General features: G+C 49.0%; 5 protein-coding genes and 1 pseudogene across 9 annotated transcripts in view; 1 reads left to right on the forward strand and 5 right to left on the reverse strand.

Moving 5' to 3' along the window:
* Window positions 1-781: 781 nt before the first annotated feature.
* Window positions 782-8288, reverse strand: LOC114699237 (myeloperoxidase-like). The gene is made up of 11 exons (XM_037201183.1): window positions 8213-8288; window positions 7968-8061; window positions 7538-7803; window positions 7029-7152; window positions 6797-6926; window positions 6510-6713; window positions 5499-5820; window positions 3521-3681; window positions 2247-2502; window positions 1792-1965; window positions 782-1023 (listed from the first exon to the last, which is right to left on the reverse strand). The coding sequence occupies exons 1-11, from the start codon at window positions 8286-8288 to the stop codon at window positions 782-784; spliced, it is 2049 nt and encodes a 682-aa protein (XP_037057078.1).
* Window positions 8289-24065: 15777 nt separating this feature from the next.
* LOC114699236 lies at window positions 24066-25114 on the reverse strand (annotated as a pseudogene).
* Window positions 25115-26552: 1438 nt separating this feature from the next.
* Window positions 26553-37903, forward strand: Mks1 (MKS transition zone complex subunit 1). Of its 5 annotated transcripts, XM_028878231.2 has the most exons (18): window positions 26555-26691; window positions 27117-27226; window positions 28469-28539; window positions 28959-29114; window positions 30257-30354; window positions 30532-30660; window positions 30912-31016; window positions 31567-31684; window positions 32357-32413; window positions 33796-33838; window positions 34065-34130; window positions 34732-34802; window positions 35144-35213; window positions 35310-35417; window positions 36028-36161; window positions 36637-36719; window positions 36815-36912; window positions 37007-37903. In XM_028878231.2, the coding sequence occupies exons 1-18, from the start codon at window positions 26612-26614 to the stop codon at window positions 37093-37095; spliced, it is 1686 nt and encodes a 561-aa protein (XP_028734064.1). In that variant the 5' UTR covers window positions 26555-26611; the 3' UTR covers window positions 37096-37903. The 5 variants fall into 5 exon arrangements, with proteins under 5 accessions (XP_037056749.1, XP_037056751.1, XP_028734065.1 ...); XM_037200854.1 differs by lacking the exon at window positions 37007-37903 and having other exon boundaries at window positions 26553-26691; window positions 36561-36719; window positions 36815-36905; XM_037200856.1 differs by lacking the exon at window positions 36637-36719 and having other exon boundaries at window positions 26554-26691.
* Window positions 37904-38078: 175 nt separating this feature from the next.
* On the reverse strand, window positions 38079-47813 carry Epx (eosinophil peroxidase). The gene is made up of 13 exons (XM_028878190.2): window positions 47612-47813; window positions 47405-47498; window positions 47058-47233; window positions 46763-46880; window positions 46550-46679; window positions 44698-44904; window positions 43500-43818; window positions 41963-42123; window positions 41376-41631; window positions 40678-40848; window positions 39630-39867; window positions 38729-38941; window positions 38079-38456 (listed from the first exon to the last, which is right to left on the reverse strand). Exons 1-12 carry the CDS (start codon window positions 47688-47690, stop codon window positions 38740-38742), a joined length of 2151 nt encoding a protein of 716 aa, XP_028734023.1. The 5' UTR covers window positions 47691-47813; the 3' UTR covers window positions 38079-38456; window positions 38729-38739.
* A 17055-nt stretch (window positions 47814-64868) lies between these two features.
* On the reverse strand, window positions 64869-65804 carry LOC114699234 (olfactory receptor 4D2-like). The gene has a single exon (XM_028878189.1). It carries the CDS (start codon window positions 65802-65804, stop codon window positions 64869-64871), a length of 936 nt encoding a protein of 311 aa, XP_028734022.1.
* Window positions 65805-69071: 3267 nt separating this feature from the next.
* Window positions 69072-69173, reverse strand: part of LOC114699233 (olfactory receptor 4D2) — a 936-nt gene continuing 834 nt past the window's right edge. Inside the window, exon 1 of the mRNA XM_028878188.1 lies at window positions 69072-69173. This exon is cut by the window's right edge and continues 834 nt beyond it. Coding sequence (XP_028734021.1) covers window positions 69072-69173 — 102 coding nt within the window.

Genomic DNA, 69173 nt, shown 5'->3' on the forward strand with positions numbered 1-69173 from the left:
GACATGAAGATGTTCTTGGACACAGTGGTGATGCCAGTGTTGTCACAGATGATGCGGGGGAAGGAGATGCTGGCCAGGGCTTGTCTCTGCTGTGCATTGAACACACCTGGGTTCTCCCACCAAAACCTGCATGGGAGCATCATGGACATCATGGTTGAGATGTCCCCATGAGAACATCCTGGGCTGGGAGGACATCCCAAGTGTGAGAGGGCCACGGAAGATTCTGCCCTACAGCACAGAGAGCTCCAGGCCCTGGGCAGTGCCCACTCAGCACAGAAGATGGGGTATGGCTACTTGGATATGTCCCTTGCTCCCGCCCAGCAGTCTCGGGGACCCTGTGCCATGCCTGCAGGCAAAGGGCAGAAGGCAGCCTGGCTGGCATTTGTGATTTGCTCTCCTTGACTGGGACACCTCTTTATAATATTCCCAGACGTGTCATGCAGGCTAGATAAGAACTAGACATGGAGATGGTCAGGACCATGACGGAATGACATGAAAGGGAGATGCTGGGACTAAATTGTGATTCTCCATGGTTACTGACAGCTCCACAGAGACACTGAGAAACGCAGAGGAAATAGTAAGAATGGCGTTTTTGGACCAGCAGGATGGTTCAGTGGGTAAAGGCATTTGCCCCAAGGCTGACACCCTGAGAACCATCGCTGGACCCCACATGGTGGAACCAACTCCTGTAAGTTGTCCTCTGAGCTGGACACAAGCGCTGTAGCCTGTACACCCCTCCTAGACCCACACGTGTGTGCTGCCCTGCCATCCCACGGCTTCCTTACCGATCGCCATCGCGTAGCTTCCTAAACTGAGTGCCAATGAGGCAGGCAAAGAGCTGACCGACTCGGCCATTGGACTCCAGGGGCTCGGATACACCACCCCTCCAGATGTCAATGTTGTTGGGGGTGCCGTACTGTGCCATCAGCTTCTGTGCCAAGTCCAGGTTCTTTAGCACTGTGCCAAGCTCGCCCACTGTGCTGGGCTGTGGGAGCCCACAGAAGCGCCTCCAGGCGTTGTATCCTGCATTGGGTCAAAGGACAGGTGGCTGTAAATGGGCCCCTGTCCTGCAGGTAGAGAGAGGACCGGGAACAGCAGGGAGATCTATAGAGACGTTCAAAAGCCCACTTCGGGGGCGATAAGCAGAACGGAGCCCTGAATGAATGACTGGCTCAGGCCAAAGTGGACAGCTGGGCCTCTCCAGACCTCTCACTGTCTTTCCTTTCTCTCTCACTCTGAGGCAAGCCCTATCGTGCCACAAATCCTGCCAGACTCAAGCATGGGAACAGCATCTTGTCCCTTCGAGCATCCCAAAGCGTCTCTCTCTGACCCAGAGAGTGAAAGTGTGTCTCGGAGGTGTGGCCACTGTGCTTCCTCAACACAGGCATGGGCTTCTGAGTTAGGATGGTCCGCTTGGGTCCAAGCTCCAGATCTCTCATTGACCTGGCTACAGCACCTAGCCAAGCTCTAAACCCCTCTAAACCCCAGTTTCCTGATCAGTAAGAAGGCAGTGGTACCCTCCTGCCCTCGAGTCCATGAATGGGTCAGAAGGAACTGATAATGGAGACAGATGTCCAGATCACAGAATGGTACTGTTTTCAGGTGCTAATGCAGGATACAAGAGTCCGGTTTGTGAAGAAGCCAAGAGAGGCTGAAATTTGGCTGAGGGGGCCTGGAAAGGACAGGGCCTGCCCTGGGGTGCTTCCTCAGAGCTGGAGAAAGGGCTCTGTGTAGGAAGGAAAGCTATGAACTCCCTGGGAGATGGTCCAGGGCTGGGGGCTGGCTCCTCACCTGGGAGACCATGATCCCTGCTGCGCTGTGTTTTCAAAGCAGCCAGGTCCATGCTTTGCTCATGCATCACCTGCTCAAAGAGTTGTTCCCAGGTCTCATCCACCACGATCTTGTTCTGGTGATTCACTTTGGCAGGGGTGGCCATGAGGTCTTGGAAGATGGGGTCAATGCCACCTGGGCACAAGAGAGCAAGGTGAAAGGAAGGATTAGCTTGCTACCAGATCCCAGTGCACTCTAAGGATCAGAGAAGAGGTCTAGGCACATGTAGCACTTGGGGCCAAGGTGACCTTCTGACCCTAGGGTTCACAAGGTTGTGATGATCCCAGGCCTCGCCTCCTGGGTCAGTGAAACTGCAAAGCTAGGCTGTTCCCCGAAGAAGGGACGGAAAAAGATCTCTCCTCAGCCTGGCTCCCCAGAGCAGAACTCACACCATCCCTCTCTCAGACTCCACACACCTTCCAGCACAACTCTCCAAGTGGCAAAATAGTTCTTGCTGAGTGGGACCCTGGGGTTGGGTCCTGTGGGCCGGGACTGATTGTCCAGGCGAAACATGAAGGGCTGGATGAGGGTGTGGCCATAGCGGAAAGCGTTGGTGAAGACGTTGGCGATGCGAGGGTCCACTGAGTCATTGTAGCCTCGGTACCTGGGTAGGTACTTCCTCATGGCTGCTGGCCCTAACACCAAGGGCAGGTAGTCCCGGTATGTGATGATCTAAAACAAAGTGACTTCAAGAGATGTCTATTCCCTCCTCCCTGCGTCTCTGGCTTCGGGGATCACCCCCACCTGGCTAGGAGCAGGGCCTTTGATCTGAACCTAACAGAGTCGTGCTGAAGGACATAAACAGAGCTCTACAGTCCCTGGCTGTGCAACCTTAGGCCATCTATTGACCTTTGAACCACAAATGTAAACAAGGAATAAATTATATCCCTGTCTCTCTCACAAGACTAAACCAAGTTCCTTGATAGTCAGGGTAATATCGCTCATGTCTTTAGTTAGTAGTGTCTCATTTCTGAAATTCCTGAGACTATTCACAGTGCCCAGCATTAGCCTGCACACAGTAGGGCTTGCTACAGGGTTGTAGCAGGGCTGAGGTCGGCTCTGCTTTCCCTGGAGATGCCCCCCAGGGAAAGGGAATTTGTGGGACCGTCTCACACTGGATCCAAGGCTAGAATTGCCTCTGAGGCTGAAATGAATCCCACTTGTGAGTGTAAATTAAACCCTACGTTCAACACCTTCACCTCGCTGTCTAAAATCTAGTGAAGGTGTGCGTGCGTGCGTGCGTGCGTGCGTGCATGCATGAGTACATGCTTCTGTGCACCAATGCTCACAATGTAGATGATTGTTGACATTCTTGGGAGAATGGGAGTCACTGGAACATCAAATGTTAGAAACAGACGAACAGTGTCCCTCCCCGGAGGGTGGGGGACTCAAGATGATGACCAGTGGGTAAAAGAGCCAATAGTAACAGTGCTGCATTGGTTCAAGACCCTCCCTAGCAACAAATACAGAAATGCTGCCTGAAAGAGCAGCCAGCAGCATCCCTGGGCCCTCAGGAAGAAAGTCCTGGGAAGACAGGGAAGGGAAGCACACTGGTCAGGCAGGTCTCATCTGCCAGTGTTTCCATTTGGCTCCTTTGAGCCTTACAGCATTATGGGTAAAAAAGCCCGTGTTGAGGAGGGATAGTGATTGGCCCAAGAACACATGGCCAGGATGCTGTAGGACAGCCTACCTGGACCATGGCCCCGACAATCTTTCGGGCCTCCTGGAAGAGCCTTTCCCCACTCCAGTGAGGATTCAGGCGCCTGAGCTCTGTGGCCAGGCGGTTATGCTCTCGAACGAAGAGGGTGTGCACAGAGGTCAGCTCAGGCATCTCACTGGAGCGCATGTCCCCTTAAAGAAGCAAAGTCTTTGTCACATCTGTGTCCTTCCATCCCCTGCCCAGTAAAGGCCTTCGGGGACTCTCATGTGCTTGCTCTCCACCCACCTGCACACAGCAGACTCAAAGGTCAGCGCCAGGCTGACAGAAGAGCTTGGGAACATTGCGGTCCTTCCTGCAGCCCTGTCCCATGGCCATCAGCCTTACTTAAGGATCCCCTTAAGCACGAGGTCCAAGGCTTCCGCCTTTCAGCATTTTACCCTTTGCTACACCCCCTACACACACACACCCATACACACACCACAGTACATGAACACTCCTGAGAAGGAATACTCAGCTTATTCTCTTTGGTGTAAGACAAAAGGAAGCATCCATGTTTTCTGCAAAACTTGAGTGCAACCTCAGAATCCTTCTCAAAACAGGACCCCAGGAAGCCCCCACTATTTGAACAGAATTGTCAGTAGCAGGCTTACTGGAAGCCAGTTGTCTGGCCTGTTGTGGTGGGGGAAGGGAACAGACCGTGTGGAGTCCACACCTGAGACTGTTCATGGAAACCAAGTCCCTGACTTCTCTAGCCCTCCCGAAACCTTCAACAGGGAGGGCCAGAGGGTGAGGTTCAGGGCATTTGCTGCAAGACACTGACTGGCTCCAGCCCTTGCCAGCTCTAGAAAGGAAATTCTAAGAGGAAAAGGCATTCCCGAGAACAGCTTCTCCATCCCATAAACAACCAGAGGTCATGGCTAGCCCAGAAGAGAGGGGGCCCTCCCTCCCCTAGGAAATCCACCTTTGCACCAGCCTTGGCCATGCTGCCAGAGACCATCAGGAGCCCTTAGAAGGGAAGATGAGAGACAAGAAGAGACCTCTGCTTCCATTGTGTTACATCAACACCTACTGATCTGGGCTTGGTGGTGACCCATGTGTGACATCCCACCACTTGGAGGAAAGACAGGAAGATTGAGGAACTTCTGAAGCCAGCCTGGGCTACAAAGCAAGTACCAGACCAGCTAAGGCTAGCTATACAACCCAGTCTAAAAATCACAGAGAAGCGGGGTGGATTTCTGGGTGTAACCACAATCCTATCCCCAAACTTCCTGGTGTCTCCACTTGAAACTCCATCTTCTGTCTTTGTAAGAAACCAAAATGACCAAGAGGTGATATTCTGTGACTCTATCCACTAGAACTTTCTGGGGTGATGAACCAGTCACTTCTCCACTGCCCAGTAGGGGGGCCACTGGCCCATGGGACTACCGAGCCCTTAGCATGTGGCTACCTCAGAAACTTTTGATTATGTTTAAAATCACTTATTTATTTATTTCAAGACAGGGTCTCACTATATGTAGCTTTGACTGTCCTGGAACTCACTCTGTAGACCAGACTGGCCTTGAACTCGGAAATATCCTCCTGCCTCTGCCTCCTGAGTGAGTGCTGGGATTAAAGGTGTGTGCCACCGCCCCCTGTTCTACAGGGCAAGGACACCACATTCCTCTTTGTCTTTTTAGTTCTCTGTCCACAAGGGACCACAGCTCTTTTCTTTTCCATAGTCCAGAGGAGGGAAGAAGCAGAGAAAGAGATGACAGAGGCTCCTTGCAGCCTGTGTCTTCATCTTAGGCTGATGGGGTGGAGGCGTGTGTGTGTGTGTGTGTGTGTGTGTGTGTAGTGTTTCTGTGGTTGTTACTTTCCTTTCTGTCTGTATCCAACTTGTTACCAAGGCAACTAGACTGATAAGGAGTTGGTGAGACCTGCGCCTCTCATCACAAACCCACAGGCTGCTCACATACAGGCTCCCACAAGGAACACCTCCATGCCACTCCAGTCCAGGCCCCAGGCTGACCTGCCAGGAAACAAGGAATTTGAGCAGAGCGGTTGGTGAGGAGGCAGGGGTCATCGTCGTGCAGGTTGTCAAAGGGCATCAGGGCCCGACCATTGTCTTGGAAGCGGGTATTGACAGCCAGCAGCCCCATCTGGTTGGTGAGGTTGCGCAGCCTCCTGGCCAGGGGGTCCTCGCTGCCATATACTGTGCTGGCATCCACGAAGGAAGTAACAGCATTGATCTGGTTGCGAATGGTGATGTTGCTCCCGGTGCATGCTGGGCAGGAGCGGAAGAAGGGAATGCAATCCTCTTGGTTCTTGATTCGAGGGTCATTAGGTGGGATCTGGGGCACACAGAGAGGCTAGCCTGGCTTTTGCGGGTAGGGCGTGAGTTGCTACTTCCTGTCAAGAGAACTCTGACCCATCCAACCTGCAGGGAGGCCTCTCAAGGACCTATAGCATTAATGGGGCTCCTCCAGCAGAGGTAGTGAGGTGTAGGGGTGACATGAATACATGAACTGGAACGCAGAGACCCCCTGGGGGTTAGGCAAGGCCAGTCCTCTGACCCCTCTTCACTGTGCCTCTTAATCCTCTTCTTTCTGGTTTCTGCCTTTTCCTCTCTGTCCCCTGGCTGTCACCATGTCCCTGTCAGTCTCCTGTCCCTTTATTTCCCTCTCAATCTCTGCCTCCATTCTCCCCACTTCCCTCACGCATGCACGTGAGCACACAATGTGAAGCAGGGTTAGGGAAAAGCCCCTCAGAGAGGCAGGGAACACTGGGAGTGTGAAGGAGACAGATCAGATCCTCATCCCAGAATTCTCCCAGCCCCACAAAGAGCCAGTCACCCCACCACCCAGGGCTCATACTAGGCCGGGAGATTGACACTGATTGACAGCTGGCTCTGCGGAGGGAGACGAGTATTGACTCTGGACCCCAGCGTCAGGACCAGCAAACGGGCTAGGAAGGGACTAGGGCACAGAAGGGGCGTGGCCACTAATGTGAAGCATCCATGTTGGGTGCAGGAAGGAAGCACCTTGAGCGGGAAGCAGGGTGGCTGCTGCAGGCAGCTGGTCTCGCAGTTGAGGCCAGTGAAGGAGGACGGGGTAAAAGACTCCGGAGTCAAAGTTACGTCGTGTTCCACAAACTGTCCAAACTGTATGAATATGAGCGGTTCCTCCTGGTCCCAGGTCAGCTGATCGTTGGGGAAGCTCACGATGTCGTTGGACACCTTTCGAGCCTGCAGCGACAGCAGGCGTCAGTGGGTGCCTGGGCCCTGCCCACCTGGCTAGGCTCTTCTCCCTCCACTGGACGCTTGCTCACCAAGGGCACCGGGAAGCCATCGCGCTTGACCCTGGGCGTCCAGCTGAGGGGCAAGGAGACGCCATCTTCGTACTCTGAGGGCAGCCAGCGTGCAAAGGCGCGGTTGGAGGCCCCCAGCGTGGGGCTGCGCCTGCAGGGAAGCACAGAGCGCTGGCCCAAGGGGTCGCCACAGGCGGGAGGGACCTAGACCCACTACGTCACACATCCCTGAACTCCTGCCCTGGGCCAGCACCTGTTGTTGCAGAGTCCCGTGATGGTGCGATACTTGTCCTGCTCAGGGCACCTCACCCCCACGTCCTGATAGGCGTAGCCGCTCAACTTGGACAACAGATTCAACTGAGCAGGTGTCAGCACATCTGCAAGAGTGACCCCGGACCTTAGACCTGAGCCCTCTCCCACCTCATTTCCTGTGCTAGACAACCTGGGGCTGAGGAGCCCAAAGAGGGTGAGGGTGGCGTGGGTTCGCCAGCTGGGAAGTAGAGGATTCTCAGGGTTCCTAATGCGGCTGCGACCCTTTAATACAGTTCCTCACGTTCTGATGGCCCTCCAACCACAAAACTATTTTCGTTGCTACTGCCTAACCGTAAATTTGCTACTTGACCCCTGTGAAAGGGGTCATTAGATCCTCAAAGGGGTCGTGACCCACAGGTTGAGAAACTGATGCTGTAGAGAAAGGCTCACGGTAGGTAGAGGCTTCCAGAGGGTGAAGGGGTGGTGCGTAAAGGGGAGCCGTTGCAGTACCAGTGATATTGAAAGGCCCTGGCCACTGGGGCTGCAACTTCCTCTTCAGCAGGTCTAGGGACACGTGAAGATAGTCTGCAGCCCTCACAGCTGTTCTGGTTGCTGCCACCGGCTGCTTGAAGTAGGAGATGAGTTCCATGGGGCTAGCAGTGCCCCGTCGAAGGTTCTCTTTGATGCTGCTTAGACAAGGGAGGGTCAGGGAAGGGCCAGAGACACTCAGCAGAGCCCAGCCTGTGGTGGGCCAGGACTGCGTATTGAAGGGGTGGCTTTGGAGATGTCCCCACAGCAGGAAACTCAAGTACAGATCGACAGGTGCAGTTCCCCCTGTGCGTCCGTCCCCATCCTTTCCACAAAGTCCCCGCTGTGTGTCCCTTCTCCAAAAGCTTTGCAGCAGGTTTGCCCCGGGCTGCCCAGTGCCTGGAATTCTTACCTTTCTCTCCGTTCTTTGTAGGCCTTGTCCACCAGCTGCTTGGCCTCCTCCATACAGGTCAGGATCAGGGAATCCTCCACACCCCCCAGCACAGCTGCCCAGAGCACAAACCACAAGGTCAGGAGTGGTCCCGAAGCCCTTCATCGGGCTCCAGAACACAGGAGGCCTGCTCAGGGGAGAAGGAGCTGCTGGGCTGAGACCACCCCCCCCAGTCACCCACTCCCCCCTCCTTTTGGCTCTAGTACCTGGAGTGGCACCACTGGAGGTCTGAGGTATGGCCAGAGGGGCCAGGAGGCCTGCCAAGACCAAGAATAGCTTCATCTCTGCAAAAGACCCCAGCCCAGGAAGTGCCCAGAGCATGTGAGTACAGAGAGGTGAGCATTGAGAAAGGCTTACCATCCTTTGCCTCCCAAGTCCCCTCCTCTCTCTCCATACCCAGTCCTGCCCCAGTGGGTCCGGTCAATGAGGAAGGCCTCTGTGAGGGAGGGGTCTACACCCCAACTCCACAGCTCACCTGACACACTGTCACTACCTCTCACTAAAACTGGACTTTTATGTCCTCAAAGCTGGGGGCGGGGCAAAGTAAAAAGATGTGTCCCAAAATTAGACTCTCCTCCCCCACTGGGGTTAGGGATGTGTGGTGGGAATTTAGGAGGGTCATCGTTATCTGGTATAAACCTCAGATGGAAGCAATTGTTTTTAGATGTGCTCAGGCATTGAAGAAATCATTGTGGTAAATAGTGATTTTTTTCTGTGAGCTGTTTTTCTGAAGGAGCTTTACAGCCTTTGCATGATCTTACTCACAGTCCCTCTGGGCAGACCAGGAAGTCTCGCAGTATTGAGCACAGGAAACCGTGCACAATTAGAGCTGACGTGCTCTTTAAGAAACACATAGATTGCCGGCTCTGGTGGCACAGGCCGGTAGGATATGCTGAAGAGGCAGAGGCAGGTGGATCTGAGTTCGAGGCCAGCCTGGACTACACATTTAAAAAAAAGAAAAAAGAAACGCATAGATTGCTAGGACCGATGGCACTGACCTTTAATCTCAGCACTCAGGAGGCAGAGGCAGGTGGATCTCTGTGAGTTCAACACCAGCCTGGTCTACAGAGTGAGTTCAGAGCCATATGATGTAGTGAGATCCTGTCTTGAAATAAATGAATCAATAAATGATTTTAAATTAAATCAAATGTTTCTGTAGTAACCACATGTTAAGAGCTCAGTAGTCTCATGGGCCAGTGGTTTCCTTACCAGGCAGTGTAGAAGTGACTGTTTTCATCTCTCCAGAAAGTAAATTTTGTACTTAAGGGCCCAGGCAGCTGCAAAGGTCATGAAGCAGGAGAATGTTTGTCACCCAGGCAACACAGGGCGGTCACACAGAGATTTCAGACCTCGAAACTGAGAGCACTGTGGGTTCCCACCAGCTAGGAGGCTGGTCCTGCCTTTCTGTAGGCTGCAAGAAACAAAGAATACCCCTGAGAAAGAAAGCAGATTCCAGCAGCTCTCTACCCAGGCAAAGGGCGAATTCTCAAGCAGAGTCCTCCCTAAGCCCTCAACCTGTGCCTCAGGGCATGCGCTGTGGGCCCAGTGTGCACAGGGCTGGAGATGCTCATGACTTCCCAGTGATTCCGACCTTTTAACTGGGCAGTTTGGGGCCACTGCAAGGCCAGCAGCCTCCCTTATCTCTGCGCTGTTTCTCCCTCACCCAGCCAGGCTCTGTGTGTGTTAGATGCTCATAGGCCTCGGAGAGCCTGGAAGACCAGAAGAAGATGACTCCCTGGAAGGAGGATCCAAACAAGCATTGTCCCAGCAGTCATACCTCAGCTCCCTGTCCCAGGGAAGGTCTTTGGAGGGCACCCCTGGAACTGCCACATCTCCAGACTACAGTCATGATGGGAGAGAGCACCCCATCCAATGCACACATCTCTCTGCTCTCCCTTCTCCCTGATGGACTTTCCCAAACATCCCAGCCCTTCGGGTTTAGCCCCCTCCCCCCTCAAAACCAGAAGTACTTTCCCTTCTACTCTACCTCAAGAGAACAATAGAAGCTTTGTGTCTACACAATTGGATTTATCCTGAGAGAGTCATGCGCTCTTTATGTTGTGATTACTGTTTAAAGAAGCAAATAAAAACTAATCAACCATCAATAGCAAATACTAGGGAACTCCACAGAAGGTCTGGAACCAGATTGGGGATGGGGGTGGGTGTTGAGGAGCTGATGAGTACAGGACTTGCAGGTTCCTGGAATCTGGGGAGACAGAGCCATCATTGCTGGTTAACTTAGAGATGCAGGACCAAGAGACAGGGTATTTCGGTTCCCATGACGCATTCTTGAAATGGAGTGGTACCTGTGCCAGGCTGGCACTGGTTACCTGGAACTAGGGTCTAAGGGCTTCGTTCTCTGGGGTCCCCAAGAGAAGGACATAGAGAGCAGCACACTCAGTCTTGAGCTTTGGTCGTGACCATCTTAGTACTGACCACCATAGAGGAGGTCTCCTATCCAGAGCATGAGGTTTTTGTCTTGAGCCTAGGAAGTGAAAAGGACCATTGCAATGACTGGATCTCATCAGCTTCACGGAGGGGACCCCTTAAGCCAGATTTAGTTGAACAATATGGACAGTAAGAATTCACAGACAGTTAGAAAGCAATTGAGAAGTAAGATAATGTGCACCCATGCCTGACCCCCCTACCTTGCTCTGATTGTTTCCACTGCCTGCTGCTTATCTACGTGGCTTTCTCCCTCACTGATCTTCAGTTGGCTTATTACATCATCTCCATGAACATTTCCCAGTTTCCATTTGCAAACTTCTTAGACTCTTTCTCCTACTGTTCTTTTTTTGTTTTGTTTTTTGAGACAGGGTTTCTCTGCGTAGCTCTGGAGCCTTTCCTAGAACTCACTCTGTAGCCTAGGCTGGCCTCGAACTCAGAGATCCACCTGCCTCTGCCTCCTGAGTGCTGGGATCAAAGGTGTGTGCCACCACCACCCGGCAACCTCCTACAGTTCTTTATCCACCCTTGCTTCCTTGAACCTTATGGAACTGCCCACCATGTGTTGTAGAAGGCTTTACCTCCTCGTTGGTGAGATCAAATGAAGGTAATCCCAGGTAAATGGAGACTGTTTAGACTACTACCTAGCCCAAGTCCATCAATCAACCAATATGTGCTGAGGCAAACTTGGCACTACCACATTTTATGATGGCAGACAGGATTTGAAGGGACCCTCACAGAGCTAGGTGCCTCCTCTGAACCCTGGATTAGGCACAAACCACATCCAAACACCTATTTTCGCAGAGAGATCCTTTATTAAGTGAGGAAGAAAAGTTAAGGGGCTGATTTCTGACTCAGACAGAAAAACAGCAGCAAATGACCTTGCAGGTGTGATTTTGTTAAGAGGAGGAAAAGGGGAATCTGTGTTAGAATGGGCTAGGATGCCGTGGTATGTTTTGATTGGGCATGTTATTAATTAGATGAGCCAAAGGGGGCTTATTCCTCCCCCATTCCCCCCTTCTTTTTATTCATTTTTTTGTGTCTTTTATATCATGCATCTCCATCCCACTCACTTCCCTGTTCCTTCATATCCACCCTCTGCTCTTGCAACCTCCCCCTACAAATAAAATTTAAGAGAAAAAAGGAAAAAACTCAATCTGGTCATGGAAGCTGTAATGTAATGTGACACAGTGAGTCACGCACTAAACCCTTTTATCCATGTATCTTTACTTGCAAGTGTCCATTGCAAAGAATCATGGTCTGGTTCGAGGCCTCTGGTTTCTGCTGCACTATGGATGCCGGGCCCTCACTGGGACTCCTCTTGGGTGTCCTGTTGGTCCCCTGTGTTGCGGAAATCTGCAGCTTTGGGTCTGCAGGATCTGTCAAAGGGGGGCTTTTGATTGCTGGGCTTCAATACTTTGATAACTGGACCTTGGTAGTCGGCCTCAGGAATGAGTCTGGCAGAAGAATGTGTCCAAATAAGGGAATAGGCCTTGATGGCTTGCTTTAGGGATGTAGTCTATGGTTACAAGGGAGAAGGCAGGAGAAAGAGGAGGGCCTACCAGCATCATGTTTGCCATGCTCAGCCTGGGAGAGCCCTTCAGGATTACCAAGAATTGTCACACAAGACAATATATTTCACCACTCAGTTTCAACTCCAGAAGCTGGCAACAAATGATTCTTTTGAGACAATAGTAAACACAGACACACACACAAAAAAAAATGTTGCTTGTATATGAATGTAGACTTTCAAGAGATCACTGGTGGTTTGATCAAGTCCATAGAAATGTACTGAGCATGCACGTGAAGGATTCTAGAGTTGAAAGAAACAAGTGAAGGAGAAAGTTAACTTATTAGATTTTGAAGAAGAGACTGACGTTTTGTAATTTCCATAGAAGTGTGGAGAAAAATAGGATCATGGAAGTCTGGGTCTTTCTTTAAAAAAAAAAAAAAGACAGCTCTTGGAAAGAACTGTCATCATCAAAGACCTATTATTTAGAACACTCTGTGGCCCCAGGTTTTGACATGTTTGTGGAAACCTGGGCTAACCTGTTGGGACACACTGCAGGATAGATGGGACTGGACTGTTCAAGATAAAATCAATCCATTTCCAGAAGCTTAGCATGCTTCTCGGGAAACAGTGTTTGAGATCTGCCTGGGCTATAGGAGCAAACTGCTGCTCAGGCTGAGCTTCCAGGTCCTGCCAACCTAGCGTCTGTGATCTCACTTTGTGCTGTTGCTACACTGTTTAGAAAAGGTGCTCACTCCCTTGGGTTCTAGGTAAGTTGACTTGATTAATTAGTTACTCTTGGGTAGTTGTGACCAAAATACCTGGAGAAATGTTTTCCTCATTGTTTCAGAGTTTTCACCCAGTTGTGTGTGTATGTGTGTGTGTGTGTGTCTGTCTGTCTGTCTGTCTGTCTATGTGTGGCAGAACACCTCACATAATGGTGTCAAATGAACAGACTAGAGCAGTAACAGGAATGGGTCAGGGCACCACACTGTGGTTCCCAAGGACACATCCTCAGTGACCTACTTCCTCCAACCAAGCCCTGTCTCCCAATATCCCAATATCCTGTTTATAATTTGAATCCATTGATGAATTAAACCATTCATTAGGTCAGAGTCCTCATGATCTAATCATTTTTTGACACGTACTGACAGACATGATGAACGGGGGCTTTGCTAATCAAGGCATTGCCCAACCCAATCGAGTTGAAAATCAAGATTAATCTTTAGACAGGGGTTTAACACCTCTCCCATCTACTTTTTCCTGGAGTCATTCCCCCAAAATATACTTGTAATAGGGCTGTTGCTGTCTCTGCAGATCTGCTTTTCCAATGCCGAGCTTGCTGATTGCTAACCACACAGACCTGCATCCACGTCAGGCACGTGCTTGTCTGACAGCAGTTACCTGGCCAAGGTGTCCAAGAGGTTCCATTCTGTTTATTCTGTGAAATCAATTCTCCAAGGAGCCCTGATTCCTAGATAGTGGAGAATGGATCTGGAACTCAAGGTCTGGGCACTGGAGTGTACTCATGTCTACTGGCAAATGACTGCTTCTGAGCTTTCTCTGGACAGGGCTAGGAAGTACCCACATGTATGCCAACTTGCCCGTTTATATACACATAGCTATACTTAACCATATTGTGCTCTGGACCTGTCTTTAGACAAACTTTAGAAAATGCCACGAGTTTTGTTTCTAATCCCATTTAAGCCAGCATCTCTGAGTCCATTCTTGCCTCCCCTCCTTACCTTGTTTGGAACATCTCTTTTGAGGACTGAGAAATGAGTGTCATTAGCTACTACATATGTACTTGTTTTTCAACCCTGCTATGCATATAAAGTAATTCCAAAATTGCTAACCTAACTCTGCTGAGAAAAATATATTAACTAGAGTTCAATGTTGGCAGGCAATTTGTTTTGTGTTTAGTCTGCAGCTTTCTGTCAAAACACTGTTCCAAAGTTACTCACTCGGTTCCTATTTTCCTTACTCCTTTCGGTGGGTTTATGATTCGTTTGTAGCATGCACCGTCTGTCATAGTTGGCATTCTATTGTAAGTACCTCTCAATGCCTGCTAATAGCCAAAAATTTACATGCAATAGAATTCATTCCCTGTGGTGGGACCCTGGGGAGGTGATTAGGGTCTAAAAATTCACTCAGTTGTAACAGAACTCCTTTTCGGAGTTGTTTTTGTAACTCCTTTAGGTTGTAAGAAACACAATGATTTGTATCCCATCACCACAGATCCATATAAAACAGTCCTATTATTTCCAAATCTCCTCACACTGTCCCTTTATAGCCAATCCCTACGACTCAACTCAATCCCAGGAGCCACTGACCCACGTTGCCCATCTCTGTATTCTTTTGCAAGAATGTTATATTAAAAACCATTGTGCGCATGTAATCTTTCGTGCCTTTTAGAAATTCGCAATCATTTAGATCCACCCATGGGGTTTGGTGCATTGGCCCTTTGTTTATTATGGATTAGTGTTCCTAGTAGATGTAATACGATTTCTTTAAGCATTTACATATTGATGGGCATCAGAGCTGGTTCTCCATTTTACTTTCATGAATCAAGTTTCTATGTACATTCACAGACATTGCCATTTCTCTTGAGCAGGTAGAGTGGGGAACTAGTTCATATGGCATGTAAGTGTCTTACTTTCTATAAAATCTCCAGAGCCTAGAGAGGTGGCTCAGTGGGTAAGGACATGAACTGCTCTTCTAGAGGACTGGGGATCAGATCCCAGCACCCATGCTGTGTGGCTCACACGCACCTGTAACTCCTAGTTTCATAGCAGAGGACCTGATGCCCACTTCTGGCCCCCTCACACACATACATATATTAAAAATAAAATAAGTCTTTTTTAAAAAACAACTTAATTTCCAGTTTTCCAAAGAGGCTGTCTTCTTTAGCATTGACCAGTGCTTGTGAGAGTTCCGCTATCATCAGCATTTACTCTTGTCTATCTTCCAAATTTTGGTCATTAATATGCATGTAGTGGCATTCTAGTATTTTCTAAAGCATCTACATAACTCATTTAATGAAATGAATTCACTTTAAACAATGCAAAAAAAAAGAAGAAAGAAACATTGGTTCATATAGGCACACACTTACAAATTGCAAAATGGACACAAATCTTAGCATAGTCTTGACTGCTGGTTATGGCCTGATTCTAAAATAGTCACACAATGCCTCCTATTAATGATCATGACTCATAGGTTTTCTGAGATATTAATCAGAATTTACAGAATAATTTCTTTATTTCTCTCTCTCTCTCTCTCTCTCTCTCTCTTTCTCTCTCTCTCTCTCTGTTTTGTTTTTTGAGACAGGGTTTCTCTGTGTAGCTTTGCACCTTTCCTGGAACTTGCTTTGAGACCAGGCTGGCCTCGAACTCACAGAGATCCACCTGCCTCTGCCTCCCGAGTGCTGGGATTAAAGGCGTGCGCCACCACCGCCCGGCAGAATAATTTCTTATACATTAGCTGAAGTCTACAACCTAAAAAACTTAAGCAAAGTTGCCTCTACGTGACAGGACTTTACACTGCAAATCTGCTCCATCTGATCTAAAGTGGAAAATGAGTGGCTCCAGGTGCAGTCATGTAAGCTTTAACCCCAACACTTGGGAGGCTGAGGCACGCAGCTCTTCATAAATTTGAGGTCAGCCTGGTCTACATGGAGAGTTCCAGGCCAGCCAGTGCTACACAGTGAGACTAGGCCTCAAAAATCTATAAATAAATGAATGAATGAATGAATAAATAAATAAATGAAAAGAATGAGAGAAAAAAGCAAATTATGTTTATGTGTGAGCATTAAAGGTGTTAGCTTTTTAGATTTAAATTATCCTACAAGTTGTTGAGTGTGACTACGATTTGGTTTTTGTTTCTTGTTTTTTGAGACAGGGTTTCTCTGTGTAGTTTTGGTGCCTGTCCTGGATCTCACTCTGTAGACCAGGCTGGCCTGGAACTCACAGAGATCCACCTGCCTCTGCCTCCCTAGTGCTGGGATTAAAGACGTGTGCCACTGCTGCCCAGTGAGTGTGACTACTATTATAATTGAGGTGCAGCCTGAGTTTAAAGTGGCTGAGAAATCCATGTCTCTGTCGAATTCTCTATAGTGTCTGGTTTTCTTCAGTTGTTGGCAATTCTTCCTATTGCCCTTGACAGGTGGTCTTCTTGAGAGACTTAACATCTGTAATCTTAAAAGATGCAGACAGAGGTCCTCCAGCATTATGAGTAAGGGCATCCTCCCCCTGGGACCCAAGGACAAAAGGCCCCACACAGTCCGCTGCTTCCCTCACACACCGGCATCCCTGGTGTCCTGCTTTCTATACTCCTCAGTTTCAAGTTAAAGTGACTGAGGCCACTGTTCTACAGCAGGACAGGATATCTCCATCCAGTTTTCTTTCAGCGGTGTTTCTGTTTCCTGGGACGGGAATTTTCCTTCTTTCTTCATTCCCACTCAGGAGTCTGATCTCAGAGAGCAGGGGAAGAACGTGCCTCTCGGCTGGCCAGGCCTCCTCTGAGTCCATGTGGCCCCTGTGTGTGTGTCCTTCCCTGTTGTAGACAGCTGCTCAACCTAGTGACCAGTGAAGCCATCCTCTGCCCCAGCACTCCTCATCTCCATTTCCGCTGTGTCCAGATCCACTTTTACTGTCTTTTTAATATTTAATTTCCTCATGATTAGTGTAGACAGACTTTCTTTTCTGCTGCCAGCTCCAAATAATGACACGGAGACTTCTTATTAATTATGAAAGCTTGGCCTTTAGCTAAGGTTTCTCTCAACTAGCTCTTATAACTTAAATTAATTCATTTATGTTAATCTACATTCTATCATGTGGAGTCACCTTTCTTTCATCTTGCACCTCTTGTTTCCTCTCCGTCTGAATGGTGACTCCACCCTTCTTCTTCCCAGAGTCCTCTCTGTCCCCAGAAGCCCCCTCCAACCTCTGACTAGCTATTGACTGTTCAGGTTTTTTTTATTACACTAATCACAGCAATACATTTTCACACAGTGTACAGATATCCCACATTTCCCCCTCTTTGTCTAAATAAAAAGGAAAAGTCTTAATTCTAATGTAGTAAAATTATGTATAATAAGAACAGTTACCAAGTAAGAATTACATTCACCATGTCTAGTCCATTTGTATTGGTCAAATTTGAAGAAATTACTCTATTATCTCTATCTTATCTTGAGAGCCCAGTTTTATACCTAAACTATTTTCTATCATAACTTGTATTACTATCCTAAAAATATTTTGTTAGACCTTAAAAGATCTTCTTAGATAAACAACTTAAACTTTTATGTTTCTGAATCTTACAAACTTTACATCTGTTATGTATGTTTCTTTTCTGAATTTAGTAAGAAGGAAAACTGTAAAACTATAACTATCTCATCTTCAACCCCATCAAAGACCCAAGAAGGATATAATATTACCTGAGTAAACAGTTAAGTACAGAGCAAGCAACTGCCAAAGCTATAGAAATGAAAGAAACAGCTGGCTGCCTGGATAGTCACCCAAGTTTCCTCTGCGATGTTGGGGCATCCATCTTAGGCTTACAGGCCTAGAATATCTGACAGACCTTTGTGAAGCAGGAAATTTCTGAAGGACTGTCCTACTTTGTCTTGGCAAAGTTTGGCAGTCCCCTTCTTTTGTGTTCTGTTGTCCAATTTGGACAGCATATTATAAATAGTCAAGGCAAGGGCAGTTTCTTCTCCAGTGGTTAACTTTGCTACTATAAAAGCAAACTCCATATGGGGGTTCTTTGATGCTCATCTTTTTTTTAAGTAAATTGGTGCTGCCAGGAGCACACGTGTCTTACTGTCATGAAACACCTTAGCTTATTAAAACATCTCCAATGCCATATTCTGTAGATCTCTGAAGTGTTTAAGGACCACTTGTCTATCTAAAATATATGTGTTTGACCTTGAAAAAATACCTAACGTGGCCACAAATTTGATTGTTAGATAACTAACTACTAACCTTGTATTTCTTAATTATCCTAAATAGTTTGTATTAATAACTTTCAAGGACTAGAAATTTACATTACATTGTTAAATGAGCTACATAGGTACAATACTTTAAACAAAAGTAGAACATATATATAAAATAACCTTAAATTTGTATCAATAAAAAAATCTATACCAGTGTAAAATATTTGAGATTAATGCTGCCTTTTAGTTTAAAGTAGATTTAATAATCTACCCTTTTATCCTGTCACATTTCTTTCTTCCTTCCTTCCTTTCTTTTTCTTTTTCTTTCTTTCTTTCTTTCTTTCTTTCTTTCTTTCTTTCTTTCTCTCTCTCTCTCTCTCTCTCTCTCTCTCTTTCTTTCTTTCTTTAATGCTGAATGCTGTTTATTGAAGGAGGGAAGATGTCTTACATACAGGCTAACAGCACAATGAGAGAAGCCCAGAGGGCAGAAGTTTGCTAACGATGTTTTACAATCTTGCATCTAAGCTGTTAACACCCATTATGCAGTTATCCTGTCATTTTTATATCCCCTTTTTATCTTTTCAGAAAGAGATCCCTGAACCTAACCTCCCTTGCTTATTTTCCCCTGTTGTTATGTTTTTTATTTTCTATAGTGGCTGCTCCTCAAGCAACGGCTGTCCTAGTCAGAGACCGCAGCTCCTCTGCTACCAACAGCAGTTTGGCCACAAGGGCCGCAGCCTGAGGGGATTCTATTCCTTCAGGCATCGACTCTTTCAGAGATACTAAGGGAAACTTTATCTGAATCTAAAGAACTCACAATCCGATGGTTTAGGTGGAATTCTGTTTGCTCAGAGAGGCTGAATGGTTAGTAGCTAACCTTCCCCCTTTGCTGGTGTCTACCCAAAAACCCAGAGTTCTTCTCTCAGCCCCCACTTAAAAACCTTTGCTCCTCAGGGTTCCTCCCTGCCACTTCCTGTCAGCTAGTTGCTGGCTCAGCCTCCTGCTTGAAAGTTAATTTTATTTAATCAAACACATCTTTGAATTGTTAACAAAAGCAGTAGGAAAAAATGCAACACACTTTAAAATAATATTCCCCAACAGTCCTCCCTGTCCATGACCAGTAACAATTTGTAACCAACCCCCCTAAATGATAACAAACATTCATAACCCATTGAACAACCGAAAACCACCCACCCCACCTCTTGGGAATGTGGGAGTCAAATTCTTAAAATTACTTCTTGTCGTCTGGGGGTGACGACATCTTTAGGGGACCCTGAGAAATTTGGGAAAATGGTCAAGTCCTGGGAGAGCTAGCTGTATCATTTTCTTGTTTAGTCTCTATGTGATGGGAAAGTGTAGAGCTTATCTGAAGTCTTGAAGTCTGTGAGGCTGGACCATCTCAGCTAGCAGCTTTGAAGTTGTTCTGGATACAGAATTTTGAGGAAACTGCAACAGAGGTGATCTGAGGGGCTAGACCACCTAGGCTACTTGTCTCTATTGGTGTCTGTGTCTGGTCTTTTTACTGAAAACACAAACTTTTAAAGGTAGCATATATATCTGTATTAACACAAGTATGGAATGTGTGGTGTGCACAAGTCAGCTAAAGATGACTTTTTGTTTTATGTTTGAGCAGGGAAAAGGCATCTGTCAACTTTATAAATCTGCTTGGACTGCATAACCAAACTGTAATATAAATCTCTATCCATCCATATGAAAGGATGACATATAGTAATAAATCATGAGGACTACCTGTAGCCAACAGGATTTATCATGTCCCATCCAATCTCAGAAATGTTCCCATGTAAAGGGATCAGCATATACATCTTCTGTCTTGTAGGCTTTTTTGGATTTTTCCCTCTGTAAAGGGATCAGCATATACATCTCCTGTCTTGTAGGCTTTTTTGGATTTTTCCCTCATGTCTGCAGCCAATATCCTCAGGAAGTCTCCCCTGATCAAATCTGGTTGTTGTTGTTGTTGTTGTTGTTGTTGTTGTTATTATTATTATTATTATTATTGACTTTTCAAGACAGGGTTTTTCTGTGTAATTTTGGTGCCTATCCTGGATCTCGCTCTGTAGACCAGGCTGGCCTCGAACTCACAGAGATCTGCCTGGCTCTGTCTCCCAAGTGCTGGGATTAAAGGCATGTGCCACCACTGCCTGGCTGGTCTTTATTAATTTTGAAGAGAACAATAACTTTTTGTTTCCTGTGGAAAGAAAGGCATAACCCCTCCCCCAACACAACACATTTTCTGACTTCCATTTTGAAGTTAGTTTCCATAATCCAATGTCTCTTAACAGCTATTGTTTTTTGTACATTAGCATTTAAAAATTCAAAGTCAACAAAGCACCATACAGGATCCAGATGACCTGTGTATTTCCCAACTTATGTGGCTTGTTATTTGTATTACTTTACTCTCTCGTTAAAGACTTTATTATTTTTGAACTATTTTTTTTTCTATGACTGTACCCATTTTCTTTTCTTTCTTCAGCACCGAAACACATTTTAAACATACCGTACCTTTTTAGAGGTTTTCTGTGTCTGGACCTGGTTTGACTAAGCACCTGCAGCATTCTCTGACCGAGTGAGACAAATCTTAAGTTGCCACATCAGCCGCCGTATGGCTCTACTTAGCACGTGGTGCTGGTGCATGGTGCTGATGACTGGCTCCAGCCCAGAGGTAAGGGACAGGAGCCACATCTCCACATGCCTTTGAGCACTGGCCAGTCTGAGGGACTGCAGGACTAGGAACCCACATCCAGCTCCCTGTCCAGACCTTTTCTTAGCTTTCTCAGGTCCTAGGTTTGGATATTCGAGCCCCCACATTGGATACCATATGTAGACTTTCTTTTCCGCTGCCAGCACCATATAACGACACATAAACTTCTTATTAATTATGAAAGCTTGGCCTTTAGCTTAGCCTTGTCTCAACTAGTGTACAAATATCCCACAACTGATTAGTGACGTCTAGCATCTTCTGTGGGCCTGTTGCCACTCCCACGTCTCTGTTGAGCATATCACTCCAGCCCCAGACTTTCTGAGAAGAATTTAGCTCAGATTTCACGAGGGTCCCTCATGCACAAGGATTCGCTTCTCTCTTTCTGCTTTTCGGATTCTCTTTGTCTTTTGCTTTTTTGATTCTGATGTACCCACACACATGTATTCCTTTGATGAGACAGATGATGCATTTCAATCATTCCTCATAAGATCGTTGTATCCAAATGCTGCTCACAGTGCCAAGGTGAGTACAGGGATCTGTACTAAAGCCCAATGAATGCACAGGCAGTCTGCAGCTCAGTGACTCTTTTTCTGCTTTCATGAATTACATCCTCTGAGTCAGGTAAACTATAAAGTAACAACTGACGAGGGAGAAGAGAGACTTTCCTGGGCCTGTTCTCACATGGCTCATCTGGTAACTGGGGCTCAGGTGGGCATAGATTAAAGGAGGCAGGAGTCCAGAGGAGGATGGACTCATAGATTTGACTCAGAACATACTTTTTTTTAACATTTATTTATTTATTTATTTATTTATTTATTTATTTATTTATTTATTTATTTATTATGTATATAGTATTCTGCCTGCATGTTTCCCTGCAGGCGCCAGATCTCATTACAAGTGGTTGTGAGCCACCATGTGGTTGCTGGGAATTGAACTCAGGACCTCTGGAAGAGCAGTCAGTGCTCTTAACCACTCTTGAGCCATCTCTCCAGCCCCTAGAACATATTTTTTTGAAGCTTAAAAAAACCAGTTTACTGAGGTACAATTGGTGTACATTAAACTGCAGTGTTTAAAATGTGTGTAGATCGTACTAACACATTTTAACACGTGTGTACGCTGGTGAAATCCAGCACCACAATCAAGATAACAAATCCATCCTCCCCCAAAGTACCTTTATAATTTCTCCCTCTTGACTCTTATACCCCCAGTTCACCCCAGGCAGACACACTCATCTGTTTGCTTTCTTTCTGTCTTTCTTTTTTTCTCTTCAAAGTCACCTGTTTATTTTTGAGATTATACAACACACATGCCAAACTTCTGTCCAACATCACAGGTAATCCTCCCACTTCTGTGCCAAACCAGAATGGCTCAGAGTTGACACTCATTGCGGTTTTTCCTAAAATGACACATGGCTTGGAGAAACCTTTTAGTTCAGAAACACTTGCACAAAATGACCCCCCACACCCTCCTGTATACGTTTCATTGTTGTTTTGTATTTGTGAGACAGGGTTTCTCTGTGTAGCCCTGGCTGTCCTGGAACTCACTATGTAGACCAGGCTGGCCTTGAACTCATGGAGATCCACCTGCCTCTGCCTCTCAAATGCTGGGATTAAAAGTGTGTGCCGCTGCCACCACCACCAGGCTTCCTTTTCCTTTTCCTTTTTTTTTTTTTTTTAAAATGGAGGTTCTATAGTGTCACCAGCAGGCCTAAAAAAGCATGAGGTTGTTTGGACCTTCTGGACTTCATGAGAGTGACTCCTGACCACTTTACATTGAATGGCACGGCTCAGTAATGCCGCTTCACTGAGGGCTTGTGAAGCACGAAAGCATTAAAGATGCTTGCTTTGAAGATGACAGCAGTGGCCTCTTCTGTGCTCTAAATGCTGACCTTCTTAATGGCCTTGTCCTTGGACACAGGTCAGGTATAATCTATGCAGTGAATAGGCAGCATGTGGCTCTTTGGCTCAACCCATTGTACCTTGTACCTTCTAGTTTGTTCTGTTGTTGTTTTGTTCTGTTTTTGTGATCTTGGAAGACAAGTGTAGCACAAATTGTTAGCAGGTCTTATTCATAAGAACAAACCTGGAGCCAGGTATTGGGGTGAATGCTGGAAGATCAGAGAACCAGAACAAGCCACAGCTTCCTCACCTTGCCAGTGCCTCAGCTGATCCTGTTTTCTCAGACTGGAAGCTTCTGTATCTTCATATCCGAATGGATCTCAGCTGAACTGCTGCTAGAAGCCTAAAAGCTTAACTAGCCAAATGCTTCTAGTTTCTGGTCTTCACACCTTATATATCTTTCTGCTTTCTGCCATCACTCCCTGGGATTAAAGGTTCACTTCTTGGGATTAAAGGCGTGAGTCACCATGCCTGGCTGTTTCCAATGTGGCCTTGAACTCACAGAGATCCAGAGGGATTTCTGCCTCTGGAATACTAGGATTAAAGGCATGTGTTACCACTGCCTATCCTCTATGTTTAATATTGTGGCTGTTCTGTTCTGTGACCCCAGATAAGTTTATTAGCATGCACAATATTTCGGGGAACACAGTACCACCACAGACAAGACTTGGACTTCTTTTTTTTTTTTTTTTTTAATCTGTTGTTATTTAGGTTTTTGTTTGTCTGAGACAGGGTCTCAGCTCAGCTGCCTGCAAAATAGCTGTACAGCCAAGGATGACCTTGAACTCCCGATCCTTCAGCCTCTACTTCCCAAGTCCTGAGGTTACAGATTTGTACTATCACAGTTGGTTATGTGGTGCTGGAGATCAAACCCACGGCTTCTTGCATGCTCGGCAAGCACTCTGCATACTGATTTACAATCCTGGATGCTTTAAATCATCTCAAGATCACTAAGAATACGCAATGCAATGTAAATGCTATGGAAATGTTTGTTTTACTGTATTGTTTATGGAATTACAACAAGAAAGAAGTTTACCTATGTTCAGCACAGGTAACAACATTTTTCGTTCTTGAACATTTTCAACCTGTAATTGGTTAAATCTATGCACAGGAAACCCACAGATACAAAAGGCAGGGTGGATAGACTGTTGGCAGTGTTTTCCCCACACCTAAGTATCACATAAAAAGTTAATGGCAAGAATACATGAAATCCAGGCCATTCTTGATATCAGGGTGCAAATTCTTTCCAGACTCTGCTAAAAACTATGAACTCTTGGGAAAAATGTTCCAATCAGAACCCTAAAGTTGAAACTTTGACTCCTACTCCAGAACCTCAGATTTACAAAGATAGTTTTATAGGAATTAGTAGGCAAGGAGAAATATAAAAAAAAAGTGTATTTGTACAAAAATAATGGTAATTATGCTTACTATACTAACAGCCTATACCCCCACACCATGTGGACAATAACAGTTTTGCATACAGTTTCATCAGATTGATTTTGGTGTAAGTTTGATTTGGTTATAAAACTAAATTGTGGATGTAGACTCCATCCTTATTACTTATTGCTCATGTAACACAGTAGTTGTCTATTAAAAGAAAGTTCTTAAATACTATCCTTTCTTTTTTCAAGATCTGATCATTTATTACTCTTGAAGACTCGCATTTTTGATTGGACTCAGACTTAAAAGTAGAAGCTCTCAGTGAGGACAGCCTACATCTCTTGGCAATCTGTTCCTGGAGGTTTCCTTTGGCTTCCTCCATTCTCTTGGTGAAAAGTTTAGCATATTCTGCAGCCTCCTCCTTGTTTTTCTTAGTTGCTTCCTCATAGCAGTAGGTCGGCGTTGGTGTTACAGGACACATGGAACGATAAGCCGTTGAATCTTGGGTGTTTGGGTCCTGGGCTTCTCACCTTCTTCGTTTAAGGGCTTTCTGACAACATATTGGTGGACATCATCTTCTTTAGAGAGACTGAAGAGCCTTCAGATTCTTGGAGCCCTTTGGGGCCCAGTTGCTGAGGCACAGTAGCATCTGTCAGTCCAGGAATATCCTTCTCTCCCTTTTTTCCCACAACAACCAAGTTGAGAACACTCAGTTCAACATCCACAATGCATCTGCAAACAGACTTGTGCTTCCTCTCTCCAATTCTCCTTGGTCTATAACAAGAACACCTTTTACTCAACAGCAGGCGCACTCTGCCATGAGTCAAGACACCTTGCTTCAGGATCAAACCTTGTTTGTCATTCCCACCACTGATTCGGACCACATAACCCTTCCAATTTTCACCCGGAGGGAGCATCAGCAGTTCCTTCTGCGGCCATGTGCTTCTCATAAAATGTGTGACCTTTGCGTTCGTTCATCATCCACTTCAACGAGTTCTACGTAGCCAGTGGCTCGGAAGGAGATATCCGGCTTCATTTTGACACAGCCAATGCCCTAGGAGGCTCACTGAGGAAAAAGGTTTATTATTATTATTATCATCGTTGGCAATGGTGCCAGAGAGAAGTGTGGACGTGAGAGGACACCTCCGTGAAGCTGGTTTTCTTGTCCCAAGGACCAAGCTTAGTTCATCATGCTTAGTAGCAAAGGCCTTCAGCCACTGAACCTCCAGCCCTCAGTTAGTTGTTTCTCTTATTGTTTGTTTATTTTTCTTTTCTTTTGTTTGAATTATTTAAACTTGAAATCCTCCTGCATACATGTCCCTAGTGCTGGGAATCCGAGCATAGACCACCGTGCCTGTCTAGTCTCGTCTTTAAGAAGAAAAACCAGAATGCCTTTCTCTTTAATGAGTCAGTCTCCATGGCTTCATCTATTGAAATCATCACTTCATTGGAAATTGTGTGTTCCTAAGGCGGTGGGCAGGAGACAGTAAAGTCAGTGGGAGGTTCGCCTGGCCTTCGCTAACTTCATCTTGAAATGGGAATTAAAGTACCTTTTGGAGGTGTTTTTATGAGGGTTAGAGTCAATACAAACAAACTGTATTAGTTCTTAATAAGTGGGTGCTGTTTGTGGTGCATTCTTAGTAACACACAATGAGCAGCTATGAGCCCGGGACTTCTGTGCCCTGTAACCAATCCGCCGTGAGATCCCTCAGTCCTGGCAATAGTTGCTTATTCCAATGAAGGAGCAGCAGCTGTCAGAGAACTAATGTTGACATTGACAAACTGCCAGGATTAAATTTATACCGTCTTTCCTTTGGTAGTCCAACGAACCATGACTTCTGAATGTCACTTAGGTGGTTTTTCAGGGGTTGGCGAGGGATCTAAACTGACTAATAATCCAGAACCAACATACCTGGGGGAAAACCAGTTCTTAAAAACACTCTTTGCTTCCTTACTGCGGGCTTCCTCGTTTTTTCTTTCTCTAGCTCAGTGCATACCAACACAACGACTAATATATCTGCCCCATAGTTTTGGGTTTTCTTCCAAGAATATGTTTTCATGTCTTCATGACATAACATTCCCTGGTTCCTTGCGAAAGCTGTGTTCTTTCAGTCACATCCACCAACGGTTTAGGCCACAATTTTATTTCTTAAAAAAAAAAAAATTATGTGTATGGGTTTTTGCCTGAATGTATGTCTGGGCACCACATGTGTCCTGGAAGAAGGGAAGGTGTCTGACCCCCTGGAACTGGAGTTACAGACAAGTGTGAGTGGCCATGTGGGTGCTGGGAACCAAACCCAGGTCATCTGGAAGAGCAGCCACTAAGCACTAAGCCATTTCTCGAGCGCCCCCCGGGCCAAAGTTTTCAAATGTTCAGTGGAAGGCAGTGTTTGGTTAGAAAGTAAGGACTCAGGTCACCTGGTTCCGGCCCCCACCACTATTTTCACACTTCCATGAAGTGGCTGGTGGCGGCTTCCTCGTCTGTGCCGTGCATCAACTCTCGCCGTGGGTGTGGGTCAGCTTTATCCACACGGGACAAGCCAGCCTGGACACCTTTATCACCCTACAGTGCTCAGAATCCCCCTGCCCGGCTAGGGACTGGCTCCCGCCGGAATGGAGCGCGGCGTGCACAGCGCCACCAGCGCCGAGAAAGCCCGCGTCTCCGTTGCCAGGGAAACGGGGCACCGCGCTTTCCGGCGCAGTCGCGGCCCCGAAGCAGCTGTCATGGCGGAAGCGGTCTGGAGCACTGACACCGGCGAGGCCGTATATCGCTCCCGGGACCCCGTGCGCAACCTGCGCCTCCGGTAGTCACACCACCCCAGCTCCGGGACCCCCTAACTCTATGCTCTCAGACAATTCCACCCTCAGCTTTCGGGAGTTCGGAAGCCCCCCACTTCCGCTTGCCATCCCAGCTACTTCCTCTGCCATCTCTGCACTTCTCGCTATCGAGCCCTTTTCCCACTGAAAGCTTCCAAGCACCCCTTCCAGACCTCACTCCTGCCCATGACCCTTCAAGTTCTCGTTACTTTCAAACCCCTCGGGCCCGTGTGTCCCCAACACTCCCTCGCACTGACTTCTGCAGGCGCCCCCGCCCCTCCCCACCTCCTCCCGCGCTCACTGCTTAGCATCTCCGCCTCTGTGGTTTTGTTTTTCCCGTCCTCCTCGCTGTGTTTATCTCCTGGTCCTGCGTCTTTGACACGTGTATTTTGGGCTTCTCTTTTCTTGACAGAGTTCATCTGCAAAGAGTCACACCAAGCAACTTCCTTCATTACCAGCCTGCTGCTCAGATGGGGAAGGACCTCATAGACTTGGCCACTTTTAGGCCTCCTCAAGTTGCTAGTGGGTGTTTTTGGTGATGATGATGCATCCCCTTGAGAACTGAGGAAAGGGTCCGTGGCAGTTGAGGTACAGAGGAGGAACAGAAGGCTCAGAGAGGTTGAGTTTGTTGCCCCGGGTCACATAGCGGGGGCACGTGGGCGCTTTTGAACCCTCGTGATCTTTCTTACATTTTCGTTTACTTCTGTGTGTGCGCATGTCCATGCCACAGTGTAAGAGGGAAGCTTAGAGGACAACCTTGGGGAGTCAGTTCAGTTATCTCCTTTCACCCCATGAGTCCTGGGGCTTGAAATCAGGTTAGCCATGGGCCCCTTCCCCCACCCCAAGTGTGACTTTTGTGTGTATGGGGTGTGCGTGGGGGGTAACTTCTAAGAGAAATGTGTTCCAAACTCCAAATGTGTATGTAAATACACTTAAAATAATTTTTAAAAAGGAGTTTTCAGGAAAATGTGATTTACCTTGCCTTGGAAGCCAAAAGATGGGGCAGGGTCCTTGCGTTGTCCAATAATCTTTCATGCTTCTGCTCTTTCTCTTTCTACTCAGAAATATTCTTAGGCAAGAAGGGTAGACTGTGGATCACAAAGAAGGCATCTTTCGAAAGACACACAGAGCCAGGACCGTATTAAATATGGTTCTTTAAAAAAATCATTTATTTGCTTCCTGTCCTCTCCTGGTGCTTCCTCTCCCGAGTTAGTGTTCATGGATGATTCTGTCGGTGGTTTCGGGATTTGAAAGAAAAACACTGGGCTCCTTATCTAGCAAATGCAGACGGGCTTGAGGAAGGCTGGCCTCCAGCTCTAACTAAATTTCAGTTCCTAATACTGGATTAGATAAAGTATTTCCTGAAAGGCAAGACTGCCTTTTATTTCAAATTAGAGTAGTGGTTAAGCTGCCTCAGGTCCTAATCATGGCTGTTAGTATTAACCCAAGTATGTCCACCACCTCCGTTCTTTGTCTAGACTGGGTACTTAGTGAATCACCGAACTCCAGTGGGGTTTGTGGTCAGTGTGAATAGGGACTTTGAAGTCAAGCCTGGTGGTGTGCACACGTCACGTCAGTGGTTTTTCTGGCTGAGGCAGGAGGATCTGGAATATGGGGCTAGACTGAGTTGCAGAGTGAGGCACCATCTCAAACAACAACAATGGATTTTTAAAACCAAAATGAAGTCAGAATAGGAACGTTGGTTATATAATCAAGCCCAGCGGGAGACGTGTTGCCGGTCTGACTCGTTCTGTTTGTTTGGAGGTGGACACCGCCCTGATGAGGAAGAGGAGGAAGAGGCTGTGATTGGGTGGCAGGAGAAACTCTTCAGCCAGGTGAGCCAGTATTACCTGTCCTCGGTCTCCCTCCACCCGTCGGACTCCCGCCTGGCTGGTGACTCATGCCGGCGAACTGATTTCCACGAGAGGTTGTGGAGGTTTATACTTTCCCTTGTTGTGTTTATTTGGATATTGTGATATAACGGCCGCCGCCGCTGCTCAGTCTAGTGTCTGGATAAGGCGTTCCCTGTCTCTGGGCTCTGCGGCATCTCTAGCAGCAGAGTTGAATGAGAACATCAGCTTGGTTCCTTTTAACTCCAACATTCTTAGATTCCCCTGCCCTTCATTATTTAAACAAGGGATGGTTGGTTATCAAACCGTGTCAACCAGCTCCGAAGCAGTGATTTGGTCTGGTAGCTATGGGAACCAAAGTCTGAGGTCGTCCCAACTGATCTCTTTCTTTGTGGTGACCTCAGTTTGAAGTAGATCTGTACCAAAATGAGTCTGCGTGTCAGAGTCCATTGGATCATCAGTACCGCCAAGAGATCCTGAAGCTGGAGAATTCGGGCGGCAGGAAAAACCGGAGGATCTTCACCTACACTGACTCTGATAGATACACCGACTTGGAAGAGGTATTGTCCTTTCTGAGGCATCATCGCTTCCTTCTTTGTCTCCCCTAGCTTTCTAGCCTCACTGGTACTGTGTGGTAAGTGGGAAGCCCAGGAAAGGGAGAGAGGTGTTCTAGAAACTGCTGTGAGCTGCTGGCAGCCAGGCTGGAGTGGGCGGAGTCTGCGGGTGGTGTGGCTGGTACACTCCTGGAGGGTCATGGGACAGGGGTCAAGGGGTCAGAGGGAGTGTGGAGAGTAAGTCAGAATCTAGAACAATCTATTTAAAATTCTGTCAAAGCCCAGTTGCCGTGATGGCGCATGCCTTTGATCCCAGCACTTGCGAGGCAGAGACAGGTGGATCTCAGTGAGTTCAAGGCCAGCCTGGTCTACAGAGTGAATTCTAGGACAGCCAGAACTACACAAAGAAACCCTGTCTGAAAACTCAAATAATTAAATAAATAAAATTCCGCCAAAACTCAGAGTTTACAGGTGAGAAGAGGAATTTGCTTAGGCCGTGGGGAATGCCTGTGCTTTTGCGTGCACTGGTGTGCCCTTGTGGACTTGTTTCACATTCTCTTCCATCATGATATATGTCTTCTTAGGAACATCGAAAAATTCCCTGAAAGTAGAACTGTATTTTCTGATTCTTGTGTTTATGATCCTTTAGAGCTCTGCCGGGAGCAGGCGTTAGTGTGAGTCTTTTGAAAGATTTGGACTGCTTTCTTCAGGAGAGCCGTGAGCCAGCAGCATATAAATTCTAGACCGTTTTGGAAAAGCAAATAAAAAATACAGTTGGTGCTAGCTTGCCCAAATGAGAACTCTCTCAAAAACCATAGTATCCTGTTTGGCATTGTTGACTGCCTAGTTAGCATCGACATTTACCAGGCACACTCACCCAACTTCTTGTTGGCATATGTTCAGAGAATGCAGGCTGATGTCGTGATTAGCATAAACAACTCATTTCTGGAATCCTATGAAAACCACATACAGTAGGAGTCTTCCTCGGATCGTGCCATCCCCACCCCCCTCCCCCAGGGTAACTGTGAGGTTCCATCTGTTGGGTTTGCACCCTGGAGCAAGGGTCAGCAGGAAGGCTTCCTCTCAGGTGTTTTTAACCCATGTAGCCCTGACCACTTAACATTCACAAGACTGCTCTCTTCCCCCAGTACTGTCAGAAAATAACCTCTGCGGCCAGCGAGACGCCATCATTTCTGGTTGAACGGATGGCCAACGTCAGGCGGCGGCGCCAGGACAGGCGAGGGATGTGAGTGCAAGCGGGGGCCAGGGGGTCTCTGTGGTGTCTCACACTAATGCTCCTCTAATTTCTCCTGACTAATCCTTCCCATCCAGTGACAGACCCAGTGGGGGCGGGGATCCCTTATCTCCTTCAGGCTCTTTGTGGGGTGCCAGGGAAGTGACCCTTTCCTGTGATCCCTCCCAGGGAGGGTAGCAAACTCAAGTCTCGCATCATCACCTGGGAGCCCTCAGAAGACTTCATCAGGAACAACCATGCCATTAACACACCTCTTCAGACCATGTACATTATGGCAGACCTGGGGCCCTATGGAAAGTGAGTGGTGACACTTCACCCTGCCAGCTCTGGCCCGCCCCCTTTCCTCCTGTTACCCATCAGCAGCGTCCTGTTAGAGCCATCTGGGACCTTTGGGATGGAGGGTCTCTTTGCCTTTTGTTGTTCTCAGAAGAAAGTGTGTCACCATGAAGGTTCTTACTGTGTCCTCTGTCCTGCCCCTGAAGTGGCTGACGACCTTTCTCCCCTTCCCTGGTGACCCTGAACCTTGATGATGGTTCCCTGATCCCCAGGCTTGGCTATAAGACGTATGAGCATGTCCTCTGCATTCTGAAGGTGGACAGCAATGGCGTGATCACGGTGAAGCCCGACTTCACTGGCATCAAAGGACCCTACAGGTGGGAAGGAGGAAACAGTGTGCCACGACTTCCCTGCTCGCCCTCCGGCCTCTAATTGAGCGGATTCCAGAATCTTCTCCTAAACTTTTAGTTCCCAGGCACTGGTTCGTGCTCTGTTCTGGGTTATAGGCCTTTAGGAAACTTCCAGGAAATGTGCAGCAAAAGGAATCCCTTTAGCTGTGCAGTTAAGTGAGAAGGATTCATGCCTTGCAGAGTCTAGGGCCTGGCTAAAACAGGGGAGGTGAGCTCAGCCAGGCCAGGTCCAGTTTCCTCGTCTGTCACTCACCCAGCCTGTCCCTTTTCAAGGTGAGAACGGAGTGCTGTATGGTTTCCCTCGTCTGTGAGGTAGAATGGGTCCAGAATCTATGGATCTAGTCTGCCGCCTTTTCTGCTTCTCCACTATTTCCCTCTTGATCATCCTTACGGCCGTGGTCTTCATCATATTCCTCAAGGGAGCTGTATCCCGGCAGTGTTGACTCCCGGGGCTGGGGCTGGAAGGCCACGCCTCTCACCTACAGAAATGATCCTTCTTGTGGCTTTGACCTTACAGAATCGAGACTGAAGGGGAGAAGCAGGAACATACTTCCGCTTGGAAATACACAGTCGACAACGTGTCCTCCCTCGCACAGCCAGAGGAGGAGGAGCGGGAACAGCGTGTGTTCAAGGACGTAAGCACTAGTTTACGTGGAACCGTGGCTGGGTGGCTGCTGAGGAAGAGGGCAACCCAGCACCACCCAGAACACACAGCTGACAGAACAGAAGGCTTTGGCCCTGCCAGTACCACGCCAGGGCGTAATGCAGTGGCCACGCACCGAGTGCTGACTGTGTTCTGTGCCAGGCATACCACATGCATTTCACTCAGCTCTCACAACCCTGGGAGGTGAGCATTATGGCCACTTTATAAACCAGGATCCTGGAGGTAAGGACCCGAGTAATAGAGCTTGAAACCTTGAGAGCCAGGTTCATTCCCAGACTGGCCAACTTCAGAGCCGCTGTGTATCACTTTATTTTAGTTATTTCTTAGCAGGGATGTGTGTGTGTGTGTGTGTGTGTGTGTGTGTGTGTGTGTGTGTGTGTGTGTGTGTGTTGAGACTGTCTCACTCTAGCTCAGACTAACCAGGAAGTCCCTCCCTATGTAGCCCAGGCTGGCCTTGGGTTGGCAACAACCCTCTTGCCTCGGCCTCAACAATGTCAGGGTGGCAGGCACAAACTACCACACTGGCCTGTACATCGCTTTAAATGTCAGTATCTGGGAGGCTTGCTGATTTTCTCCCGTCCAGAATTAAACCCTGGTCTGGTGTGGGCTGCATTTTGACGACTTGTTCGCTTTGTTTCCTCAGCTTTATGGCCGTCACAAGGAGTATCTCAGCAGCCTCGTGGGCACAGACTTTGAGATGGTGGGTAGCTCAGCTTCCTGCAGCGCTGGGAGCTTTTAAGCAGTGTTTGACTGTGAGGCACCATAGTACCTCTCTTAAAAGGCTTCGAGATGCACTCTGCAGTGTGGAAAGGAAGTCTGAGGAGCGTTTCATGACCCTGCATAGTGATGTGGACCCTTGCATGCATAGAACGGGGTCTGAAGGGGAACACACACGCTGTGTGGGCCTCTCTCCTGGAGCAGGCTGGGTGGGTGGTGGTAAGTGGGTATTGGGCAGTGAGGAGAATAGATCAAGCATTTGACTTGTTCTCCATGACAAGGTGGTTTTTGGTTTTTATCAGTGTTAATGCATTCACATATTAATTTACAATTCGTTTTTTAAAAAACAATATAAAGATAAAAAAGCGTCTTCCTCATCCTTTGTGTGGACATTGTTCCAGAACAACTCAGATGGGGGAAGAGATGCCATTTCTGCTGATCAAGTGTTTTGGATCTTAGAAAATGAAACCAAAACAGTTGAAGTCAGTCACTCTGGAGTCCTGTCTGGGTTTTCCCCTCTCACCAGGGATTCCATTTCTAGACCTGCAAACAAGGCTAGAGCTACTCACTGGCTTCACTCTCTCTGTCTCTAGAAAGTAACTCATATTTTTTTATATTACATAGGCAACAAATGTGAAAAAAGTTAAGACAGATAACACAAACAATTAAAAAAGAAAACTTGGGGGCTGGAGAGATGGCTCAGAGCTTAAGAGCACTGGCTGCTCTTCCAGAGGTCCTGAGTTCAATTCCCAGCAACCACATGGTTAGCCATCTGTAATGAGATCTGGTGCCCTCTTCTGGTGTGCAGGGATACGTGGAAACAGAACACTGTATACATAATAAAGAAATATAAGAAAGAAAGGAAGGGGCCAGGTGGTGGTGGCTCACGCCTTTAATCCCAGTGCTCAGAAGGCAGAGGCAGGCGGATCTCTGTGAGTTCGAGGCTAGCCTGGTCTACAGTGCGAGTTCCAGGAAAGGCGCAAAGCTACACAGAGAAACCCTGTCTTGAAAAGCCAAAAAAAGAAAAAAGAAAGAAAAATAGAAAGGAAAGAAGAGAGGGAGGAAAGGAGGGAGGAAGAGATGGATGGATGGATGGAGAGAGGGAGGGAGGGAGGGAGGGAGGGAACCTGGTGGCCTGAAGAGTCCTCCTGTCACTCTGCCTGCCATCTAAGTGATGTCCTGTTACTCTGTGAATCTTGGAACTAGAAACAGGCTCTGTGGAGAAGTGTCAGGGCAGAAGCATGCGCAGTAGTGTGGCCAAGGTTGGGTAGCCAGTGTGAGGTCTTCTGCAGATGTGGGGACAGGGCTGGAGGGGCAGCTTGAGTCCCTCTGGTCCTGACACCTTCCCATTCCCCTCTGCCGTAGACCGCCCCGGGTGCCCTCCGGCTCTTCGTAAATGGAGAGGTAGGTAAGTGTCTTGTCTTGGAGCCAGGCAAGAGTCTGATGGAACTGTGAGTACCTGCTCACCTCTGCTTAGTCTGGGCTGAACGTGGGAAACTGGTGATGAGTCTTTTCTAGAAACTGAGAATTCTGGAAGACTTTATTTGCAGAGCATGTGGGCCCTTCACGACTAGACAGAGGGAGAAGGATAGAGAGAGAACAAGCTAAACTTATCATCTGTGTTCTCTCTTCAGTTTCAGCCCAAGGCTATGAGTATGACAACCTGTACATCCACTTCTTTGTGGAGCTGCCAGAGACGAGTAAGTGGATGTTCTAGCATTTTCTTCATTTATATCTGTTCTCACAGTTAGTTCTAGGGCATTCTGTCCACTCCCACTGAAACTGCTCAAGGTCATAGGTCACCTCCACACTGTCAGTTCTCAAGTGGCTCTGTTCTTTCACCACACTGACCTTCCTCTGACACGGCTCACTTTCATCATGAAGCATCTGCTTGGCTTCTGGAGTGTTGCCCCTCCTTCTCACTCAGAGCTCGTCAGGCTCTCTGGTGGATTCCTCCTCATCTGATCATCCTAAACTGTGAGCGCGTCCCAGGCTACTCTCTACCTCCGGTCTTCCTAGGCAGTTCCATCCATCCATAGCTCAAATGGCATCTGTGTCTGTTGGCCTGCCCATTGGCACACTAGAGTGTTCGCTCCAGGAGAGACAATCCTGGTCACTCACATCCTCCAACGTATCAGCATAGAGCAGACTCAGTCAGCGGGAAACGAACAACACACTGTGTGAGCGAGCGAGCGAGTGAGTGAGTGAGTGAATGAATGAATGTCTAAAAGAACTTTGTCCTCTCTCAGTGACTTCCTGGCCTCTCTAGTGAGCTTATTGTGTCTGGTCTTTGGCTTTCAGACTGGTCAAGCCCATCCTTCCCGCAGTTCTCAGGAGTAACCCAGACCTGTGCCACCAAATCCGTGGGAATGGTATGGAGGATGAGAGGGCGTATCTGGAGGGGGGTGGCGGCTCCAGGTGGCGTTGAAGCTTCCTCAGGCCAACCCGCTGTGTAGTCTGGAGGAGCAGAGTTGGGGGTGTTTCTGAGTGGGCTCTGCGGGGCTGCCTAGGCCAGGGTCACTCTTGATCTCCTAAGAGGCTGACAGCAGCTTGATTTTACCTGTCCCTCTGCCTGTCGGCTTCCTGCCAGGCTGACAGGTTTTCTTTCCCCTGTGTGAAGGTGACCTTGTCATTGGACACACAGAGAACCAATTCCGAGTGAGAGCTTGTCCGCTCTGTGATGCCGAGCTGAAAGGACACTCTTCTTTTCCAGGACAAGGTGGCCTATTTCTCCTACCCGTTCACATTCGAAGCCTTCTTTCTCCACGAGGACGAATCGGCTGGTGAGTCTCTGCGGTCCTCGGCCTCACTTCTCCTCTCCCAGGGCCTCTCTTAACAGAGGTCCCCGTGACCTGAGTGCCACCTTGCCTCCTTTCCAGATGCCCGCCCGGAGTGGCCCGTGCTCTACTGTAAGGTCCTGTCACTGGACTTCTGGCAGAGGTACCGTGTGGAAGGCTATGGGGCTGTGGTACTGCCTGCCACCCCAGGTAACCTCTTGTCCCTGCCCTTCCCAATGCCCTCGGCCCTCGCAACAAGACAAGCACTTCCAGAAGACTCCTGTGTTCCCGATAAGAGTAGAGATGATTAGGCCTCGGGGGCTCTGACTTGAAAGATTGCTTGTAGCTTTGGGGATTTTCTTCCCGCCCCTGAGAGATACTGTGAAGCTGGGACCGATGTCCTGAAGTCTAGCAGCCTGACAGGTTGTCCTGGGTCCCAATCCTCCAGTTAGACCACAGCCTTAATAGAGGGGCTGCAGGCAGTGGCCTCTCAGCCTGTGTTCCTCTTGGAGAAGAAGTACAGGCCTGTTGGTGTGCTCCAGGCAGCGTACTAATCTCAAGTCTCCCAGCCCCACTGTGAGGTATATGTTGTCCTTGCTTCTGCGTTTTACTAGGTCAAAAGAGAAGGAGGCTCTGGGAGGTTGGCAAGCTTGTCTTAAGAACACAGTGATCCCTAGAATAGCTGAGATTAGTTCTGTCTTCCAGGCAGGCACCGTCACCCACCGTGATAACCTTCACATAGGTCAGGTCCTCACCAACCCAGGTCATTGCTGGGAAGTCAGCCATGGAACCTGGCCGGTTACCCCTCTTGCTTGCACAGGCTCACACACCCTGACCATCTCCACGTGGAGGCCCATGGAGCTGGGCCTTGTGGCAGAGCTAAGGAGGTTCTTCATTGGCGGCTCCCTGGAGCTGGAGGACCCCTCCTACGTGAGGATCCCGGGAACCTTCAAGGTGACTTATCTCTGGAGAGACTTCAGGCTGAGTGTTTCTGTTCCTGTGGGGTCCGGACTGAGGCCCCTCCCCTGATTGTTCATTGTGCCCATGTTATGTAGCCCCTTCCTTCCTGTGGCTTACGCTGCAGGCCCTGCCCATATTTACAGGTTCAAATATCTACACCAGGAGGGCCTTGGGGAGCAGTGTATTTAGAGATTCCCTGACCCCCAGTAGATAACTGGCCTCTTCCGTCACTGGAGGCCTTGGTAATCAGATGCAAGGTGGGCTTGCAAGAAGCCTCTAAACCTGCTCAGTCTCAAACGAGGGTAGACTGTTCCCAGAGTTACAAGAGGGGAGTTACCCTTGTGCTGGGGTCTGACAGAACGAAGTTTCCTCCATAACGCTACACGTCCCAAGACTAGGAATACAAACGGCGGCACAGCCTCCGGTCTGCAGTGTGCACAGACTGATCCTGTCTCGGCTGTGTGCCCAGGGGGAGCGTCTGAGCCGCTTTGGATTCCGCACTGAGACCACGGGTTCTGTCACCTTCCGTTTGCACTGCCTGCAGCAGTCCAGGTGAGGGACCCTGCCCTCCCCCCCCTCCCCCCCTCCAGCTCCCCGTCCTGGAGGGTTGGAGTGCAGCCTTGACTGCGTGTTGGGCCTCCCTGCAGGGCTTTCATGGAATCGAGCTCCCTCCGGAAACAGATGCGGAGCGTGTTGGACCGCCTGGAAGGGTTCAGCCAGCAGAGTTCCACGCACAATGTGCTAGGTGGGCCCCTCACTCCCCCAGCTGGACCCCCAAGGCCACTGTCTTCTCCACACCGTAGTAGCTGACTAGATGGCAACGTTTCCCTCCCTTACAGAAGCCTTCCGCCGAGCCCGGCGCCGCATGCAGGAGGCCCGGGAGAGCCTCCCCCAGGACCTCGTGAGCCCCTCAGGAACACTGGCCTAGCTCTCTGCAGCCCTGGCCTATGGAACAAGAGACGAGGTGAAGGATGTCTTCATCCAGTGCTCTCTCACGTCGTATTGCTTTTTAGAGACCACATTGGTCTACCAAACTGGATATTCTAGAAATTTCCAGCTGGCTCCTCTGCATAGCCTTCACAGGACTTTCTTCCCCGTGGAAGTAAAGCCAGACACTCCGGGGCCCCATGTGACCCCCTCTTCATGTTTCGGCTACCAAACGTGAGCATCGTAACGAGGCCGACTGTGTAGTCTGAGACTTGTTTGGGGAGCCCAGCATTAGCCAGTCCTCCACAGTGTCTATTCTGCTTTACCACGTAGTCTCAGTGGCAGAGGGCTGGAGCTGTAGGAAACTCCTTTCACAGCCCTGAAAAGTGGAGTTTGGCGGCCAGGAGCGGTGGCCCACGCCTTTAATCCCAGCCCTTGGGAGGCAGACCCGGTGGATCTCTGAGTTCAAGGCCAGCCTGGTCTACACAGTGAGTTCCAGGACAGTCAGAGTGTCATAGTGAGACCTGTCTCAAAAAAACAAACACCAACAAGATGGAGTTTGGCATCATCCAAGGAGGAAGATGCGTGAGAGAGCTCAGTCTCTCCCTTCTTCCAAGGCAAGTGGAGCCAAGAGGCCTCAGCTTCCTGACTGCATCTCCGTCTCCCTCTCTCAGGCAGCTCCATCCTACATTGTAGGGCTGGCCGAGTGTAGGACACGGCCTGGGGTGGTTCTCTGCCCTTCCTGCTAGCTGGGTAGGGGCTTTTATTGTGTGTCTGTTTGTCATATAAAAAGTATTTATATCGACTGATCTGTGGGCTGTCGCTCTTTCTACTCTCTGCCTTTCTCCTCTCCACAGAAGAGAGCATGTGGTGAGTCCCAGGCTGCATCTCAGTAGGCCCCCATCTCCGATGGTATGTGGGGCAAAGCTTTAACCAAGGCCACACTCTCCCCAGCCCAACACAGAGACAGCAGGCCCTGCCCTCAACATTCTTTTATTGCTACAAGTAGGGAGTGCGGCCCTTGGTGCAGGCCCAGGGGAAGGCTGTGGCATGGCGAAGAGCCGGGACCATGTGGTCTTCCAGCCATGCTGTGGGACGGGGCAGGAGAAATGCTGGAAATGCTCCCACAGTCCTGCTAGAGCCTCGAAGCCTCATGGCTTGACTCATAGGCTCTTATACCTGGTGCTGATTCATAACCTACTATCTACGAGGTTGCCGCTGCCTCCTTGGCACTCTCAACCAATGAAGCCAGCTCTGAGCTATAGCCTGCAAAAGCTCCAGCAGGAAGTGGTTTGGGAGGAGAAAGCAGCATCATGGTCTCCCCCTTACCCTCTCTCCAAGATGTCAGGGCTTGGCATAATCCTGTGGGAATAACAGAAATAAGTGAGTGGAGGTTTGTTGGATATCCAGACAAAGCTATTTTAGGACATCAGTAGCAAAACTGAGGACAGTTAAATACTTCTAGTTGTCCCTGTCCCCCCTACAAAGTCCTAGACCCTAGAACTGACTATCCGCCTAGAAGCTAGCATTCTTGGAAAGCATCAGGAAAGAGTACGATGTTCCTAGTGACAAGTTCTATTGCCTCTGCTTAGCGGAGAGATGCGAGGGCCTGACCATTCCAGATCTCCCCTTACCTGCTGAAGCCTCATTTGCCGCGCCAGGCTGACAGGTTCAACTTGGGAATACGTCGACAGCTCACGAAACCCCTTGGGTAGATGTTAGCCGCGAAGATGTTCTTCGAAACAGTGGTGATCCCAGTATTGTCACATATAATCCGAGATAAAGAAACCTGGCGCAGGGCTTTGCGCTGTCTTTTGGTGAAAACCCCCCACTTCTGCCACCAGAACCTGTAGGTCAAGAGACGCGTGAGAAAGCTGGGGAGTCGCTGTGCAGTGAGTGCCTTTCACGTGCCCGGCACGTTCTGATTCATCCTTTCACACAGTGCTGCCAGTTTCCGCCCAGTGAACTGCCCAGAAGTAAGGCGATAGTAATCTAGGTAGCCAGGGAAGGATTCGAACCCAAGCATACACCACATCCAAATAAGGAGTCGGGTCCAGATTTAGTTCTTTGCCCATGCCTTCTGGGATCTACTAACCCAGAGCAGTGAGCTGGCTAGTCTCGGTTCTGGCCTTAGGAGGCTCCAGCTCAGGCTGGGTCAGCCTTGCCTCCTTTTTTCCTCAGACCTTCTTTCCATGGGGAAGCCCCCTGGTCTCAGGTCCTATGACCTTGGGAGAAATGAAGCTTTTTTTAATTTTTAATTTAATGATTTACTATTATTTTATGTGCATTGGTGTTCTGCCTGCATGTCTGTGTAAGGGTGTCAGACCCTCTGAAACTGGAACTACAGACAATTGTGAGCTGCCCTGTGGGTGCTGGGAATTGAACCAGGGTCCCCTGGAAGAGCAGCCAGTGCTCTTAACCCCTGAGCCATCTCTCCAGCCCCGAGAAATGAAGCTTTCAAAGGTGCTTTCTCCCTTGTTCAGTCACACAGTGCTGTGTCTTTCTCCTCTCCCTCGGGTGCTGGGGGTCACTTACCTGTCTCCATCTCTGGCCCTTCTGAACTGGTTCTCAAAAAGACAAGCCAGGAGAGGCCCTACTCGGGCCCCGGGCAGAAGAGGCTCTGCAATGGCCCCCATCCAGATATCAATGTTGTTGGGTGTCCCGTACAGACTCAGGAACTTCCTTGCCAAAGCCTGATTCTTTAGCACCCGGCTGAGCTGGGCCAAGTTTTGGGGCTGGGAAAGCCCGCAGAAGCGCCGCCAGGCGTTGTACCCTGCAGGAGAGCCGGGAAGCAGCTCCGTTAGTTTCCTGTTAGCTTCTGCTGCTCCCCACAAATCCTCCAGAGTATATTCTGGGGTCACTACCGAATGGACCAGAAGAGCTCTGCAGGTCAGCACCAGATCACCGCCCTCTCTAGCTGCGGGCGCCCCCTGCCGGAAGACACTCAAACTGCCACACTGTAACTTTCTATTCCCCACAAACAGCTGTTCCCTCCAGGTCATTTCACACATTTTACCCTGACACTGGCTTTTGCAGTCTCCTCTAGTCCCTTCCCCAGTCACAACACATCTGGAACTGTACTGCCTGCTTTGAACTCCACTGGAGGTCATTGGAACTAGGAAATGACATCAACGGAAGAGTCTGCCCTCTTCGCTCCTGTGGTGGTTCCTGGGTCCTCACCAGACAGCCGCAGGAGGTCTTAATCTTATTCTGTCTGACCCCCCATCTCTCAGGCTCCTTGGCTTTCACTCCTCAGGGCCCTGCAATTTCTTTGGCCCTAGAATTTTATAACCTCCGAGTGACCAGCGCGGTGGGGAAGGGCCAGGTCACCCACGCCCTTTAAGTCTGTTGCTTTTCTCTGCTCGGAAAGTTCTTCCCCCCTCCCTTCACCTCCTAGTCCACTGACCTAATCCTGAGCTAAACCTAAAGCTGGAGCCCCTAGAGCAGATGGGGATGACCCAGGTTAGCAAGCAAGGGGCTGTGGGGGGCATCAACATGGGCCTTGCCTGCTCCGCACTACCGCTCATCTCGTTCCCGTCAGAAGGGAGGAGCCCCAAACAGCCCTGTCTGAGGTGCCCCTCACCTGGAAGGCCATGGTCCCGGCTGCGCTGCATGTTCAGAGCCGCCAGGTCCAGCCCGATCCTTCTCACTTGCCGAAACAGCTTGTCCCGGAGTTCATCTACCACCATGGAATCTTGCCGGTTTAACTTAGCTGGGGTGGCCATGAGGCCTCGGAGGATAGGGTCGATGCCACCTGGTCGCGGGGAATGAGGGAGGTGCTGATTTGACCAACCTCTCAGAAGCTCCCGCGGTCATCCCATGATGCCAAGCTTGCAAGGGGAGTCCTTACAGGTCCATGACATACCACTCTGAAGTCAATCTGCCCCCCCCTTAGAAATGTCCCCCTTATCAGGCCTGGTGATATGGATGATATAGATATGATGGTAATCTTAGCTATTCAGGAGGCTAAGGCAGGAGAGTCACAAGTTCAAGGCCAGCCTCGGCTACTTTTAATAAAGCCCTTATATAAAAAAACTAAAAGGGGCAGGGATATAGTTTAATGGTAGAGCACTTTCCTAGCATGCACAAGGCCCTGGGTTTAATTCTCAGTGAGTGAGAGAGGAGGGGGGGGTCCTCCCTTAGGACGTGAGAGACCCATTGATGACTGCCTGCTTTCTGCTGTCCTGGGGAGGCATTGCAGAGGCCCAGCCAGCATTCAGCAGCCTGAGAGGAAGGGGTGTTTGGACCCTCACCCCCTTTGCCTTTGGGAAACCCAATCACCTTCATATACGATACGCCAGCTAGCAAAGAACGCAGAGCTAAGTGGAACATGGGCGTTGTGTTGTGAGGCCCGATATTGGCTGTCCAGGCGGAACATGAAGGGCTGGAGCATGGTGTGGCCAAAGCGGAAGGCCAGGGTGAAAACATTGGCTACACGTGGGTCCACGTTGGAGCAATACCCTCTGTAGGGACCCAGGGTCCTTCTGATGCGGGCCTTGCCCAGAACCAGAGGTAGAAAGTCTCGGTAGGTGATGATCTGGAAGGCATGATGTGCAAAGAGTGTTGTCTGGGCAACCCACCGCCCCGCCTTTCCTCTGCACTGACTCCCGCTTGTCAAAGGGCCTCTCGGGTACAGCAGTGACCATTGCCATTGTGTGGAGTAAGGCAGCGCTAATCTCCCATCAGAGGGTGAGATATTGGAACCCAAAGAGAACACCACAGGCGGGGTTACCGTTAATGGCAGAACCAGGGTCAGAGATGCGCCCCAAGCAACCAGACCCAGCAGCCTTGAGGTACAGCCTCCAAGCCATGTTCAGGAAGGTTGGGAGCCACCCCCTGAGATTCGAGCTGGCCTCTGGGCTCCCTACCTGGACCATGGCACCCACGATCTTCCGGGCCTCGTTGTACAGCTTATCTCCACTCCAGTGGGGGTTCAGGCGCCTCAGCTCAGTGGCCAGTCGGTTGTGTTCTCTCACAAAGAGGGTGTGCAAGGAAGCCAGTTTGGGGGTTTCACTTGACCGGGTGTCACCTTGAAAATGCCAAGTTCAGGGTCATCAGAGAGGCTTCCGGGAAGGGCAAACAGACCTGGGACCCAGAGACCAGGCGAGGTGAACTCCATGCAGCTGAGTTTCCATTTCAGCTGTACCATGGGGCTCCTTACTGACCAACACCGTCCTCCCCACGACAGAGAGCACTGTGGGCTCCTGGGTCCCTAAGCGGCTGGACCAGGTTAGGACTAAGAGAGATACACAGGGCAGGTGCTGGTCTCCTTGCCTGGTGATTCTCTTCTACAAGAAGACCAGATCCACAGCCCTGACCACGCATGGTGGGAGACGACCCTGGGAACCTTGACCTTGGGACTACATGCCACCCGTCTGCATCTGCTTCTCCACTAAGGGCTCTACCTGTCTCCACATTTGAATTTTATGTCATGCTGCCCTTCCCAGGAAACGGGAGCAGGCACATTGGACAGGGCTCATTTTTGTACCCAGACCTTCCCCATAGGCAGGGCAGGACGAGTTCAGCCACCCCCCTGGCTTCTCACCCAGCCCTCCCACAGAAGATCTGAGCTCCTGGAGACCTCTGATGAAGGTACACGCTGCTCCCCCAGAATACATAGTTGTACAATCCTTTAGGAATGAGTTTTAGTTAAACAGTGGGGCAGAGCATACAGAGGTCTGGGAGCTACACTTTGTCCCAATACAGGCTCTGCCCTCAAAACGCCACTCTCTTGGACACAGGCATCTTTCCTGGGTCTCAGCCTCCCATCTTTAAGTTGAGGATAATATTTCCTGCCTTTTGCTGCTGTGAGGTTCAAGGATGGCCCAACTGGACATCTTAAATACCCAGAAGTGATTACTGGCATCACCATAAATCACTCAGGAAGGCAGGGGTAAGGACTATGAACAGAATGCAAACTATACATCAGGAGGAAGGTACCACATAAATGCATAACTATGTAGCAAGAAGGGAGGCACGGGATAAGAAAACCACCTAAAGAATTAAAAAGTGAGGTACAGGTAACAGTTACTTTCAGGTAAGTAAAGAGATGGTCGTCCCTTTCTCTTGCAGGGGGAAGGAATCAGCCTCTTCCTTCTCTTAGGTCCCAGTAGCGTGACTAAAAGCAATGGGCAGACACTGAATCAAAATAAAAGGGCACTTCCTATAGCTGGCTGGCATGCCTGCCGTTCAGGTGGTGAGCTGCTCATCACCAGAGACACCAAAGACCACACCCAGGGGATAGGCAAAGGGACCCATTCCCAGTTAGCTGCTTTCCCAATGACTGCACAGATCTGGTGTGCCCCCTTACTGAGGATCCCCTGAACTCCCAGGCAGAGTTTCCTCACCACACCCCATCATGCCTCTCCATCCTTAGGAAGACTCTAACTCCCCCCGCAGACTGACCTGCCAGGAAGCAGGGGATGCGCACAGAGCGGTTGGTGAGGAGACAAGGGTCCTCATGTAGGTTGTCGAAGGGCATTAGGGCTCGGCCATTGTCCTGGAAACGCTGGTTGGTGGCCAGCAGTCCCCAGTAGTTGGTCCGATTGCGGAGCCTCAGGGCAAGGGAGACCTCGCTGCCGTACACCATGCTGGCATCCACGAAGGATGTAAGGGCGTTGATCTGGTTGCGGACTTTGTTCTTGTTTTGGGGGCATGACGGTGCGGAGCGGAAGAAAGGGATGCAGTCACGCTGGTTCTTGATGCGGGGGTCATTGGGTGGGATCTAGAGTGAAGAGCACTCCGTGACTCTGGGACTTCCCTGTCTCAGGCTCACTAATCTGGGGTACCCCCCCCCATTCATTTTTGACATTGTGCAAAACTTCTCTAGTTCAGGAAGTCCTCCAGGACTCACCCAGACTCAACCCTGGGCTTTTGTGCCTGCTAGGCAAATGCTCTGCCCCTGAGATGAAACCCCACCCTGGATGAAGCTTTTGAAATGGTGAAGAGCTTCATCTACCTGGAGGAGAGAGTGAGCCTCTGAGAGACAAGTGGTACACATGCAGTTAAGCAATGCTCCAGGGAGGCAGCATTTGCTGAGCTTGCTATGCGAGCCAAATGCTAACGTTGTGCTATGAAGATCTAGAAGGCTCCACTGAGGGTGTGCCCCTGTACCAAGGCTGGAGGAAAGGGGTTTGCTGACACACAGCCCCCTCTGAGTGCCTCCCTACCTACTGCAAGCAAGCAAACTTGTAGGTGTGTGTGTGTGTGTGTGTGTGTGTGTGTGTGTGTGTGTGTGTGTGTATCAGAGAGAGAGTCCCCCTTCCCAGAGGAGATTCTGCTCCCTGAATTCTCTGTTTTCTTACCTAGTGCCCTACACTATTCTTGCCTCCCAGCCTGGAGGAGGACACTGCTCATAGCCCAACCCCAGGATTTGCAAGAACCGTAGGGCCCAGAGGCCTCCTCTGCTGGAGTCAGACTCATGGGTCAAGGCCTGTCTCTGATATGTCTCCTCCATGAAACTCCAATAGAGCCCAGCCATCCCCAACCCCTCCAATACACACAACCAGGGGCATCTGTGTTTCTTGGTGTCTGGATGGGGCTTATTTCTCCCAGATTCCCCCATATCCATCTTTCTGGGACCTAGAAGGTTGACTGAGGGTACCTTGATGGGGAAGCAGGGAGGCAGCTGGGCACAGGTCTTCTCACAGTCCACACCCACAGTGAAGGCCACTCTGGCTGGGGACTCTGGAGAGAAGTCCAAATCATGGTCGATGAACTGGCCCCACTGCATGAACATGAGGGACCGGCCCCGATCTGAGGTCAGCTTGCTGCTGGGGAAGCGCACGATCTGATTGGAGACGGCTCGGACCTGGTGGAGAAGTAGGGTCAGCCTGAGTCCGGGCTCATGATCTGGGCCAGGTGCTGGGTCTAACCCAGGACTCAGGGAGTGCCAGTCTCCTGCCAGAGCTGACAGTTTTCCATCCACCCCTTCCTCTCCTGGTCTTAGAGATGCAGCCCCCTCTGGTGGTGGTTTTCATTCCCAGAAGGACAGTCTAGCACTTGGCCTGAGGCTTCTGGTGGCGCATGCCTATAATCCCAAGATTTGTGAGGCTGAGGCAGGAGGATTGTTAGTTCAGTGAGTCACACGGCAATCTGAGCTACACAGAAAGAACCTATCTCAACAGATGAGAGGGAGCTGGTTCAGACCGCAGGCCAGCCTCACCTTGCCCTCCCAGAAAGGTGAGGTCAGTGTGTAGACAGATAGGTTAGAGAACTGATGGTCTTCAGATACAAGACTAAGGTGACAGATAATAAATAGAGAGCTCAATAGACAGATGAATCAACTGAAGACAATTTAATATATTAATATTAAGACAGGTAGGAAACTGTTATATTAATATAACAATAGAAAGTTGACAAATGGCCGGGCGTTGGTGGCGCACGCCTTTAATCCCAGCACTCGGGAGGCAGAGCCAGGCGGATCTCTGTGAGTTCGAGGCCAGCCTGGGCTACCAAGTGAGCTCCAGGAAAGGCGCAAAGCTACACAGAGAAACCCTGTCTCGAAAAAAAAGAGAAAAAAAAAAAAAAAAAAAAAAAGAAAGTTGACAAATGTAAAATTGCAGATCACAGATTCACAGATGCATAGAACTTTATATTTAGGAAGATACTTTGACCTAAACATGGAGTCTCACACCTATAACCCCAGCCCTAGGAAGCGGAGGTACGGGGATTGCCGTGAGTTTGAGACCGGCCTGGGTTACATCCTAAATTCAGACCGGAACAGACTATAGTGTAAGACCTTGTCTCAAAAAGTAAAACAAAGGCACTGGGAGATGACTTAATGGGTAAGAATGCTTGCTATGACCTGACTTCAAATTCCAGAACCTACGTAGAAGCCAAGCTTGGCTACATTGAGGGCCAAGGCAGGCCAATCCCAGTAGCTCACTGGCTAATCATCTTACATGTAACAGCAAGCTTCAGGCTTCATAGGAGACCTTGCCCCCCCAATAAATAAATATACATATATATATATATATATGTAATGGTGGGATCAATAAAGAAAGACATCTAATGTCTTTCTCTGACCTCCCCATGCCTGTGCACACCTGTACACACAGAGACATACACATCACACACACACACACACACACACACACACACACACACACGCACGCAGAAAGGGAGAGAGAGATGCTTTGACACCTGTTCAACCATGGGAACAACAAAACAACTCCATTCCATAACAGGTAAGCACAGGTACCATAGATCGTGGTCTATACAGCTGTTTATGCCAAGGACTTCATTTCCATCCACACAAGCTTAGATTTTTCTATTTTCAGGTGAAGAAACTGAGACTCAGGTAGTAAGGGGTATTCGCTCCCCAAAGTCACTCAGCAGGTCAATGGGACAGCCCAGGCCCGAGCTCCACACGCCTGATGACTCAGGGCCGCATTTCCCCCTCTGCATTGTCAAGAGAAGCATTTTCCAGACACCCCCCCCCCACTCCAACTCACAAGAGGGAGGAAGAAGCCATTGCGCCTCTTGCTGGGCGTCCAGCCGAAGGGGAGCGACCTGTGATCTTCATACTCAGCGGGCAGCCAGCGGGCCAGGGCTTGGTTGGAGGCTCCCAGCCAGGGCCTCTTCCTGTGGTAGTGAAGGGGTAGGTGTCAGCAGGGTGCAGGGCCTGAGAGGGAGTGGGGAGCAAAGGCAGGCCCCCCGATACCCACTTGTTGTTACATCTCCCTGTGATGGTGCGGTACTTATTGCTGCACTTCTCGACTGGGTCCTGGAGAGCGCAGCCACTGGTCTGGGACAGCAGGCGTAACTGTGGTTCTGTGAGCACATCTGCGGAGGAGGGGGGCAGGGGGCAGAGTCCTAGTTCTTTCCTGGGCTGGTCAGGTCCATCCCTTTGTCATTTCTAGCATCGCCTCGGCTTTCCACCCCACCTCCCACATCTGGCTTTCTTCTTCTTCTGCTCCCAGGCTAGGGCAGGCCTTGGGGGCTCCATGGGAAACACAGTACCAGTGACATTGAAGGGTCTGGATCCCTGCGCCTGAAGCTTCTCTTCTAGCAGCCCTAAGGCCACGTGCATATAATCAGCAGCCTGAACAACTCTTTTGGTGGCTGCTACTGGCTGCTTGAAGTAGGCCAGGAGGTCCATGGGGCTGGCCGAGCCGCTGCGGAGGCGCTGCTTGATGCTGTCTCGGGGAGGAGGGGGAGGAGGAAGAGGAGGCTGGAGGAAGGCTCAGGCTACCAGCAGAGTCTCAGCCCAGCAGGGGTTCAGGTTGGGGAAGATGACTTCGCCAAGAGCCTGTCCTCCCTCACTGAGCCTCCCAGGCTGGGATAGCCCCAGTCAGTCCCAAGCCCACCTCTTCTGTGTCCAGTTATAGGCAGCATCCACCAGCAACTTGGCCTCTGCTATGCAGTCTCGAAGGACTGAATCCTCCACTTGACTGGGGGAAGCTGGTCAAAGGCATGGATGGGGACTCAGTGTTCAAGGGAGCCACAGACTCCCCAGATCTAAATGCTTTCCCCTCCACACCCATCTTCTGCCTTGGTGTCCAAGGCGCTCTTACCTGGGGCGGTGCCCTCAGAGGGTTGGGTAAGGATGAATGTGGCTAGGGCCCCTACCAGGGCCAGCAGCGGCTGCTGCATCACGCAAGCAGAATCCCTGCTTCAGCTGAGCGGGCAAAGGATACCACAGACTCCCCAGCGAGTCTCCCCCTCCTTTCTCCCCCAGAGGACCAGAGATGTTTTTTTTTCCAGCTCACTCTTCTCTGGAAGGAGCGAGGAGACTTTATATACCATCCTGGGGGTAGAGGGGGCAGGCCTTCAGAAGCCCCGCCCCTGAGGCGGAGCTCCGGAACCTCGCTCTGGTTATCAGCTGTGTGATTGACACTCTCCATCTGCTTTATTCCTCACCAGCATGGGGACACCGTCCGTCCCTCTTAGTTCCCCTCACCACCCACCCCCTTGTTCCACACCCACCTCTACTCTTGGGTCCATGGATGCCCTTTTCCCACAATCCAAGCAGCGCTGGGGTTGTCGATGGCGCCCAGTGAATAATGGATGGCCAAGGTCCCAACAAGAACACAGGGCTCGGCCCCATCACTAATGGCAGCCTGGGGAAGTCACTCCTCATTTCCACACCCCTAAAATAGGAGTTGGGTGGATGTTTGGAAAGGCTCCTTTCTTCCCTCATCAGGGCAGACATGGGATCTGGACTTCCTGTCATATCCCCCATACTCAGCACAAGGCTTCATCCAGTAGGCGTTTGTTAAATACTTGTAGAGTGAATGAATGGTCAATGATTCAGTTCTCTCCCCCTCCCCTTACCTCTCTAGTGCTACCAGCTCTCTCCAAGCTGCCAGAGAAGGATCTCTGCCAGAGGTGTCCCAGGTAAAGCTCATAGCAAGTGAACCTCTGGTAGCATCCTACCCAGAGCTCAAGCAAGGCCCGCTGCGGCTCTGGGAGATCTCTGATCTTTTCTCCCTGCACAGCAGTGGTGGCTTTAGTGTGTGCTACTGTGGGCTTGACCAACACGGCTTGCTGCACTAGGCCGGACGGACCTGGGTCTCAACCCGGCTCCCCCACTGGCAGGGAGATCTTGGGTGGACTCCCATTCCCTCGTCCTCGGTCCCAAACTCAGCCCTTCGGCCCCAGCCCCTTCACACCTCCAAGCCTTTCCTCCTGACAGGCCCTTCTCTGGAGGAGCCTGGTGACCCCATCCCCATGTGCCTGGACAGCTAATGGTCATCTCTGGACGAGGCTCCAAAGCTACCACCGCTGTGCCCACAACCAGCCTACCCCGCTCTCCTCAGGAGGCCATGTCCATCCCCTCGTCATTGCAGACCCTGAACCTTCTAGACCTCACCAGACTCTTCCCAGACTCTTCAACCCCTGCCCCTCCCTCCCACAGCCATGCTCTCTCCACTACCGACCCGACTGGCCTCAGCGGTTGCTCCTGAAACTGCCACTTCGCTTTGGCAACCCCCCTTTCACAAGCTCCAGTTAACGGGGCCTCCCCTATCTTATCTCCCGCCTTCAACAGAGGCCTCGACCTGTGTGCCCAGGCATAAAATGTTACAGGGGAGGATGAAGGTCTACCAGGTGCCCTGTTGACACGGACCTCAGTTTCCAAACTTGCGAGCCAGAGCAGTGATCCCGAGAGACTTTGAACTATAATGTGCACAGCTTTCCTCCCCTTCCCCTCAAGATGCCCCGGGCTGGAACTGAGTGCGCCAGGTTGCCACACGGGTCTGCTTTACCCCACAGGGCCGCTAGGTCTTTAGCAGCAGGCAGTTGGACGAGAGTGGCCATAGCCATGGGCGGCAGTGGTGGGCTTGGGGACGAGCGAGGGACGGAGCCCTGAGCTCTATGAGCTCTAAACCCAGCCCTAGATGCTACATTGGTGCTATTTGGCTATCTTAAGGATTTGAGCTTATTGACTGCTCAGTTTAATGATGAGGTAATAGAGAAGCAGGGACCCCCTCCCCCAAAGGGACCTTACAAGTTTGACCACGGGAGACAAGTTCTGGAGGCCTTGCTAAAGCTGGTCCTTGGGTCTGGATTGTCAGGTAAAAGTTCACACAGGAGACTGAAGGCGAAGCGTGGCCTGTCACGTGGCTTCCCTAACCCCTGGAGCTAAGTGTTCCCTTCAACTTACATTCAGCCACCCTCCCTCGGGACCCTGTCCCTAGGCCCCAGCCTTGCTAACCTTCTATTTATAATCCCACCCTCTGACTGCTTTCAACCCCACCCCACCTCACCCCACCTTTTTTTACCCAGCTCCCTCCAGGAGGCCATATCTGATTCCTTCCAAGTCAAGCTGGGGCGGAAATCCCTCATTCAGCACCAAGAAGCCCACAGAGAGCAGCTCAAAGAAGCGCCCCAAAACTACTGGCATAACCCCACTGTCCTGTAGGCAAGGTGCCGCCCAAAGGTGGCCTTCTCCTGAAGTGGGGGTTCCATAGCTGCCTGGGGGAGCTGTCAGGGAACACACATGACATGCTACCACAGTGTCCAGCACAGCAGTGCATTGAAGAAGCCTCTGAAAGGACCAAGCAGATGCCATAACAGGCTGCTCAGTCTTCTCTCAGAGATCAGGCCTCAATTTCAGTTTCCTGAGACTTAAGCAAGCAGATTCTGGGAGGGCCATGAACAAAAGACTTAGTCCTTGCAGTAGCTCCCTTTCTGCACGTACTCTGACTGCTCAAGGTTCAGCCAGTTGTTTACTGTCTGGGACCCCTCACCAACCTAGAGCTATGTGCATGGGTCAATGTGAACATGTGAGGCCAGCCAGCCTCCATGGCAGCTCAAGGACAGAGCCTGGGCCACTGAGTCAGCCCCCACAGTCAGTATGTGCTAGGCCAGCCAGCCTCCATGGCAGCTCAAGGACAAAGCCTGGGACTTGTCCAGGCCTGCCCAAAAATGATAACTATAACCCCCAACCAGTAAATTCAAAGGTTGCATATCCTCACCCAATCATATGATGCTAAGGCTTGTACCACCCTTTAAAAACTCCTCACCCTGAGAGCTCAGGGCCATCCTCCTCCACCTGCTGTGTTGAGTGTTGAACACAGACCAAGCCTGGGTTTGCTTGTTATCAATAAACCCCTGTGTGTTTTGCATTGAACATCCGCTCTGTGGTGGTCTTGTTCGGGGAGGTCTCTCGACGCGGCCACAACACCTTGTTGCCTTTATTAAATTCTCACCCACTGCCCCTCAGGCAGCCATTGACTTCAGTCTGGTGGGAGGTTGAAGAACGCAAAAGCTCCTCAGATCCTTCAGGGCTGGATCTCTAAAAGGGAGGCCTCCAAAGTGGGGGTGTCGGCCCCTTGTTCTCTGGACTAGGGGCACTCAAGCCTACCGGGTGGGACAGTGATGAAGGGAGCCCTCAATGAGATTCTCCAGCCTAGGTACCCACTGTGGCCTTCACTAAGACACAGGTCTGACGGACAGACAGGGTCCTCATGTGCTCGTGGTGATCTGCTCTGACCTTGACTTTTGTCTGCAGTCAAAATAATCAGAAGGGACCAAAAGAGGACAGGACCAGAAGGGGAGTGTAGGCAAGGGTCATGGGTCCCCATACCTTCCCCCATGGGCCTTTTCTCATGGGACCTCACTGGGTTTTTGTTATTTTCCTTGTGGCCAAGTTTTGTCCAATGGCAACTAAGTATATCAGACATTAAGACCTCCTTCAGTATCCTCCTCTATCCATTAAAATAATTCGAGTGATGCTCATTAAATAAAATGAATAATAATGGCCAAAAATGTGTGGAAGTTTTCTTTCATTGATCTTTGTGTATATAATCATGCCAGTAAAACATATACGTGTATACACATACACACATACATATATACACGTACACACCTATATATACACACACATACACATATACATACCTATATATACGCACATACACACCTATATATACACACACATATACACACCATATATACACACATACACATAAACACATACATATATATACACACCTATATATACACACATACACACCTATATATACATACACATATACACACACACGCTAGTTGGATGTGTGGTGGCACACGCCTGTAATCTCAGCACTTAGAAGGTGGAGGCAGGAGCATCTGTTTGTTTTTTTGTTTTGTTTTGTTTTTTTGAGACAGGGTTTCTCTGTGTAGTTTTGGCACCTGTCCTGGATCTCTCTCTGTAGACCAGGCTGGCCTCGAACTCAGAGATCTGCCTGGCTCTGCCTCCCGAGTGCTAGGATTACAGGCGTGCGCCACCACTGCCTGGAATTTTGCTTGTTTGTTTGGTTGGTTGGTTTTTGGCAGGAGCATCTGGAATCCAAGGTTGGCCTCAGTTTCACAGGGAGTTTGAGGTCAGTCTGAAATGCATGGACTCTGTCTGGAAATAAATAAACACATACATGCATACATACATACAAACATACTAACTATACGACAGGAAAAATATCATGGATTAATGTATTTTTTAATTAAAGTAGTGTGTCTTAAATTAAGAGGAAATATCTCCATACAGTTGAACTTTGTCATTGTTGGTTATGGTGTTTGGGACAAACTCGAACGTAGCCTAGGCTGGCTTGTAACTCCTGCCTCGACCTCCCAAATCCTGACACTACAGGCGTGTGCCACCACTCCGGGCTTACCACAGCAGGTTCAGTGTTCAATACATCGGTACATTTTCTCAATTTGCTCTTTAGATTTAAAGTCAGCAGTTATTATACCAGGTGTGGTGGCACACACCTGTCACCCCGGCACACACCAGTCACCCCGGCACACGCCTGTCACCACGGCACACGGGAGACTGAGAAAATCCAAGATCAACCTGAGCTACACAGGACTATCTCAGAAACAAGTAAGAGTTTAAAGAGAAGCAGCAACTCAAGCTTGAAGACATAAACTAGTGAAATATTCAGATGTGAAGTAAATTGTACTTAATGACACAGTTTGAAGGGCTGGAGAGATGGCTCAGGGGTTATGAGTATGTACTGCTCTTCCAGGGCACCTGAGTTCAGTTCCCAGCACCCACATTCCACAGCTCAGAACTGCCTGTAACTCCAGCTCCAGATCCAATGCCCTCTTCTGGATTCCAAGGGCACCTGCACTCATATACCCACACGCAGACATGTATATATACAAGAAATTAAAAATTAATAAAGATAAATATTTTTAAAATACAGTTTTCAGCCAGGTGGCGGTGGCACACGCCTTTAATCCCAGCACTGGGGAAGCAAAGGCAGGCAGATCTCTGTGAGTTTGAGGCTAGCCTGGTCTACAGAGCGAGTTCCAGGACAGCTAAGGCTGTTACACAGAGAAACTCTGTCTCTAAACCTCCCCCCAAAAGATACAGTTTTCACATACTGTTTTAAACTTAAATATTAATTAAAATGCTAATCTTCATATAGAACAACAGAATTAAAAGGAAATTGAATTCCATCTCCTCCACTTTATGAGTACTGCGTTATCATCATTTATAACAACTATTGTTTGTCTAGTTTGAAACAGGGTTTCATGTAGCCCAGGCTAGCCTTGAACTTGATATGTAACCAAAGATGACCTTGAACTTCAGCTCCTCCTAACTACCCAGAGCTGAGATTACAGGCTTATACCACCACAGCCAGTTCATGTGGTGCCAGGGATTGAACCCAGGGCCTTGTGCATGCTGGACAAGCACCCTCTCAGCTGAGCTACATCCCCAGCCAAATGAAATGTTTAAATCCAAGCGCACACAGCTTAGTCTTTACTCTTGAAGTAAATACACACAGCGGAAGCAGCCATTGTATAACTGGGGATTTTCTAAATGAACCACGGTACTGATGAGCAATAAAAAAACCCACTAACTTGAAGCTCACAGGGTCTACTCACGTTAAGCAGTATTTGCAGCAATTACTTAGAACAACACAAACTGTATTTCGGGAGGAGAATCTTTCTTATTGTTGAAATCATTTAAGAGTGGCAATTGCAGTGATCACAAGTCGTCTGACCCATTACCCGTGTATTGACTAAGTTCCTTCAGCCTCTTATTTTCTGTTCAAGGGTCAACAGCTTGCTCTGCTCTGTCATTAGTGATAAGACGGGAGACTTTCTTGTCCCTCCACCATGCGCCTCTACACATATTTTGGGTCCCTGGAGAAAGAAAGAAAGGGATCACGGGGCTTTGAACACCTGGGGAGGGGAAGGGGCCATTCACAGGTGATCCTGGAGGTGCATAGTCCTAGAGAAGGGTCACCCTGAGGAGTCGGCACATTTTGTCTCTAGAGCAGCTGGAACCCCGGATGTTTCCACATCTCCTCAGGCTTGCAGCATCTCTCCAGGCCCTACTATCATACCTCCCCACCACCCACCACACCCCAGCCTTAATGGATGTGCCACACACACACACACACCTCTAGGTCCTATGTACTCCCTTTTGCCAGAATAATTCTACTATTTTCCTCCAGGAAAACTTCCAATGGCCATTCCTGCTCACCCCCAAATACACCTCAGATGCCTCTCATTGATCTGCGGGGCACCACACAATGATGTTTCTCATGTCACATATTGAACTTTCCTGAAGGAATAATGTCACCATGTCCATCCTCTAGATGGGTGGGAGAGGAGATCCCACACATGTTCTTTTTGGTGTATTTGCAGCACCCAGCACAGGGCTGGGCCAGGTCTCAGGAGTGAACAACATTCTCACTTAACCCCCTAACTACACCCAGGGAAGAAAAACACATTCCTTCTCTGATCTAGCTGGAATTTCTCAAATTCTCTTTGTTCTCCAGGGCCCAGTTAGGTCACAGATCCGGGTGGAGGGCAGGGGTTTTTTTCTCTAATGGCACATGAGCCATTAGAGAAAAGAGAAGGCAAACAGACCACTAAGCATTGAGGCTACTGGCTGAGAGATCCTGCAGGTTGGGTGTTTGGGACGCCTGGTTCTCTTTGAGGCTGGAGTGAGCTCTTCCCTCAGCAAGCGGGGAGCCCCAAACCTGCTTCTGGGTGTGGGTAGGTTTCCTTCCAGGCCTGCCTGAGTCACAGGCTGGGGAGTCTCACAGGCTAGCTCTTCTTTCTCTGAAAGGGGAATGGCCGAAACAGAAAGTTGAGGCCGACCCACTCAGGACCTATCAGGAGGATCACACTTTGGGCAGGGATGAGACTCAAGGCTGCATTCCATGCCCAGCACTGAGGGGAAAGATGAGGAAGAGGAGGGAGGAAGGGAAGAAGGAGGGGGAGGAGGAGGCAGAGGAAGAGGGGACTACTCTTGGAGATGACAAGGCATCTTGGAGTGCTCGGAAAGTGGAGCTCCGACCAGCCAGCCCCTCAACCACTCGCCTGTGTGCCCTCCTTGTCTCCCCCCACCTCTCAGGCTGTGAGAATATGAGACCATGAGGGAGTTGGTCCACTAGCTGAAGTCAGCATCCAGTCTCTCCAGTCATTTCAATCTGACCCCCAGCAGCTCCTAAACAAAGAAGCACATGGTGGAGGAGGGTCCTACAGTCTGGCTCCGGCCTCACCTGCAGGGTTAAACTGCTGTTCCTCTGCTTTCTAAACACACTGGCTTTCAGCGTCTAGCAAATTCTACCCTCTTCCAGACCGGAATCACGAGCTGTGAGGGCTCTTCTTCTCAGTCTGGCTGACTCCCGCTGAGTGCCCAGGTCCCATCCATCCACAGGGAAACCTTGTCATGTCCCTTCCGTCCCCCTCCCCACATCGTTTTCCCCAGCCCGCCCTGCTACTGGCCATGACTCAGCAGGCTTAGGCCTTCTGCTCCTTAATCTCACGGCGCCTTTCCAAACTTCATTATGCGCTAACGAATTGATTATGCTCCTCCAGTTCCCTGTAGATCTGTGAGAGCCACACAGAAAAGGTTACCGCTCACAGCAGCCTCCTTTGTAAGCATGCCTGGCAGGTCTGAATAGCATTTACGGAGCTGAGGTGTTTGCTGTGACCTTGCCTGCCATGGCTGTTGGGTCGGGAGATGATGGATTTGTGCCTGTACACGTCAGAACCCAGTACCTTTGGTAAGGGCCATTATTCTCCCTGGACCAGAATAGCTGTGGGTCAGTGGATGCTGTGGCAGAGGCAGGCCTTGATGATCAACATCCAGGCCTAGACCGTGAGGACAGCTTCCTTCTCAGGTATCTTAAGCTCCAGCACTGGAGAACCTTCCCTCCCAGGGCAGTCTGAAACCTCAGACTTCTGCAACCACTTTCACAAGAACCGTCTACCCGCTATGGTGGAACTGCTGGCCACAGGCCTGATTGGATCTCGTTATCTCCTCTGCTCCAACTGTCCTGTTAAGACAGAGGACACATCAGGGCTGGGGCTTGGCAGATCCACCCTTGCCCCCAGGGGTTCTTTGGAAAGGGGATTGTTTATCCCAGTGTCTCAAAACACTGAGATGCCCCCTGTACTGAAAGCCAGGAGTGTGTGTGTGTGTGTATGTGTGTGTGCGCGTGCACGAGCGCGCGCACACGCATACCATGTGCTCCTAAAAGAGGCAGTTCTCAGTTTTCTGCCTTTACTTAGCAGCTCCTGAAAAAATGCCACCTGGAGCTCTGGAGAACTGGTTTGAAAGTCTAACACCGCTACCCCACCCCACCACACCATACCCCTAACCCATCTGTGTGGCTTTGAGCAAGAACTTGACCTCTCTGAACTGCTGGTCACGGCAGCAAGAGGTGGAAGGCTCAGTAGCACCTCTGCAGCTGGCCTGGAGACTTTCCCTGCACCGCCTCCTGCATGTGAGGATTCTGTGATCTGGCTGCTCAGCTTGTGGGCATAGAAAGCCCCTGGAATAGGGGTTGGCGGGAACCTGGGAGAGAAGGCTGCGTCCTTCCTTAACTCCCCTGGGCATAGAGCTGGTGGGGAGATCAGTTGATAAAATGCTTGCTGCTCAAACAGGAGGACCCAAGTTTGATCCCTAGAACCCACAGAAGAAACCAGAGGGCTGGACGGACGGGTCCTCAGTTAAGAACATTTGCAGCTCTTACAGAAAGCCAAAATCAGATACCTGCACCCGCAATGGGCGGCTCACTTGTAATTCCAGTTCCAGGAACTCTGGTGCCCTCTTCTGACCACTGTGGGTCCCAAGCACACCATGGTGCTCATGTATATGTGCAGGAGCTTAATTTTTTTTTGAAACAGTCTCTCTCTCTCTCTCTCTCTCTCTCTCTCTCTCTCTCTCTCTCTCTCCATAGCCCTGACTATCCCAGAACTCACTATATAGACCAAGTTGGCCTTGAACTCACAGAGATCCACCTGCCTTTGCTTCACAAGAGCTGGGATTAAAGGCGTGCCTCGCCGGGCCTGACTACTTATACATTTTTTTCAAAGCCAGTAGAGGCAGCACATCTGGGGGGGGGGGAGGCAGAGCCTGGAGTAGCCCTGGGGAATGATGGCCAGTGAGCCTAGCCCAGTCAGCAAGCCCCAGGCCCAGTGGGAAAGCTTGTCTCAAAACACAAAGTGGGGAAGCCTCCTAGCACCCACACCAGGCAGTTCACAACCACCTGTAACTGCAACTCCAGGAAATCTTTACACCCTCTACTGGCCTCCATAGGTACTGCACTCACATACACAAATGCATAGAGATTCATAATTTTTTTTAAAAAAAAATTAAAACAAGATTGACAGTGTCTGAGGGAAAATATCCAGGGTTGACCTCTAGCCTCCACACACATTGCAGCCACACGCATACACATATACACACACACATATATGTGCAGGTGCACACACACGGCCTACACAGTTCCTCCATAAGAAAAGGCCCACAGTGATGCATTTTTGCATCTTAGCATCTCAAACCACCTAAAATCATGACTGTCTGGTGGCTTTAGTGATTCAGATGCTAGATGAAATAATCTCTTGCCTGGGGCCCCTGGAAGAGTCAGAGTGAAAAAAACACAGTTTAATCGGGAGAGGATTGCAATCCAGTCTATATTTTCTCTCAGATGGTATACTCTGGTCTTGAGTTAGATCAGGCCCAGGGATACCTTTGTCTCATTCTCATAAAGGCTTTTTGTTTCTTTCTTTGTTTGTTTGTTTGTTGTTTTGTTTTTGAGACAGGGTTTCTCTGTGTAGCCCTAACTGTCCTGGAACTCACTTTATAGACCAGGCTGGCCTCGAACTCACAGAGATCCACCTGCCTCTGTCTCCTGAGTGCTGGAATTAAAGGCGTATACCATCATGCCTGGCATCCCATGAAGGCTTCAAACATGCCCCCCACCACCACCACATTGAGTGATAGAATCAAATTTTAAAAGATATTCAGCCTCTGCTTCCGGTGATAAAAGCCACAGGGGCACACACAGCCGATAGGTGAGACAAACCCACACCATCTGTGGCATTTTATGAGCCTGTTAGCAAGAGGAGACCACACACGGTGTTTAGGTGGAAGTCCCACCTCTCTCTCTCTCTCTCTCTCTCTCTCTCTCTCTCTCTCTCTCTCTCTCCCCAGACCCTGCCCCTAAGAATGCCCACCAAGAGTCAGGCCCTCTCCAGGGTTGCTCAAGACCACGCCTACAGGCTACTTAAGACCTGGTCGCTGTACCTGCTGTGTGCAATCACGCTCTCTCCCCTGCCTTCCAGAGAGCTACCTGGAGTTGCTTTGCTCTGCTCAGATTAGACCTGGATTTATTCATTTGGCCTGAACTGACTTGTTTCATCAGCCGCATTACTCACTACTGGGGGACTGAAACTTTTCACATGGCACATTGGTTATTTTTCTCATCGCTGGGGGAAGCTGTTTATCAGAAATAAGACAGGAGAAGGAAGGCTTATTCTTATGGTTCATGGTTTAAGGAAGTCGTAGCCCATCATGGTTAACTAAGAAGGCATGATGGTGAGGCTTGAGATAGCTGGCCATAGTCGTCTGCAGTCAGGAAGCAGAGAGAGAAGGGAAAGGGAGAGGGGGGAGGGAGAGAGGGGAGGGAGGGAAGGAGGGAGGGGAGGGAGGAAGGAGAGAGAGAGAGAGAGAGAGAGAGAGAGAGAGAGAGAGAGAGAGAGAGAGAAATACTGGTCTACTCTGCCCTTTCTATTCAGCTGGGAAACCAGTACATGGGATGGTGCCACTTACATTAGATAAACATTAGTATCCATCTTCTCTCCTCAGTTAAACATCTCCAGAAACACTCACAGACATGCCCAGAGGGGTGTCTCCTTTGTGATCCCAATCCAGTCGAGCCAGCAAAGAACATAAAGCATCACACAAGGCAGCCAGGGCCCACGGAATTCTGATGAGATGTTAGCTCCTGTGAGAGACAAGGAACCCTTCTGCCCTTAGTTCAACATGAGAGGAGGGTATGGCTGAGTGTTGGCAGCTCTGACGCTCAGCTGAGCATCCCAGTGCCTAGTGAGGAAGGTGATCTCTGCAGCCACCTCCCAGAATGAGCCCCATCCCACACCTGACCTCTCTCCAGCTCCCCTGTAACAGGACCTCAGGATGGAGAGCTGTCCTGGGAGAGTAATATAGGAATACCTTCAGACATCAAGGCTGAGGATGAGCTAACAGGATGCTGAGAGGGTGGAATGGTGTCTGACCTAGCGCATAAAGTCACCTCACAACCTTTCAGAGATAAACTGAAGGCTGAAAGTCCCAGCTACATGTCAAACCATACTATCTCAGGGGAATCTTGAGTGAGGCATGATCCAGAAGCGATCACATTGCCCTGTGGGATTCATAGCCCCTTTAATGTGTTCAATTAAATATAGAAATAAATCCAAATAGGTCATTTTTCAGTGGTCCAGGGGTTTGAACCCAGGGCCTTGCACTTGATAGACAAGCATTCTACAAATTAATTTAATTTAATTTTTTTATTTTGAAGTGGGTACTTGATAAGCCTAGGCTAGCCTTGAACTCACTCTGTAGTCCAGGAAGGCTTTGGATGTGCAATCCTCCTGCCTCAGGTTTGGGGATAAGGCTTATGCCATCAGGCCCAGTAATTCTTGATGTGTTAGAGAATTCTTCGTTCATTTTAAATGTCCAGGTCCCGTCACATGATATGTTACCTGACATCAGTGTCCAGATTTGTGGTTGGGTTTACACTACAGTTGGTCTCAAATAATCCTAACTTTCAAAAAAAAATGTTACATATACTAGTATTTTTGGTGCCTTTTGAAGGAAGCATTGTTTGAATAGAAGCCCCAATGGGGAGGAGTCGTAGGGAAACTGAGTCTGAACCCTGGTTACATGGCAGAATGGTCGGGCTGCATTCATTCAGTAGGGACCCATCACTGGCCATAAAGGACTGGGGTTTTTCTATTTGCATTCTATGTGTATATTTATTTACTTTTGTGATTGTAGGAGAAAGAAGAATAAGAAAATCGCACTATTCTTGTGCTATGGGTTGGAGAGACACCATGCGACCTGCTTAGCAAGTAACCACTGCCCATGGATAATCAACCTGAAAAAGGCTTTGTTTTCCCAGATTGCTCCTATCTACGCCTCATCAGCGCCCTCCTCTTGCTGGGAGGGAGGCCCCCTCAGCAATATCTCAGTCCAATTCTATCGCTTCCCATCGCTTTTGTATATGGCAACCGATGGCTTTAATCGGGTGTACACTGCGCTGTGTATTTAAAATACTCTTTCACAGTTACCCTAAGTCCTTGTATCCTGCCTCAGGGAAGTCTGGGGTCTGGTGTCTCGGGGTAGAGTGTGGGGAGGGGCACCCCGCCTCAGGGAAGTCTGGGGTCTGGTGTCTCGGGGTAGAGTGTGGGGAGGGGCACCCTGCCTCAGGGAAGTCTGGGGTCCAGGTGTCTTTGGGTAGAGTGTGGGTAGGGGCACCCCGCCTCAGGGAAGTCTGGGGTCCAGGTGTCTCGGGGTAGAGTGTGGGGAGGGGTCTGCTCTCTCACCCTGCTGCCTCTGTCTTTGCAGCATCTGCTTGCTTTTGTTGGTATAGAACGGGGTAGAAAAAGGAAAGTGATATATCCTTCCTTCCGGCTGAATTCCCCTCACACAGCAGCCACCTCTGGTCTTCAGAGCTTCTTTGTCGGTGGAAGCTGTAGAGCAGGTCCAAGGATCCATGGCTCCATCTCCTGGTTCTCAGAAGGACTGGCCTTGAGGGTCCCTCTTAAGTTCTGTGCCTTGGGAGATGGAGATCCGGATCAACTCCCTTCTCCCTCTCAGGCCTCACCTCAGCAGTCAGTCAGTCATCCCCAGCCTTGCACCAAACCGGCCAGAGGACTCCAAGGCACTCTTCCACTGCTCATCCTCCCTTCCCACAATGCTCCTGGTTTTCACCATCCAATTCTGATTCTCTTCTGACTTTCTCAGTTCTCTTAGTGTCATGCATTACACATACACTGTAGTAGACCACACACACACTCACACACACACACAGTCACTCACACACACAGTCACTCACACACACACACACACTCACACACACACTCATACACACACACACACTCACTCATACACACTCACTCACACACACACAGTGACCAAATACTTTCATGAAGGAGCGACTTAAAAAGGCCTGGAGATTTCAGGGTATAGTCCTTGGCTCTGCTCATTCTGGCCCATGGTGAGGCAGCTCATCATGGCAGCGAGAATATGTGGTGGGAGAGGTTCTTTTTGCCTCCTGGCTGCCAGGAGACAGGAAGTGAGGACAGGGCTGTACATCAGAGAGAACTGTCACAGGCACACACATCCCCAGGGACCTTCTTCCTACACCCAGGCCCACCCTCTTAGAGTTGTCAGAATCTCCCAAATAGTGACACCAAGCCTTGAACACTTGAGCCAAGTGTGTGTGAGAGGTGTGTGTTCATAATCACAACACAAGCAGCACACACACACACAGACAGATAGATGATAGATAGATAGATAGATAGATAGATAGACAGACAGACAGACTGATAGATGTTAGAGACATAGAGACAAAGAAGAGACAAAGCAGAAACACAGACATTAGCAGGAAGTATCTCATCTGACATTGTTCAGGATTGCCAGGGTGTGTCAATAATAAGAAAGTGTTTTTGTAGTTTTATTGTTGATGGCGAGTTAGTCAGAGAAAATGACTCCCGTATGACTTGCACAGGGACATCCTGCCCTGTCTTTGCTGTGTCCCTGCATCTGTCAGAAACATATCCAGGAGTCATTATCTTCGACTGCCCCATGGCTTCCTCTCTAGCAGTGGTGCCGTTGGAAGGCGCCATTTAAGGGATGCTCTTGTTGCTTTCATGGCGGGCAGTGTTGGGAGGATCTCCTACATTTGTCTCTTTATCCTAGCTCCCTCAGCTCTTACACTGGATGCCTACTGGGTGTGCTGCATGTGTCTCCTCAGGGTACCTTGGTTTTCAGGCATCTGGCCAAGGGTAGAATGGTCTCTCTTCCCTTGCATTAGCCAAAACAAAACCAGGAACTTTCTCTAGGAACCCACAGTTAAAAAAAAATTAATAAAATATATATATATGTATATATATACATATACATATATATCACATGACTAAATGAAAACTGCAGACACTCAAAACAAACACTTGTTCAATGAATGAATACACACATGAGCATCCAGTCATACATAGCTAATGATGAATGGATTGGATGGTGCCATTTAAGGGATGCTATTCTTACTGATTTTGTGATAGACAGACAATATTGGAGATACCAGCCCATTTCCATCACCACTGTCTTGGAAGAGCCCTCACCCTTGCTGAAGGGAGACAATATGATGATACTTATGTTACAAGGATATGAATATTCCCCAGCCAGTGGGGACACATGGGCCAACCACACTGTGCTGGATGATTTTATTTCAACAAGACACAAGCTATAGTCATCTGAGAAAAGAGAACCTTGATTGAGAAAATGCCTTCATACAATTGGGCTGCAGGCAAGCCTGAAAGGCATTTTTAAAATTTGATTGATGGGGGAAGGCCTGATCCATTGTGCTGGGGCTGTTCCTGGGCTGGTAGTCCTGGGTTCTATAAGAAAGCAGGCTGAACAAGCCAGGAGGAGCAAGCCAGGAAACAGCATCCATCCTCCATGGCCTCTGCATCAGCTCCTGCCTCCAGGTTCCTGTTCTGTTTAAGTCCCTGTCCTGGCTTCCTTCACTGATGGACTTCAAATTAGAAGTGTAAGCCGAATAAATCCTTTTCTCCCCAAGATGTTTTTGGTCATGGGGTTTCATCAAAGCAATAGTCACCCTAACTAAAACACTCACCCAATCAAATTATCCTCAGAAGATATAATTAGAAGTCTGATAGCCTGAGCTAGGCAGCTACAGAAAGTAAAAGTCAAGTGTCACAATTTGGAACAATGACCCCCATTTTTGCCATATTCAAGATGGTTACACAGGCAAGGAGGGATGAAGGGAGCCATGTGGGGTCATTCCTTAAGGTTTCTCACTCCCACAGTAGACTGTATTTGACATCTAAGAGACCTTTCAATCCTTTCTTTTTTTCTTTAGTGGCAAGTGTGTATACATGTTTATGTGGGTGCCTGTGTATTTATGCTAATGCTAATGTATATGTATAATGCATATGGAGTCCAGAGTTCAATGTTGGGTCTTCCTTAATTACTCTCCTCATTATTTTCTTATTGTTTAGGACAAGTCTCACATCAAACCTAGAGCTTACCAATTTGACTAGACTGGCTGGCCAGCAAGGCTCAGAGATCCTTCTGTCTCCGTCTCTTCCTTCATTGGGATTACAGAGGCATGCCACCACACCTGGCTGTTTCACATGCATTCTGAGGGTTGAACTTGGGTTTTCAATAGACTGAGCCTTCTTCCTAGCCCATAGGTCCTTAAAAGCAAAAGCAAACACAAGCACAGAACTCTGAATTTGGACTGGTCTGGGTTCCAGCCTCCCCTGCAATGTAAACCACAGCCCGTTTCTTCTCTTTAACCTGACACCCTTCCACATCCATATGGAGAAGAGAGCATAGGTGTGTGGCAGACAGAAGCCAAGCACACCAGCAAACCAGAAAAGGAATAGCCCTAGATGTCTGTAAAGATGGAACTTTGAGCAGTCAATGAAGGAAATGGGAAGGAGGAGGAAGAAGAGCCAGAAAAGATCAATGAAGCAAGAGTCAGCAAAATATCACACAGTGTATCCTGTGGATCAAAATACTGCAGCAAGCCCCAAGTGCAAATTTGTCAAAGAGAATGACAGAAAAGATTAATTATTGTTCAAATTAATGGCTCTTCTGATCACAGTTGGCAAGAAATTGTTGCCTCTGGAAATAGGCATGATTGGGGGAACAGCGGGAAGTAGCCAGACTCTTACCAAACATGACCCTGTTTATTATGGGTTTCACCAGCTGGGCATGGTGCACGGCCACCTTCACTGTGTCCATCATCTTTGTGTCTGCTTTATATCACAGAGGAATTCCTGCCCACTTCAGTGCATGATTCGACTGACAGAAGAAAAATGCCAAGGGTGATAATAACAGTAATTCTTCCCAGGTCCTGTACCCTTCACAGTATCCTCTGTACACACGTGAGATCTTGACAGATCCTTGACAATACTGGAAGAGTTGGTTTAAACCTGTTTGGTGAAGAAGCCATGACATGAAGAGAATTGAGCTAGGACATCCATGGTCACCAGTTTGGTGTGAAAGGTCAGAGTCCCTAATAAAGGACTAAGAGTGCAAATCATGTATGCCCCATCCCCCACGCTCTGGTCTCAGAGCAAAAGAAATGCTTAGAAGAGGGATGATACACAGAAACGTTCTTCGAGGGGACATGCCATCATCACAAAAGAGAAGTATCCATCAACCAGAGTAGGGACAAAGAGCTATGGCTGCTCAGGGACAAGCAAACATTTCTTGTCACTGTGGGAGTGTTAGAATTCTTGATCACAAACTTTAACCACAAAGAGAACGCTTCCCTTTTTCCTAAAAAACTAAGTTGGGTCCCTGGGACTGAAGCAACTTAAGGGAGAAGAGGATTTTATTGGCTCACAGGTTCAGGATATAGAGTCCATCCTTGTGGGGAAGCCGTGGTGGGTGAAGAAGCTTGGTCCGTACTGGCGGGAGGGTGAGGTGGCGGGAACCCGAAGTAGCTGATTACAGTGTATTGGTGCAGCAAGAGTCAGCGAGCTTGGAAGTGGGGCTAGGCTATATATAGTCCTCAAGGCCTACGCCAATAACCCATGTCTGATAGCTAGGCCCTAGATCCCAAAGGCTTTACAACCTCCCAAAACAGCTACCCCAGTTACCAACTGGGGTCCAAATATCCAAATAGATGAGCTGATCCAAAACAGTTCAGACTCAAACCATAACCATTACTAAACTTCAGAACAGGACACAGAGAGAGCGTGAAAACATGCCTAAGCTATGAACAGAGAGGATGTACACTTTCAAAAAGGACAGGCCACGAGGAAGGACCTTACCAATAGTCAGTCTTTCTTACAAACCAGCAGATGCATCCCTAATCTCTTCAATGCTGTCTGCATCTCCTGGTTCCTGAGGGTGTAGATCATGGGGTTGAGCATGGGCGTCATGACTGTGTGGCTGATGGACACAGCCTTGTCCATGGGGAAGGGAGTGAAGGGCCGGGCATACAGGTAAATGCTTGGAATGAAGATCATAGACACCACGATGATGTGGGTGGTGCAGGTGGAAGCCGCCTTCCTCCTGGCCTCTCCTGAGTGCGACCTCAGCATCACCAGGATGACCAAGTAGGAGATGAGAAGGAGAAAGAACCAAATGACATCCAGCATCCCACTGTTAAAGATCATGAGGTACTCCAGGAGGGAGGTGTCCATGCAGGCGAGTCTCAGCACTTGGGGGACATCACAGTAGAAGTTGTCCAGGACATTGGGGCCACAGAAGGGCAGTGGCAGCATCAGCGACAGCTGGACAATGGAATGGACAAAGCCCACAATCCATGCTGTCACCACCAGTACCACACAGTGCTGAGTGTTCATGATGGTGACATAGTGGAGGGGCCGGGAGATGGCCACGAGGCGATCATAAGCCATCACTGAGAGGAAGAAGACCATGGCCCCTCCCAGAAAGTGGAAGAAGAAGACCTGGGCCATGCAGCCTCGGTAAGAGATGGTCTTCCTCTCAGAGAGAAAGTCCATCAGCATCTTGGGGGCAGTGACTGAGGAGAAGCAGAGGTCTAAGACAGCAAGATTGCGGAGCAGGAAGTACATAGGTGTGTGGAGCCTGGAGTCTGAGGTCACTGTGACTATGATGAGGAGGTTTCCCACCACAGTTGTGCTATAGACAAACAAGAACACCAGAAACAAAAACAGCTGAAGTTCCCAGCTCTCTGAGAACCCCAGGAAGATGAACTCTGACACCCAGGTGAGGTTCCCTGGTTCCATGGTATCTTGTGGACACACTTACAGGAAATGGCTGACGGATACAAATGCATGAAGTGACTCCTTGCCCTTTGAGTATGCAGGGATTCAGACTGAATTGTTCAAGTCTGTAAGAAGCACATCCTCATGTGACAACCCTGATACCACCTGCCTCGTCTCTAAAGAGTTGACAAGTGAGTTCTGGAACATACATTCACGAGTTATCTTAAAGCTGTCCAGAGAGTATGTATTTTCCCTCCCAAGATCAACAAAGTGATAGGAAGACACTTGAGAGAGAGAGAGAGAGAGAGAGAGAGAGAGAGAGAGAGAGAGAGAGAGAGAGAGAACTTGGTTGAATTTCACATGTTCTTTGTCTCCCCAGAGTTAACCAGGAGTAACTAGCTTATTTCCTTGGGATTTTGGCTCCAGCATGTGCAGCTGGGAATTTAAAAAAAGGCTTTCTTTCCTGAGTTTTCTGCTGGGTTGAGTAGAATGATACATTTGAAATTCCTACAAGTGGTGCCTGAGTTAAGCAATAACCACTGCCCTCTGTGTGACTCAGCCTAGTTCTCCCCCCATCCCAGTCTTTAGATTTTTGTGCTTGTTTTCTCACGGCATTTACAACATCAAAATATTAACAGACTTTTCTGTGTCTATGTTTTTACTGTACTAGTCACGAGATCCTGGCAACATAGATTTGGGTCTCAAAATTCATTTGTCCCCAGCAGCGGGGCCTCCCGGTAATGGGCAGTATTTATTCAGGATCTGCTGTGGCTTGCAGAGTGGCTGAATAATTATGGAACATCTGGGTCCTTGTAGAGGAGCCCCTGGACACAGCTGGATATTTGATATGGAGCTGCTCCCACTCCCCAGCACAGGCGCCCCTGCTTGGTGAGGCTCCGCGGGACAGGCGTGTAGACGATGGTGAGACAGAGGTCGAGAGACCCCGGCAATTAAGAGACGGATTGTGCGTTGTTAGAAGGGACACTCAAAACTCTTCTGAGGGGCTGGAGAGATGGCTCAGTGGTTAAGAACGCTGACTGCTCTTCCAAAGGACCCAGGTTCAATTCCCAGCACCCACATGGCAGCTCACAACTGTCTGTAACTCCAGTTCCATGGAACCCGACACTTATGGCAAAACATCCATGCACATAATATTAAAAAAAAAAAAAAAAAAAAAAAAACTTCTGAAAGGCTATCAGTTACAAAATATGTTACAAAATCTGAGGGAAAAAAAGGGGGGGGAGTCAGATGCAAAGAAATGGGTAGGGATGAAGTCAAGGGAGACTGCAGGGAGGGGCAGATAATGGAGCAGGAGAAGGACCAGAAAATGGCAGAAAGAGTGGGCGGGGTGGACACAGACAAACGGGTGCACAGAGAGACAGAGACGGAGACAGAGACAGACTGAGGGACTGACCGGGTGAGGGCTCCTAACTCCCCCGTTCAGTCTTACTCTTCACTAATCTCTCTCCGGCCGCTGCAATCTACTAGCTCTGGAGACCGTTATCTTCTCCTCCTCCACTTCCTTGTGTTCACACGCCATCCTCGTTTCACAAAGCTGCCGTCTGAGTAAACGGTCCCTTCCTCAATGTGATCTGACGGTGCTTCCTCTCTACACTCTCCAGAGACTGCCCAGTGCCCACAGCTTAAACCTCCAGCTCTTGGAGGCTGCATATGATGCTCTGTGCACAGAATTAAGGATAGAACATGTTTACACATATACATGCGACTCCCTTTCAGTATTTCTTACAAGGCTATAAATGCCACCCCCATTTACCTTTGCAATCATGTCACTAGGGACCCACCCGCTGTCTAAAGAATTAGTTTCTACATGTGCTGTCTCTGGTTATTTCCATATCACTGATACTAAAAAAAAAAAAAAAAAAAAAAAGTACCTGTGTGAGAGAATAAATTCTTCATTTTTGGAGTTCCAGAAGCACTTTACAAACACCCCATCATGGCACTTAGAATTCTTTCTGTGGCCTCTATTAACTACATTTGAAATCCTGTAACATTGTAAACCTGGCCACAACCAGAGCAACTCTGACTCAGAAGTTGTTTCAACAATGTTAGCTAACTTCTCGAATTAGCAATCAATGAGGTAAGCTTGTTATATGTGGCTATGTGGAGAAGTCTGTATTGATTTGCCTGGAAAATGTGTTTCGTTTTCAGCAGCCTCCCTCTGAATCCTAGGGCCAATTCTATGCTGAGTCCTTTTCACATTTAACCTGGACACCTGCTGTCAACCTCACGTCATCCGCTCCTGCTGCCCCCCCATCCCTTCCCCCACAGTCTCTCACACTTAGACTGATTCTCATCAAGTCTACGTCACTTATTCACTCCCACATATTGGCAGACATTTGCAAAGTCCTTCCAACAGTTGACATGTATGCCGGAGAGCAAATCCCTTTCTCTCCTCACCTTTCCTTCTGCCCAGCAGGACACTTCATGACTGACACCTTCTTGGAGGTCCTTTGCTGAGGCTTCAGTTTTCCAGTCCTTGGCCATCCCTCAAGTGTGCTATCTGTGTGGGACCCTAGAGGCACCGGGAATATCCCAGGGGAAACCTATTGGACAGGGCTCAGGAGGCAGAGCTGGCCTCATTACTAGTGAGGCCTGAGCAGCAATGTGGGACTTGTTAAAAAAAAAAAAAAGTTTCTGTATGTCTCAAAGCACATTCTCTCTGAGAGATCTTCCCTAGGGACCCAAAACACCAAAAACATTGATAATTTTAGAGATTTGTGTGAGGTAATATTTGCTGACCAAGTTCTGAAGGAGAGGGTCTTCAGCAGAAACACACTGGTAATTGAGAAGAATATAGTAATTCTTAACCTTGAGAGGATTGCCTCCATGCTCTGAATTTTCTTATTTGTAAAACTGTTTAATTTTTTAAATTGAATTATATATTTTTATCATTTATGTACACACGTTTGTGTACACACACACATACCATCATATGCAAACACACAGAGATCGAGGACAACTTCCAGAACTCAGCCTTCTTCTATTATGTGGGTTGTCAGGGATTTCAGCAATTGTCTTTACCTGATAAACCATCTTACAGGCCCTAAATGATTTACAATAATAATAATAATAATAATAATAATAATAATAATAATAATATACCCACTGTCAGCTTTCTAACAAGGAATGCTTGTTAAAGTGTGAGGGGGTCACTCAGAAATATTGGGGCAATCTGACTTATTGGAGGTAAGAAGGACTCTCCTTCCCTTTTCATTTGTGATAACACAAGTTCAGAGATTTCTGATGTAAAGTCATCCTGTTCAAATCTCACTCCCTGTTGCAACTCGATAAGCGCTTCGCTAGTCTCTTCATGGCTGTCTGCATCTCCTGGTTCCTGAGGGTGTAGATCATGGGGTTGAGCATGGGCGT

This window comes from Peromyscus leucopus, chromosome 8b (assembly GCF_004664715.2).
Source record: "Peromyscus leucopus breed LL Stock chromosome 8b, UCI_PerLeu_2.1, whole genome shotgun sequence".
NCBI classification, from domain to species: domain Eukaryota; kingdom Metazoa; phylum Chordata; class Mammalia; order Rodentia; family Cricetidae; genus Peromyscus; species Peromyscus leucopus.

Excerpts from the sequence above, each read along its gene's own strand:
- LOC114699237 (XM_037201183.1), bottom strand. The coding sequence starts at position 8,288 with ATGAAGCTATTCTTGGTCTTGGCAGGCCTCCTGGCCCCTCTGGCCATA. Across the intron at positions 8,062-8,212 it reads CTCCAGTGGTGCCACTCCAG|CTGTGCTGGGGGGTGTGGAG; the intron begins GTACTAGAGCCA and ends TGCTCTGGGCAG. Across the intron at positions 2,503-3,520 it reads TTGTCGGGGCCATGGTCCAG|ATCATCACATACCGGGACTA; the intron begins GTAGGCTGTCCT and ends ACTTTGTTTTAG.
- Mks1 (XM_037200856.1), top strand. The coding sequence starts at position 26,612 with ATGGCGGAAGCGGTCTGGAGCACTGACACCGGCGAGGCCGTATATCGC. Across the intron at positions 28,540-28,958 it reads AGGAGAAACTCTTCAGCCAG|TTTGAAGTAGATCTGTACCA; the intron begins GTGAGCCAGTAT and ends TGGTGACCTCAG. Across the intron at positions 35,418-36,027 it reads GGTACTGCCTGCCACCCCAG|GCTCACACACCCTGACCATC; the intron begins GTAACCTCTTGT and ends TTGCTTGCACAG.
- Epx (XM_028878190.2), bottom strand. The coding sequence starts at position 47,690 with ATGCAGCAGCCGCTGCTGGCCCTGGTAGGGGCCCTAGCCACATTCATC. Across the intron at positions 46,881-47,057 it reads CAGACCCTTCAATGTCACTG|ATGTGCTCACAGAACCACAG; the intron begins GTACTGTGTTTC and ends CCTCCTCCGCAG. Across the intron at positions 39,868-40,677 it reads CCGGGACCATGGCCTTCCAG|GGTACAACGCCTGGCGGCGC; the intron begins GTGAGGGGCACC and ends GCTCTCCTGCAG.
- LOC114699234 (XM_028878189.1), bottom strand. The coding sequence starts at position 65,804 with ATGGAACCAGGGAACCTCACCTGGGTGTCAGAGTTCATCTTCCTGGGG.